This window comes from Acomys russatus, chromosome 19 (genome assembly GCF_903995435.1).
Source record: "Acomys russatus chromosome 19, mAcoRus1.1, whole genome shotgun sequence".
NCBI lineage: Eukaryota > Metazoa > Chordata > Mammalia > Rodentia > Muridae > Acomys > Acomys russatus.
The window spans coordinates 49,013,935-49,084,735 of NC_067155.1; the positions used below are offsets into that span (position 1 = coordinate 49,013,935).

Sequence of the window (70,801 nt, forward strand, 5' to 3'; positions counted from 1 at the left end):
TTGTTTTTTGTTTTTCGAGACAGGGTTTCTCTGTGTAGTCTTGGCTGTCCTAGACGCGCTTTGTAGACCAGGCTGGCCTTGAACTCACAGCGATCCGCCTGCCTCTGCCTCCCGAGTGCTGGGATTAAAGGCGTGCGCCACCACACCCGGCTCAGTGAGTGCTCTTAACTGCGGGAGTTATCTCTTCAGGCACCAAAATAAAAATACATACATACATATAAAATTAATTAACTTTTGTTTACTTTGAGAGGAGACAGAAAAGAGAGAAGGAGCTAGAGGAGAGAGAGAGAGGACTCCGAGACTTAGATTCGACTCCGGAAGCCTGAGAAGATGGCAGGAGGGGAGCGTTAGACCCGGTGACTTGGACTGGGAAGCTAGCTTGGCGCCCGGAACCTCGGAGCATAGGGCTCGAGTTTCCCCGTGGAACTTCTCCAGCCATAGGAACCACACTACCTCCAGGCATCTCAACAACAAACAGCTGTCTAGTGAAAGACCCTCTTCCCCCGATTTCCGGGGCGGCACAGGAAGTTCCCCGCCTGTCCAATAGAAAGGCGGTGGGGAAGCGCGCTCTCGCGAGAGTTCGGCCGCCGGGCCTTCAGGGAGCGGGTCATGGAGGGCGAGCGGGCGCCGCTGTTAGGTGCGCGGGCGGCGGCGGCGGCAGCCGGAGCTTTTGCGGGGCGGCGCGCGGCGTGTGGGGCGGTGCTGTTGGCGGAGCTGCTGGAGCGCGCGGCCTTCTACGGCGTCACGGCCAACCTGGTGCTGTTCCTGAATGGCGCGCCGTTCAACTGGGAGGGCGCGCAGGCCAGCCAGGCGCTGCTGCTCTTCATGGGCCTCACCTACCTGGGCTCGCCGTTCGGGGGCTGGCTCGCCGACGCTCGGCTCGGCCGGGCGCGCGCCATTCTGTTCAGCCTGGCTCTCTACCTCCTGGGCATGCTGACTTTCCCGCTGCTGGCCGCGCCCCGCTCGCGCTCCGTTCTTTGCGGGGACCCGCGCCCGGAGCTCGTGCGCAACTGCTCGGCTCCCTTCCCCAACGGGACGGCCGTGTGTCCCGACGCCGCCGCGCGCCACTGCGCTCCCGCCACCTTCGCGGGGCTGGTGCTCGTAGGACTCGGTGTGGCCACGGTCAAGGCCAACATAACTCCTTTCGGCGCGGACCAGGTGAGCCGCACCCGCCCCACGTTCCCCCTATTTTGCGCTTGCACCTGCTGCGCGCATCATGCCCACCCGAACCTAAACCTGACTCTGCACCTGGTACGCGACGCTGAAGACACGGGGACCGTCCCGGTACCTTGCATACCCCGCCCCCCCCCCCCCCCCCCCCCCCCCCCCGCCTCTAGGGTTCTCCGCTGGTGAAAAGGAGGAGCCACCCCACACACCTAAACCTACACTCCTATTTGACCGTGTATCCCATGCATAACTGATGGGAAAGCAGGGAGCTGCCAGCCAAGCTCCCCAACTGGTCCACTTGCACCTCACATTCAGAGAAAGATTAAGGTGAGAGAGAGGAGCTCCTTGTAGTGCAGAGAGAAAGGCCACCTGCCTCTGATTCATCCTAGTTAGTGGAGGGGAGGAAGGAGACCTGTCCTGAGGGGACTTCCCTGTAGAGTGGGGGAGGAAACCCATCTGTCTCAGCACCTACTAAGTGTGTAGGAGGGAGAGCCAATGCTCCCTGTATTCCAGGTGAGGATGAACTCCCGAGACTTGGAAGGTCATGACACATAGGGAACCCACCACTCCCCTCGTGTGCCTGTAGCCACATCTGCCCATTGTCTCTGGTAAGGGGACTGGAGGAAGGGAGAGAACCACACCCACCCTCTTCGTCTGGGGGAACCTTTCTCTTGGTGTGGGTGGGTGTGCTTGAATAGACAGGAGAGAGGTGTGTACGCAGGTGTGATGTGGGTGGTAAGGCAGGGCTGCAGTCTAGATGTGGTGGGCTTTAGTCATGATGTAATGGCTTTGGTGGTTTTAAGAAGAAGGGACATTCTGTTGCTGGAGTCATGTGAGTTGAGATCTGAAAGAGAAAAGGTTGAAGTTGTGATTTAGAAGCTGGATGTGTCCAAAGACTGCGTCACTGCCCTAACTTCCCTTTTACAAATGGATGGGCAAGCATTTAGTTTCCATCTTCGTTGTTTTGAGTAAGTTTTGGGGTGAGGTGTGTAGGAGAGTCCATCATGCTGCTGCTCTGATCACCAAGAACAAAAGAGGGGAGAGCCAGACATTTGGAGAGCAGAAGTGATCTGCAAGTGCCCTGGTGCCACATCTGCTCTGCTTCCCTTTTTTAGGGGACTCCCATGCTAAGAATGGTTCTAGTGGTCAAATGCAAATAGAGTATTTTGTAAGCAGTGGAAATTATGTGGGGTTGAGTGTCAGGCTCTCTGGATAAAGCTTTTTTTAATTTTATTTTAGTTTAGTTTTTTGAGACAGAGTTTCTTTCTGTAGTCTTGACTGTCCTGGATTCACTTTGTAGACTGGCTGGCCTTGAACTCACAGCGATCTGCTTTCTCACAGCAATCTGCCTGGTTGGATAAAGCTTTTTAAGGTTCTGTTCTTTCCTGTTTACTCATTCCCCCAGCTTCCCCTGGACTTGTAAAATTGAGTAGTCATAGATGCCAGATGCCTCCTAAAACCTAACACACGTCGTCCTGTTGCAGAGAGACTGCAATGGCTGCCATAGAGAGTGGGCTGTGTGGCAGGTGGGTGAGAGTACGGCTGATCTCAGAAGAGAGGGTGGCCTAGAGGGGAGGGGGTGGCCAGGAGTGACATGTGGGAGGAAGGCAGTAGGGAGTGCTGGAGGGTTATTTATGCAGCAGAAAAGGTGAGCCCCAGGTCTTGGCGCTAAACTGATCCTTGAGTGCCTGGAATTGAAGTTACTGAGGTGAAGTCATACGCTTAGAGACTAGTACCACGAATGTAGGACATCAGTGTTCAGAAACGTAAGGCTGGCCAATTTCATGAGGACACATCTCAACTGTATCAGAAGTGGTAGTAATCTCAACACTCAAGAGTTTGAGGCAGGCCAGGCATTGGTGGTGCACGCCTTTAATCCCAGCACTCAGGAGGCAGAGGCAGGTGGATCGCTGTGAGTGCAAGGCCAGCCTGGTCTACAAAGCAAGTCCAGGACAGCAAGGCTACACAGAGAAACCCTGTCTTGGGAAAAAAAAAAGTTTGACCAGGATTGCCACAAGCTTAAGTCCAGCTCAGCTTACATAGTTCTAGGCTATTAGAGCAAGACCATTGACATAAAGTAAAATATAAACAAAAGAAGTAGCCCTCTAAGCCTCATGTATTTAGATAATTGGTTCCTAGTTGGTGATGGAGAGAATTAGGAGGTGTGACCTAGCTAGAGAACTATGGGGGTAGGAGGCTGGGCCTTGTTTGAGATGGAGCTGCTGCTCTACTCAGCACGTTGGCCCTGCCATACTGGACTCTTCCCCAACCCTCAACCTGAGACAGAGTTTCTCTGTGTAGTTTTGGCCGTCCTAGACTTCTTTGTAGACCAGGCTGGCCTCGAACTCACCTGCTTCTGCCTCCCGAGTGCTGGGTATACTGGACTCTTATCCCTCTAGAACTGTTAGCCCAAAGTAAACCCTTCTATAAGCTGCCTTGGTCATGGTGCTTATTACAGCAACAGGAAAGTGAGAACACAATGGGCCATACCATACAAAGCATACCTGTGACTGCATCCTCATGGCAAGTGGTTTGAGCTTCATGATGTACACAGAGCTCCTTAGACTTTCCACTCATAGCCCCTTTCACATGAGAATAGATGAAAGTAGATGCTCAAATCAAATGCAACTGATATCAACTCAGTCAAAAATTTAACTAATTAAAAAACTTTTTTGTTTTGTTTTGTTTTTGGAGACAGGATGTCTCTGTAACCTTGGCTGTCCTGGATTCACTTTGTAGACCAGGCTGGCTTCGAACCCACAGTGATTCACCTGCCTCTGCCTCCCGAGTGCTGGGATTAAAAGTGTGCGCTACCAAGCTTGCTCAAAACTTTATTTCAAAACAGTTCTTTACCACTTATTAAAGATGAAATTCAATTTGCATAGTAATGAGATGGATGTTTATGCAACCTGATATAGTTCAAAGACATAGTAGCTCCATCTTTGAAAGCTGAGATATGATGGCTGATAGGGAAATATTCGAAGTCTTGGCTATTTGAAATTAAGCCATTGTGCTTCTGTGAGAGCAGAAAAACCTTCTCTGTGCAGTGGGAACAGTGCAGCTCACAGCATAGAGTAATCTCAGATCAAGCCAGAGTGTGCCGGGCAGCGTTTGTTGCCATCTTAAGGCATGTCAGTGTGTGAAGTGTAAAGTACAGGTTGTACTTGTGCAGAATGAAGAGTGCCAGGAGCATCTTGGGTCCATTGTATATTTGATTCTGAATTAAGTTTTGGTCCTTGTTCATTCAGAAGCCTGTCACTGTTGCCAAGTTTTACATACATATACACAGTGAGAAACTTTGGTTGCTGTGTTCATGGGGTGACTGACTGACTGTCTCGGCCCAGCTGCTCAGCAGGAGCTGAGTGAGCATATTGGGTGCTATGTCTGAGAGTCGGTATCCTTCAGTAGATGCTAGTCGATGATTAGCACTTCCTAATGGAGCAATTGACCAGCTCCTGTGCAAGTCACTGAGTTGGTCCAGTGTGCACACTTGATGGTAGCTAAGACTAATAATTCTGCAGAGTGGTGGTGTTTCTAGTATGTCCACACACACACCATCCTAGGATTAGACCTTTCTGGATGTCTGGACGTAGAGGAACTGGACAGCTACTTTGGGTGTGATTCTCTCTCTAGTGGTTTTGTCTTCTGTTCATGGGTTATTTTGTTATATTTTTGAGGCATTGTCTCAGTGTAGCTCAGACTGGCCTCTAAATTTACTAGTTGAAGGCAACTTTGAAGTTCTGGTACTCTGGCATTTGCCCAAGTCCTATCCATCGCCCACCATCCTTGGCCATTTTATTTTTTTGATCTGGGGTTTTCTGTGTAGCCCATGCTGTCCTTCCAACCTGTATTAGCCTCTGAATGCTGCTGTCAGAAGTGTGTGCACAATGCCGGGCTTTCAGTGATTTTTGTTTTGTTTTTTTAAGATCTATTGTTGTTCTATAACCACGCATGCCTGGAATTCCGTGTATAGCCCAGGCTGGCATCAAAGTCATGGTGATCCTCTTCTGCCTCCTGAGTGCTGGGCTTTTGGGTGTGTATAACCCACCCATTTGCCACTTTCCAAGCCCTTGGTTTGCTGCCTCATGACTGCTCCTTGAGGGCGATTTCAAGGCCTTCCTTGTTCTTAGTTCCTGAAAGGCCCGCTGCTTTGCAGAAGTCAGATAGCTGGAAGGGTGCTGTCAGCTCTTGCAGGCCTTTCTCAGTTAGAGAAGGGTGCTGCTGTCTTTAAGGTGCTTCTGCTACTTTCGCTGGTACTGCCTCTTGTCTCTGGTTAGAGCCCAGGGTGGCTTTCTCCTTGAGCAGGAGTACCAGGTCACTTCACAGTGAGTATAGAAGCTGTGAGTCACTCTTTTTTTTTTTTTTTTGTAAGTCATTCCTTTTTCGGGGGAGACCGGGTCTCTCTGTGTAGTCTTGGCTGTCCTGAACTCGCTTTGTAGACCAGGCTGTCCTCAAACTCACAGTGATCCGCCTGCCTATGCCTCCCGAGTGCTGGAATTAAAGGCATGTGCCACCAAGCCAGGCTGTTTGTTTGATATGTATGAGTGCTCTATCTGCATTTATACCTGCATGCCAGAAGAGGGCACCAGATCACATTATAGATGGTTGTGAGCCACTATGTGGTTGTGGGAATTGAACTTAGGACCTCTGGAAGAGCAGACAGTGCTCTTAACCACTGAGCCATCTCTCCAGCCCTGTAAGTCACTCTTAAAGGTGGTTCATTGTAAGGCAAATTTCATCTGCCCCTTACCTTTCGAAGTGCTTACCAAGGGTAATGATTTTGTTTTCTTTTTTTTGGGTTTTTGTTTTGTTTCGTCTCCCCGCCCCCCGCCCCCAAGACAGGGTTTCTTTGTGTATCCCTGGCTGTCCTGGACACTTTATAGACCAGACTGGCCTAAACCGATACAGATCCACCTGCCTTTGCCTCCTGAGTGCTGGGATTAAAGGCATGCACCTAGCTAGGTCATGATCATTCTTGGTTGGTGGTTATTTAAAGTAGTTAGCGGAGTGCTAAGTGTTTGTCTGTGATTCCAGTACTTGGAAGGCAGGGGCAGGAAGATCTGGAGCTACATAGGCAGTTGGAGCCCAGCCTGGGTTACTTGAGACCCTAAACCAAAAACATTGAAAACAAAATTAAAAATAGCCAAAAGAGGAAGAAGCTAGCATGCAGGTAGAACAGACAGTGTTTGCTTTAGTTTGGGGTCTGACTCCTTTGTAGACTTTCTTTGCTTCAGCAGGGATTCTGTGTAGATGCTTCAGTATCTGTCAGGACACCCAGGATGGTGTTTGTCCAGTGGAGAGAGGGCATGCTCCTGCGTATCTGATAGCGTTTCCCTGTTTAAACCCATACTCCCTTCTGCCCTGCTGGCCTCTCTTCTCCATTTGGCTTTGATGTTTTTGTGGGGGGTGGTGGAGGCATATGGAGAGCTTGATCAGTGTTGGCAGGGCATCTGGTGATGTCATGGGACTGGTACATGAGGAAGCTGTGGCCTTTGGCCAAGGGCAGAGAAGCATGTGACAGCCTAGTTAGCAGCAGTTTTGTTTGTGGCATTGGCTACTGAGGCCCTGGGAATAGGTCTCTGTTTCTGAAGCAGCTGTGGCTGGTCAACCTTGGACAGTGGAGTCAGTTGACCACCAAGTTTACAAAGGACATTAGGACTCTAAAGGTTAGGGTTCTGCCTGGCCAATTGAACAACTGTTTCCTTACTGTTTGAGGGGATGAGCTGTTTCTATAAATGTGGGTAAGATATGTGTGGTCCTACTATGTGAAATGGAAAGGACCTGGGATGTTTTGGTTAGTATCTAATGTTTCCTGTCATATACTGGACATTGTAGTGCATGTCTATAGTTCCAGTTGCTCCCGAGGTTGAAGCAGGGGGATCATATAAATCCAGGAGTTTGAAAACAGCCTGGACAACAGATCCCACTTCCAAAGAGGTGCATTTGTTTTTGTTTAAACTGGCCTCTTCCCTTTCAGAGTTGTTAAAACAATAATATGTATATGTGTATATACTGTTTACATATACAAAGTATAAAGTGTATATATAAAGAATAAAGTGTATGTGTGTATAGTTTTAAGTTTTATTCTCTGTTGTTCTGCTCATGGTTTTTCTTCTGACCTGTCTCCACTGTGCCATGAACCTCAATAAGCCACTATTGGGTAATATTTAAAGGCATTGTGCACCAGCTGTAAGAAACTGAATATAAACTGTTCTGTTTTGTTCAGAACTGACATGTGTAGGACAACAAAACGCTTGTGGTTGGTTGGTTGATTTGGGGCCTGGAAATGGCACTTAGTGGTAAAGGATTTGTCTAACATTTGCAAAGCTCTGTGTGTAAAATTAAGGTTTTTCTACACCCACTCTAGCTCCCTTTATATTTATCAATATGGTTTTAGGCACTTTAGCTGGGCAGATACTCGGCTATTCTAATCCAGCTATGTTGGCCTGGCTTACTTCCTAGCCTCATGTCCCTGTTATGTGCCATAGTAGTCTCACCCTAGTTGCCCCTGCTTGTGTGTGTCTTCATGACGACTCCTTCATGGCCAACTTCTCGCTTGCTCTCTGCTCCACCTGGAACCCCCTGCCTGGGATTGGAAGTCCCATCTTAACGCTCCTGCCCTGCTATTAAGCTGTTCACCTCTTTATTAAACAACCAGGGGTGATGGAGGACATTGGGACTGGAGATACTCAATAATAATGGCAATGCCAGCATCTGGACTGCAGCCAGGTCTCTGCATACAGAAATCAGCATTTGAATTCACAGTGCACAAAACCATCCCCCAACACCTCTGTTCAGTCCCTAGCCCTAAAAAAAGAAAAGAGCCAACAAGTTGGATTTTTCAATTTGACATGATAATATCTATCCATCTAACTAAATTCAAACATAGGATTTGCCAACACAGGAGCTGTCATTTGGAGTTTAATAAATGTCAAGGGATACTCAGTTTTGACTGTGTAGTTTGTACCCTCACCTTAATTTTAAGTACTCTGTGGGGGAGCATGAGCACCAAGCAGAAGCCTTATTGCATGTTGTACTTGGTAGTTTTGCTGCTGTTTTAAAGCTGTTACTAGGCTATGGAGATTGCTCTGTGGACCAGAAGATAGATGTGCTATGGAACCAATCCCTACACCTCAAGTCCCCAAACAGGGTTTCTCTGTGTAGCCCTGGCTGTCCTGGACTCACTTTGTAGACCAGGCTGGCCTCGAACTCACAGAGATCCACCTGCTTCTGCCTCCCAGAGTTCTGGGATTACAGGTGTGCACCCCCGCAATGAGCTATGTGGAGCGAATTTCTAACACTCTCCATCCATAAGGATGAGGCTGGTGAAGTGTGTCTGTGTGTGCTCAAGGTCAGTCTTTGACTATGGGTTTGTTGAAGACAGCTGTTGAGTAGGACTGGGCCCATTCTCATAGTGTTCATGGTAGATATAAACAGCACAGCTGGAAGAAATGAGGTTGGGTTTGCCTCAGCCCACTACAGCCAGGTGGGGTCTGCAGAAGGCGTGCTTGGTGGTGGGGGACAGCTGAGGGGGAGAGTTAGCTTTGGGCTGATTGTGAGCATTTCTTGAGTGTGTTGATGAGATCCCTTGTGCAGCTCAGCCAGCCTTCAGCTCTTGATTCTCCTGTCTCTCAAATGCTGGGATTGTAGATGTGTAACACTGGGTAACCTTTCTAATCTAAAGCTAGCTTGTGGTTCTGTTTACTGTGCTTATAGCTTAGTTGCAGGCTTATCAAAGACCCTGATGCTTGGGCCTCCATTCAGGAATGGTACCTTGCTTCTGAGCAAGCCTTGCTGTGCCTGGGGCCAGAGCCTGCAGGCTCCTGTAGAAGCTCTCATAGTACCTGTGTTTAGTTCAGTGAGGCCTGGAGCTCCATGTAGCCTGCAGGCTCCTGATAGTCCACAGTGGTGATTCTGGCCTGGCCTGGGCAGTAGGTTCTGGAACCTGTTTTAAGGATCATTTCTGCTGGCTTCAAGGTAGGTGGTCAGCTTACTTTGGACACTGGGACTTGCCAGCATGTGGAGAGGCCTCAGCTTCTGACCTGATTGAGTGCCAGTGTCAGGTGCCTGCCTGAATCTGTAAACAGCAGTTGATTGTGTCCCATGGTCTGCTGAGAGCAGGAACTTGACACCTTGTATCTGTCTCAACATGCAGATGATCAGGTGCTATGTAGGTGTGGTGGCAGGGCGTGCAGCTGCCGAGGGTGGTTGGGAAGTCAGTAAGTATTGGAAACATGAAATCTTGCCATGTTGAAAGAGTAAATGAAGGGTGTAGAGGATCATGTGTTCTTTTTTTTTTTAATTTAATTTTATTAATTTCTTCATATTACATCTCAATGGTTATCTCATCCCTTGTATCCTCCCATTCCTCCCTCCTGCCCATTTTCCCCTTATTCCCCTCCCCTATGCCTGTGACTGAGGGGGACCTCCTCCCCCTGTATATGCTCATAGGGTATCAAGTCTCTTCTTGGTAGCCTGCTATCCTTCCTCTGAGTGCCACCAGGTCTCCCCATCCAGGGGACGTGGTCAAATATGAGGCATCAGAGTAGAGGATCATGTGTTGTTGTTTTTTTTTTTTTGGATCATATGTTCTTACAGGTTCCTCTTTCCTGTTACTTTAGGTCAAAGACCGAGGTCCAGAAGCCACTCGGAGATTTTTCAATTGGTTTTACTGGAGCATTAATTTAGGAGCAATCCTGTCATTAGGAGGCATTGCCTATATTCAGCAGAATGTGAGCTTTCTCACGGGCTACCTGATTCCCACAGTCTGTGTGGCCGTTGCTTTCTTGGTCTTCCTTTGTGGCCAGAGTGTTTTCATCACCAAGCCTCCTGATGGCAGCGCCTTCACTGACATGTTCAGGATTCTGACCTACAGCTGCTGTTCCCAGAGAGGTGGGCAGCAGAGAAGTGGGTGAGTGACACAACTTTTTGCTCCCAGCTGAGGTCTGGACTATGTGTCTGGTCTCTAAGCCAGCTTCATTCAGAAAGTGTGTGGTATGAACCCTGCCATTAGGACTGCAGAGCCCTGAGTCCAGTACTCTATGCCCAACTTCTTCCTCACTGCCAACATGGGTGAGGGTGCCTTGCTGCTGGGTGGCAGATTTTGCAGGTAGGGATCTGCAGAGGGTACCATGGAGACACACTGTGTGCTTTAGACACAGATGCATGTTGATGAGAACTAAGGCTGTTGTGTATGTTGTCGGTACTTTTCTCTGAAGGAAGCTGCTGTCTCTCACTTTGGTCAGCACAGTGTCCGTTGTCCAGGACCATGCCAGCTGCTCAGTGATAGAGGGGCACACAAAAGTAACTTGAGATGCACCTGGGGACCCACTTACCCTTACTTGAATGGAGCTTGTGTAGCCTCAGTGCTGATGGTCCCAAGCCTGGGACTTTTAGAAATAGCCATGTTCTGAGATTCCTCCCCGCCTTTCCTGCTGATGTCTATGTAGGCTAATGAAGTCCAAAAATCATTCTAAGAAGGACTTAGATGCTTCTATGTTTTCTCAGGCTGCTGTATAGTAGACTGGTTCCTTGACTGTGGCTGTGACGTAAGAGAGACTGCAGCACTGTAGCCACCAGAGTAATCAAAGCATAGAGAACCAAGGTCCAAGGACCTTGGTGGACATCTCCCTCCCCATAATTTGCTGAGCCTAAGGATTCCCAGTACTTGCTGAGGGAGGTAGACTCCTTGTATGTAAGGCTTCCTATGGGATGGATGGCCCTAGTTCCAGAAATATTCTGTGGGCCAGTATGCACACTCCTTTGTGTGCTTGCCTGTGTCTGTCATTGGTGTACTGGAAGCCTCTTTGTGTCAGACCTGAAGCTACACAGAGTGTCTACTTGTGTGATAAATCAGAGTAGGCACGAGGAATAAAGGAATTGCTTGGATTGCTGTCAGCTGGCTAGAAGTCCAGGCAACATGGCTGCCCTGTGGAGCTGCATGAAGTTGAGATGCCCTCCTTGTGGGTATAGTAGACAGCTGCCCTGTCCAGAGGCCCCATGGTCAGTCACAGGAGCTATGTGTGGTGTATACAGTTAGTCAAAGAAGGGCTTAAAGCAGACAATGTAGAGAACCACTTTCCCACCCCAGACATGATTTGTTACCAGAGCATTGTAGCTGGGGGTGGAAGTAAACTAATTCCTTCATTTTGTTTCCCAAAGTGAAGGCCTTGGAGTCTTTCAGCAATCTTCTAAACACAGTCTGTTTGATTCATGTAAGATGTCGCGTGGAGGGCCGTTCACAGAGGACAAAGTGGAAGACGTGAAAGCCCTGGTCAAGATCGTGCCCGTGTTCTTGGCTCTGATTCCTTACTGGACAGTGTACTTCCAAGTGAGTGCTGCAGGTGGCTGGCTGCCCCAGCCTTGTGGCAGGTGCCACAGTGCAGGGCTCAGGGTTGGCCATCAGCGGCCATAGTTTCCAGTCATGGACTCAGGTTGGCCGCTTCATGTTGGAAAGCTTTTCCCAAGCAGCAGCTGAGTGTGTGTACTTCTGGTTTTCTGGACCTTCTGGCTTTCATTTGGTTGCTGGGCAGCTCTTCTCAAAGACACTCTAATGGTGACCCAGTAATTGCCACGTCTGATTCCAAACTGTAACCATCACATGGTTCTGTGAAATGTTGCCACTCCTCCTCAGCTAGAGGAGGGAGGGCATGCGTAGGCAAGGGCTTGGGGGAGGCTCTGCTGGCTTACCTGCACTGTCTGCTTTCTTTATCCAGATGCAGACCACGTATGTTTTGCAGAGTCTTCATTTGAAGATTCCTGAAATCTCAAGTATCACCACCACTCATCACACGGTAAGAGACATGGAAGTGACATAAGTCCCTTTCTGCAGCTGCAGCAGGTAGCTTGGATACTGCCACTACAGCTAGTTGCTGACTGGTTACAGTCTGCTGAGATTGGGTTGACTAGTGCCATTAAACACCAGTACTGTCAGATTCAGCCCTCCCCAGCTCAGAATACACCCAGTACCAGTCAGTGTCTCTCCAGTTGAAGCATGTTGGAGGTCATGCATGGGTGGTATGGGGAGCTTCTGTACTGCAGCTAATGCCATGCTCTGTGCAGCTGCCTGCAGCCTGGCTCACCATGTTTGATGCGGTGCTCATCCTCCTGCTCATCCCACTGAAGGACAAGCTAGTGGACCCGGTGCTCAGGAGACACGGCCTGCTCCCATCCTCCCTGAAGAGGATTGCCGTGGGGATGTTCTTTGTCATGTGCTCTGCCTTTGCTGCAGGTGAGCCACCATTTCTCTTGGCCTCTCTTCCCCCTCTCTCCTGGCTTGGCTTCTGCAGCATGCAGCAGCTAGTGTATTGTGCTGAAGAAGACACCGGGCAGCCAGTGACTCTTCATCTTCCAATGTGCATTTTACAAGTGTCAGTTTTTTCTGGAGGATAGACCTTCATCTTCTAGGGCCTAGTAGACTTGTTCTGCACTGTCCCAGCCTGCAGACCAACACTCAGTGTAGAGTGGGAATGAGAGGAGGAGGGTCTGTAGAGGCTTCTGACTCTCACAACTGTTGGAACCTACAGTGCTCCTGCATGGATAAAAGGGTTTTGTGGGATTGTTCAAGGCTCTTGGGAAGCTCCTAACAAAAGTCTCAACAGCTGAAGAGCTAGTTTCTCAGGTTCCACACCGTACTCCAGCAAGGGACAGTGCCCTTAAGACACTCCTGTTCCCGTCACTGTTTCTGTTTGCTGATGTGGCTGGGGTCTGGTCGCCTTCTCAACATGAGTATTCTGCGTCCATTAACATTTGGAAATGTTGAGCCGTAAAAACTGTAGTAGCAGGAAGAAATGGTTTTTCACATAGCTGTGAACAGAGGAGGAGCTCTGCTGAAGGGAGCAGGTATTTCAGAAAGTGCCTCCTCAATCACAGCAGAGCACACGCTGATGCGGTGCTTCATGGGCTTAAAGAGATCAGTCCCTGGCTTAGGAGGCCCAGCAAGTGAGAGAACCCCTGTGTTTACTGTTGCTCAAACACACAAAGTGAGGTTTGTCTGAGTGACACATTGCTTTACAAGTTGGCAGGGAAATAAACGGCACACAAGAACTGGGGAGGCAGGGTAGTCTTGAGGAGTCTGGGCCTGGAAAGAGTGTCTGTCCACCTGCCTCAGCTGCCTAAGGCTTGGCTTTGTTCTCAGCTTTTCTTCCTGGGAGGAGGCCCTGCATCCTGCAGTTGTGCCAGCAAGGTGCCAGAAGGGTTTTTGTTTCCTTCATTGTTTTCAAGGGCATTTTCTCATGGAGCTCTGTGCTGGGTTTCTCTATGGCCTCTTTTAGTTCAGTTTCATTCATGGCTGAGGTGTTTTGTGGTTCCCTTAGCACTACATGGGGTATCCCATGGTTTATGAGTAGGTCTATGCAGCAAACAGGGGTCAGGCCAGTGTCTTTTTCCTTGTTAGGCTCCATCCCTTCTAAGGGCTTTTAAAAGTGACAGCAAAGTACTGTGTTTCAGAAAGTCCAGCACTGGCTGCAGCCGGGCAGACTCCTGACCTGAATGTCGGCAAGATATAGTATGCAGCTGTCTTCCCAGGCAGCTGTCCTTGCTGTGTGGCAAGATCATAAGAAGGAGCTGGCTTGTCAGGAGTTGAGAGTCACAGCCCAGCTTGGGTGGACACAGCATTCCTGCGTGTGTGTACTGAGTGGCCACAGACTGCTTAGAAACCTAAGATTTATTTGTACTTAACGCACTGTCTGTGACAACTGGCTCTAAAGGTCCTCAGGTACAAATTTGGTAGCCCAGACACTATTTTCAAGACAGCTTAGGGGAAATAAAAGTGCTCGTTGTATTAGGTTTCACTTTTCTACTTTAAAAAAATAATTTTTTTGTTGTTTGTTTTTTGAGACAGGGTCTCTCTGTGTTAGCCTTGGCTATCCTGGACTTGCTTTGTAGACCAGGCTGTGCTTGAACTCACAAAGATCCACCTGCCTTTGTATCCTGAGTGCTGGGATTAAAGGTGTGCACCACCACCTGGCTGAAAAATTGTTTTTTTAAAAGCTTTAAAAACGTATTTTATATGTATGGGTGTTTTTGCCTGTGTGGATGTCTGCACCAGGTGCATGCAGTACCCATGGAGGCCAGAAGAGAGTGTTGGGTGCCCTGGAACTGGAGCTGCAGATGGTGTGAATCACCCCGTAGGTTCTGGGATTGGAACCCAGGTCTTTGAAAAAAGCGGACAGCATGAGTAGTCTGCATATTTTAGTGGCTTTTATGTGGGATTTTTCAAAGTCCTGTGGGCTCTGGTGGATTATTTTAAATACAATAGTTAGTTCCTCCATATCTTTTGACTATCCTTGTGGAGGTAGGTAGGCAGGAGTGTATAATTAACACTGATTCTGCTGGACAGTTGGGGTGAAATTGCTGGAAGTTTTCTCCAGTTTAATCTGTGCCTGGCTCTGGCCAGAGTGGTCCACAGAGCCACTGTCAGGTTAGTTACTATGTATTTGAGGTTGGGAGCAGTGGCAATGGCACAAACTAAGCATCATTGTACGTGTGTTGGTAGGAAGGAATTGGGACCACTGATTCCTTTCCTTTGGTGGCCAGCAGAAATACTCCCACTTTGGCAGGGTTTTTCCCTGTTCATACATATTAACGTCCTTGGTTTTTGGTTTTTTTTGGGGGGGGTGGTTTTTCGAGACAGGGTTTCTCTGTGTTAACAGCTCTGGCTGTCCTGGAACTTGCTGGGTAGACCAGGCTGGCCTTGAACTCACAGAGATCCACCGGCCTGTCTCCCAAGTGCTGGCATTAAAGGCGTGTACCACCACTGCCCGGCCATATTAACTTCTTGATATTTCACTGTTCTAGATGTTACTTCAGATTTTTGTTTGCTTGATTTTGTTTTTTCGAGACAAGGTTTCTCTGTGTAGCCTTGGCTGTCCTGAACTAGCTTTGTAGACCAGGCTGACCTCGAACACACAGCGATCGGTCTGCCTTTGCCTCCCAAGTGCTGGGATTAAAGGCGTGTGCTACCACCACCTGGCAGTGATGCATACCTTTAATCCCAAGGCTACATAGAGAAATCCTGTCTCGAAAAACAAAACAAAACAAAAAAAAGTGTGCACCACCACACCCAGCAGGTTTTTTTTTTTAACTTTAAAACTTTTTAATAATCTTTTTATTTACCTTTTACTTTATATGCATTGGTGTTTTGTCTGCACATATGTCTATGTAAGACCATCAGGTCTTGGAGTTACAGACAGTTGTGAGCTGCCATGTCGGTGCTGGGATTTGAACCTGGGTCCCCTGGAAGAGCAATTAGTGTCCTTAACCACTGAACCATCTCTCTAGCCCCTATACTTTAAAAATTTTATATTGTGTTTATGTGGGGGTGCAGATGTGCAGGCCACAGCACGTGTGTAAAGATCAGAGGTCAACTTGTTTAATTGAGTTCCTCCATTCCACCATGTGGGCTGTGGAGTTCAAACTTGGGTTATCAGGTTTGGTGGCAGCTCCTTCACCGATCTGTGTCACTAGCCTCGAACTTTGTTGTCCATTTGATCTAAAAGTCACTTGGGGCTCTTAGCATTTCACTTTGGTACTGAGGTTCATGTTCGTGCTTTTGTTGGCAATGGTTCCTTTTGTTGAGGGAGCTCATTAGTCCTGTGGTGGGGACTGAGGGTTTCTGGTTACCCTGGTACAGTCCTTAAGTAGCACCAGTTTGTGGCTGAAGTTCCCAATGCTTCTTTCCAGGTCTCCCTTCCACAGCCCTGCTGTGCTGTTCCTTCTCCCAGTGCCTCGGCCTCCACATGCAGGGCTTCGTTTTGATTCTTCCCAGTCTGTTTTATTTTCTTGAACTGAGACAAGTTTTTGAGCTTTGTGTAGAGAATTGGGCCCATTTATTTCAAGGACTGCACCTTGGTTAATTGAGCCCTGTGTATGTGTGCATGCGCACACACATGCCTATGGTGGTCTCTTTGGGAATTTCAGTTGCTTACAGGAGCACAAGTAACTTGGCAGTGGCTATGCCATGAAGGAAGTATCCGCCTCCCCCAGTGGCCATTACCTTACATGCAGATCCTGATGCAGCCTCCCAGTTTTAAAAAGACGGCAGAAGAGTAGTCCAGACAATCAGGGTTAACTCATCCTAGTGTCTGTAAAATGCCCTGGTGAGCCTGGCGTGGTGGTGTATGCCTTTAATCTCAGCTCTTGGGAGGCAGAGGCAGGCTATCTCTGAGTTAGAGACCAGCCTGGTCTACAAAGTGAGTCAGAGCTGTTACACAGAGAAAGCCTATTTCAAAAAACCAAAACCAAACAAACAAGTGCCCTGGTGAGGGAGAGGTGGATAGCATGCCTGTGACCAGCCTAGGAAGCTGCCGTGCTCACCCTCCTTTCCTGCCCCTTTGAGAATTGTGGATAAATCCCTGTAATACACCACAGACCTAGCTGAATGGCAACATTAGTGCTACACTAACCTGCTTCTCAATTCCAGGAATCCTGGAGAGTAAAAGGCTGGACCTGGTGAAGGAGAAGACCATTAACCAGACCATTGGTGGCGTGGTGTACCATGCTGCTGACCTGCCCATCTGGTGGCAGATCCCACAGTATGTGCTCATTGGCATCAGTGAGATATTTGCAAGTATAGCAGGTGAGGCTGTGAATGCTGGTGGGATCTGGGCCTGTCTAAATTATACCATGCACTGTGATGAGCAGGGCCATGGGACTTTGGGCTGGGGGTGTGGGGCAGTTGTCGCTTAGTTCATAACTATTAAAGAGTTGTCCTTAGGCTAAGGCTGCTCTTTCATGGGCAAAAGCAGTGTTTCCTATGATATTCTTGCAAGTTCATGACCCTGCCCTTTGCCCCATAGGAATGAGGAGGAAGTTGCTGTGGAGGGCTTCCTCTGGACCTGTGTGTCCCCAAACTCTGTAGAGCACAGCATACTTACATGAGGAGGGAACCTCCCTAACAGAGTTTGTTCTCATGGGCCCCTGTCACTTGTCAAACTGTGCAGGCACAAGGGGCTCTTGGGGGCGGTTGGCAGTAGGAAGATATGATCTGGTGATGGCCAGGAATGGGGTAGGGAAGGGTAGGAGGAGCATGCTGGTGCCTCACCTCTCCAACCCCAGCAGCATTCTATGACTACTGACAGTGGGCTTTGATTTGTCTTTGCCCTGCCTGGTCACTGGGAATTTCACTTATTGTGGTGTGTTGGCTGTGAAGTAGGGTCCTTATAGAGAACCACCCCATCACAGTAAGTTTTGGCTTTTTAAGAATATTTATTCCAGGGCTGGAGAGATGGCTTAAAGGTTAAGAGCACTGACTGTTCTTCCAAAAGTTCTGAGTTCAATTCCCAGCAACCACATGGTGGCTCACAATGAGATCTGGTGCCGCCTTCTGGTATGCAGGCAGGATACTGTATAAAGAATAAATATTTTAAAAGAATATTCATTTTATGTGTATGAGTGTGTTACGTGCATGCATATATGTATCCTACATGTATGAGTGTGCCCATGGAGGCCATAAAAGGGCATCAGAACTCCTAGAACTGGAGTTACAGATGGTTGTGAGCCTTCATGTGGTGCTGGAAATAGAATCTTGGTCTTTTGCAAGAGCAGCCAATACTCTTAAACACTGAGCCATCTCTCCAGCCTCTTGAGTTTTGAGAAAGGATCTAACTCTGCAGGCTCACTGCCCTTAACCTTGTAATAATCCTACTTCAACCTGTTGAATGCTAGGATTTCAGGTACAAGACATCATATGCCTGCCTTATGACAGAACTTCTTTTGGTTTTTTGAGACAGGGTTTCTCTTATAGTCCTGGACTCACTTTGTAGACCAGGCTGGCCTCGAACTCAGAGATCTGCTTGCCTCTGCCTCCCAAGTGGTAGGAATAAAGCCATGTGCCACATGCCTGTTGTGACAGAACTTAAGATCGATCTAACATGCATATCTGAGGAGTGGGAATGGCGTTCTTCCTTGGTGTGGATATAAGAGCTCTCATAGGATAAAGTGGCCACTCCCTAGCCCTGACCTCGCCATCCGTGTGTGTTTACATGAGAGTGCTCAGGCACCAGTGGAGCCTGTGTGTTTTGGTGTGAAGTAGGCTCAGGGTGACCAAGGTGACCTTCTCAGTGTGACTTCTTTTCCCTTTTCTTTAGGTCTGGAGTTTGCATACTCAGCTGCACCCAAGTCCATGCAGAGTGCCATCATGGGACTCTTCTTCTTCTTCTCTGGCATTGGGTCCTTTGTGGGCTCAGGACTGTTGGCCCTGGTGTCTCTCAAGGCCATCGGGTGGATGAGCAGCCATACAGACTTTGGTAAGATTTGGTGTGTGGGGTGGGAGACCACGGTGCTTGCTGCTGCTGCAGATTGTGGGAAGAGCCAGTCTGTCCCAAGAAGTCATTGGCCCAAACCCTGTTGAAGTTTGTGCTAATTAGCAACACTGCCTTGTCAATTAGCTGCTGCGCCCAGCTCAGCACTTCTGGAGAGCTGGGTAAAGTAGTGAGACCTGCATGCCAACTCCTGTGTTGACCTGATCTTAAGTTTTGGTCCCGGCAGTTTGTTTTGGTTTTCAGATGTTCGGAGGACAGGTAGTGGCTTTGTCAGTGAACTGTTCTTGGTCAGTCTGCCACTCCTGGAAGTGGCTTCTGGCTGTGCTCTGCAGTGCTGTGGGTGAGCCAGGAGCTACAGCATCCTTTGCCTTTTAAACAAGTACTTGTTCTCTGTGCACATGGCTGTACTGTGAGCCATTTGTGAGCTCCCTAGTGAGGTAGTGTCCTAAGGGGCTGGAGTGAAGGAAATGATGCAGCCTCACAAGGACTCCCTGGTCTATCGGGGGACACTGCATCAACTCTGACCACCACCTCATCTGTGAGTGTGCCAGCTCCACCTCCTGGGTTCGGGGATTACAGGTGTGAGCCACTGTGCTTGGCTAAGGCTCTGGACATATTCTTTGTGTAGAGCGCTCTTGCATATTCCCACTGCCAGGCCATCCCTGCCTTAGTTTGCTAATTTCGTCTTTTTCTGTGTAACCTTGGCTGTCCTCGAACTCACTCTGTAGACCAGGCTGGCCTCAAACTCACAAAGATCTTCCTGCCTCTCTGCCTCTCAAGTGCTGGGATTAAAGGTGTGTGCCACCATGCCCCATAGCAGTGCTCTGCATCCATGTATACCTGCTGGCCAGAAGAGGGCCTCAGATAACATTGTAGATGGTTGTGAACCACCATGTGGTTGCTGGGAATTGAACTCAGGACTTCTGAAAGAGCAGGCAGTGCTCTTAACTTCTGAATCATCTTTCCTAATTAGTGTCTCAGTGGCCCAGCTGTTTGTTTCTGATAGGCTACATCTAAGCCTCTGGAGAGTTCCGCTGATTGCTGTGTATCCAGGGTGTGTTCAAGGTACCACCAACCAGACCCCAGCAGATTCTCTTTCTACTGGGGAATGGTGTCAGTGCTGTGCAAAGGCCCTGGTGTAACTTCCTCTCTCTCGAGAATACCTTCTGCAGAATAGCCAGTAGCTCCAGGCCAGCACCTTCTCCTCCTGCCACTGGACCCTTCTCTTACCCTCCCATTCTCATATCAGTGTCCTTGCAAAAGAGGAGGTGACCAGAGCTGAGGCAGTGTCCCTGGTGGGCTCAGGAGTCCTTGTGAGGTGTCAGGGCTCCTTAGGTTTCAGTTGCACTGCTTCTTGTACACTATCTCAGCACCGTTTCCTAAGTGGGAACGACACTACCACATCCCAGTGCTGGCCAAGCACACAGTCCCTGTGCTGCTAGTGCAGGACAGCGCAGAATTCTGTCATGTCTCCTCTCTGCTGACCACCTTGACCCTGCATAGGACACATTCTGTTCCCAGGGTCACCCTGAGGCTCCCCTGTCTGTTTTCAAGCACCTCATGTTCTGAGAGGCTCCCTGTTGACATGCTGATCCTGAGTCCCATTCTGCCACAGGATTATATGCAATGAACTTGATGGATGCTGCTGTTTCCAGTGTTGGCTTTATAAAAGAACATGGTGGGCATTGCTGTTCAGGCCTTCTGGAGGCAAATGTGCTCTCACAAGTTGTTTTTTTGTTTTTTCGAGACAGGGTCTTTCTGTGTAACCTTAGCTGTCCTGGACTTCCTTGTAGATCAGGCTGGCCTTAAACTCACAGAGGTCCACCTGCCTCTGCCTCCCGAGTGCTGGGATTAAAGGCATATGCTCCACCACGCCCAGCTTTCTCACAACTTTATTTAACCCATTATGTTCCCCTTTCTATGACAGCTCAGGGCAGTTGCTTTTTGGGTAATGGATACATGTTTGAATTCTCTGTACATTCCAAATGAGGCTGCACCTGGTAAGCTGTACTGTGCTTTCTGCTCTGAGGCTGACAATGTGGACATAGTCACACTGTCTACCTATTTTGTCAGCTTCAACACTGCACATAAGATTATATCATTGGTATCTTGTCAGTTGTGTCAAGTGCCTATCCCTTGAAGTAGCAGAGGAGAAAGGTTCTGGGGGATTGGTGTGTCACTGGCCATGAGGGGGCATGGTAAAGGTGTTTTCTATTTGCTGGCTGAATCAGTCTCTGGTATGTGAATCTTGGGATAACAGGACCTTTCCTATGGGGCAGGCTTACAGCTTTTGTTCTTCCCTGTGGATCAGAATCTTGCTTCTTATGGGAGCGTTGTGTCTGTGCACCACACTTGCTCATGTTGCTTGGTAGACATTTGATGCTACTGAGCATATGCACATGTACTAAAGTGTGTTTAGGAAAACCCAATGTAGGCAGGGCATGGTGGCGCATGCCTTTAATCCCAGCACTCAGGAGGCAGAGGCAGGCAGATTGCTGTGAGCTTGAGGCCAGCCTGGTCTACAAAGCGAGTCCAGGACAGCCAAGGCTACACAGAGAAACCCGTCTCGAAAAAATAAAACAAAACAAAAAAAGAAAAGAAGAACTCAATGTAAAAAGATGTCAGGAGAAAAAAAGCCTCACCTTCTGAATACACACTAGGACATGCTTATGAAGTGTCAGAAGACACAGCAACTTCTAGCCACAGCATCGTCTGTGTGCCAGTTCTCTTCTGTGTGACGAGTCACCTAGAGTATGGTAGGCCCCAGGAGATATGAATGGCACCTCTGGCTTCAGGCTTTGTGGTGAGCCAGGGTGGCATCCTCAATGCCCCTCTTCATGCTGTGCCCAGCTGTCATCCTGCCACTCTGTCATGGATGTTGGTCCTGGGCCATGCTGGGTAGTGGTGGTGCTGGATCTTTGGAGTAGTCCTTGAGGAACTGTGGTTTACAGAAGCATGCATGCTGGGTGGGCAGCATTGCAGCTGGCACTGCTTCTCCCAGGCCTAAGTGCTCACAGGTGCAGACCACAGGCTCCCACCTTCCACCCTGGCTGTTGAACTCTGTCTGGTCTGTGGCCTTGGCCTGTATTGTCCTGCTTCCTTGATATTTGGACATTGTAAACGCTGTGGTACTGCTTTTACAGCAAGACCAAGGTGTGTGCATTACAGCAGTGAGGGCTACCTGTATAGATAGGGGAGACTTGAAAGATGCTAAGAAAAAGCATGTAGCTTGCTCTAGTGCCAGTGGTTCTCAACCTGTAGGGTTGACCTTTGGGATTGCATATCAGATATTTACATTATGATTCATAACAGTGGCAAAATTACAGTTATGAAGTAGCAAAAATAATTTTATGGTTGGGGGTCACAGCATTAGAAAGACTGAGAACCATTGCTCTAGTGGGATGGTATCTCCTCATGCTGCCTGTCCCATGAGAAGGACCACAAACCCGTGACCACACTAGGCACAGCTTCCTGCAGCATTTGGAGAGTTTGGCCCATCCTCAGAAGCATCACTCTGTGCTGAACATAGACAGTGGCTTTAAATGGAGTGGCAGAAGGGCACCTCAGAGAAAGGCAGAAGTGAGGGCCATAACAGAGAGCCAGGAGCAGAATCAAGGATGCTTCTCTCAGATTGTCTATGTGGAGGAGACAGACTGTAAGTTACTTCATGAACATCTCTGAGAGGCCTGAGCTGACACTCAACCTCACAAGCCTTCCTTAGCATCAGAGCTGGGGCCAGGACAGCTGCCTTCCCTCTCTCTTTTCACTGAGAATAGGAGAGCCCTGGGAGGGAGGTGGCTAGTGCCCATAGCCCTCTCAGGTGGCCAAGAGCCAGTGAGAAGGAGCCCTGTCTATGGAGTATACTCACCAGGAGGTGTCTGCTCACTCCTAGGGAACATCAACAGCTGCCACTTGCATTACTACTTCTTCCTGCTGGCTGCCATCCAGGGAGCTACACTGCTGCTCTTCCTCATCGTGTCTGTGAAGTACGACCGCCAGCGAGCCAGGGCAGATGGGGGGCCGGCCAGTACAAGGACCTGAAGCAGCCAGCCAGCATGCTCACGGGTTCTGCAGACTGTAAGGCCTTGGGGCCAGCTAACTACCAGGGCACTGTCAGCAGGCAGGTTGAGGCTAGAGCGTTGGTGTCCTAACTTCTGAACTTGCATGTTGTCTGGACTGGTTTCTCCCTCCCTGTGCCCAATGAGCCTGGTGAGTGCCTTACTGAGGTCGTCTCATGTGCACTGGGCCCTGCCAGGAGATGAGAGTGTGACTTCTCTCACTGAAGGTCTCTGCTAGTCCTGAGCCAGCCATACTTTCTCTTCTGGTCTTGGGCAGCCACTCTTCTGATACTGGCGTCCTTATTCCTTACCAACACTGTTACTCAGCATCTCCTTTCTTTAAGATTAGTAAGCACTCCATCAAGAGGTAGGATGATTCATTTTAGAGATGAAAGTGTGGTTGATGGCGTGGGGCTATAGGAGCCGCATCTGCTCCATTCATGGTCTCTTGTCACAGGTCTTGTTGATGCCAAGGCCTCTGTGGGTCAGTAGTGTAGACTCATCTGCTCAGAAAGTAGGTTTTGTTGGCTGAGGCAGTGAAGTCTTCTTAGACTAGGCTGCTCTCACGCTTGGGGACACCTTCTGTCAGCCTGCCTAATGCTGAGATCCCAGATGTCCGTCACCATGGTCAGCAACACTCAGCTCTTGAACTACTGATCTGCTTTTTTAAGCACATGCATCAGTGAAGATTGAGGACACCACGTCCTCTCTGAAACCAGATAGCAGCTGTCAGGAGACTGGAAATTACACCAGGCAGATCTTTTCCTAGAACTTGACTTTGTAGTGGTAAGGCTGGAGGCAGGTGGTGAGTGGGAAAATACTGGAGCTGTTGGGTTAGTCGCCCACCTTTTTATTGTTACTGACATATCCAGGGTTCTGAGTTTGTCAACTAAGCTGTTCTGTGTGTTGCTGTGTTTTGTATCATTTTATAAAAGCTTCTCAGACATGGCACCAAGAGCTTCCTGGGTGATTTCTCCGTGTTCTGCATCAGTCATCATGCCCTGTTCCATGGCAAAGGCTGCTGCCAGTTCAGCCTTTCATTCCTCTGGCCAAGCACTAGAGCCATGCTATTCAAGTACACTTCTGCCAGAACCCCTGACACACACAAACCGAGAGAAAGGGGGCGGGGGGGAGAGAGAGAAATGAATGTTTGCCTTTGCCTTTCTCACACAGCAGGTGGAAAGGTTTCAAGATGAAAACCATCCACCCTGTCCCTCGTTCTTGGCTTAGAGAGGTAGCTGGATGTTGAAGTTGTTAACTGCCCTCTGTCACCCAGCTACCTCCCTTCAAAGCCAAGAATGGGACACAGGTACCTATGGCCTCCCCAGCTCTGTGACCAGCCAGGGAGCACCCTCAGTGAGACAAGGGACCTGGGTGTGATGAAAAGAGTGTGTGATCCATCTTGAAGCTCTTGGGTTTGGTTTTAACCTCTGATTTGCTCATCATGCTAATGAGGTCCAATGGGGCTGGGTTCAGCATCAGCCACACTGAGTGGCACCTCCAACTGGAGGTAGGCAGCAGCCAGTGATGAGAGTCGCCATAGTACCCACAGGATGGTGTCTCTGGGGTACTGAGCAGAGTGAGTGACTTTCTTCGAGCATGACCTGGCATGTTAGTAAAACCCAGGAAAGAGCATGGTCCTGTTTGTCTGCAGGAGGTCTACTTGTACTGGACCCTGTGGGACCTGGCTGTGGAGGAGCAGGTAGTAGTCCTAAGCCTTGACATTTGCATCTGAACAGACCACGGGCCGTCAGTTTGATCTACAGTTCTAAACAAGCAGTTGAATAAACAGCCGCAAACTGAGCTGTGTCAGTCCTGAGTTCTTAGCTGTGTTACCTCAGCTGGCCTCTGTGGAGACAGACCAACTTCTTCATGGATGTGGCTAGGGAACTCCATGTGTCCCCAGAGCCCAAGGCAGAGGCAGATTTTTATAAAACCAAGTTCTTCCAAGGTGCTAGGTCCCTCAGGGCTGCAGTTGATAATACTTAAGCAGGCCATGGCCCTGTGTCCACTTTCAGTTTGCTAGAAGGTTCCACACAGGCAGGCCTCTGGAGCATGTCACAGCTTAATGTCCACAGGTTGCTGTTGCTTCTTGAGGTGAGCAGATAATCAGTGCCTGCTGCAGGATTTGAAGACCCTTCCAAAACATCAATCCTTCTCAATCTGAGGCAATAAAGTGTCCCAGTCTTCACGCTTGCTCCACTTAGTGCCAAGTGCACCCTTCATGTTGCCCATGGGGATGCATCTGTGCTGTTGGTGCTCCAAGTATCGTATGTGTATTCTCACAAAGAATAAGTCACTTGCGTGGCTATTTTAAAGTGTTAAGATTGTTCTAACAGCTTGTTCTTTGGGAATGAGGTCTTTTAAAGGAAATACTAGACATAGGTGGTGGGCTGAATAAGAACATACCAGATACACGAGAGGGATGATGCCAAGCTGGCTCTGTAGTGTACCAGAGATGTGCTCCTCCCCAGGTCACCGCACTGGCAGGATCACATCTCCTGTCTACTTTTACGAGTCTCTCCAAGCCAACTTAAGGTGAAAGACAGATCTGATCTAAGGTAGGGAGCCTGACTAGCAGGCCCTGTGGTGACAGCTCATGCCACAAGCACCAAGGCCTATAAGACCCACATTTTCCTTTTTGCGCCTACTGTCTGGCCATATGAACACTGAAGGAGGTGGGGGCAGCTCCTGGGCACCAGGACTGTGACGAAGAGAGTCTCTCCCCAGACGTCCCTAGCTCTGCCCTTGCTAGGGACCATACATACATACGAACCATCCATCCGTCCATCCATGCATGCGTGCATCCCTTGGGTTATTTATCTCTAATTTTCCCTCTAGAACTCAGACCCGCATTTCTCTCAGACATTTTCACAAGGCTAAAAGATGTCTCCTACCTGATCTTAACAATGTAAGTGTGCATTCATTCTCCTGTGGAAAGAGTTCGTCTTCATCGTGGACAGATCCTTCAGTGATCCGTCACAGCCCAGCACGTTCTGCTCTGTGGGGTCCTGGGCAGAGTTTGCAGCAGCTAGAGGAGAGCCAGAAGGGGCCTGTGGTAGTTTGAATGAGAATGGTCCCTAGACAGTCTGCTGTAAGAACGGTTTGGTTTTAGCCTCTGAGCCCCCAATCATTTTTTTTTTTTTTTTTTTTTTAAAGAACAGAGAATTGGAGTTGTTTAAAAGGGTCACACATCAGACCCCTCCTGACCACAAAGTAGAAACTCAACTTTTTGCCTTCCATTCCAAGTTTGAAAGGTCTTGTAGCAAGGTAACTTCTAGGTGATCTGACTCCCTCTTCTGGCCTCCCTGGGCACTGCATGCATGTGATACACAGCTGTGCAGGCAAAAGACCCATATACATAAAATTTAAAAGATGGGTCTTGGCATCAAGGACATCTAGGCAGAAGAGTGAGTCATGGGACACAGGAAGTTCTTCTAACAATAATACTGGCCAGGGGCAGGGCAGTAGCCAATAGGGTCTCTGTTTCTAAGCAAGCTCATTTTGAAATTCTGTGTGTACTTGAACTCTGGAGGTTATTTTTAAAATGCCGCCTTCTGAAGACCTCGGAGAATTGGTCAAGGTGGCTTCCAGGGGCCTGAGAAGGAGCTGGGTTGGATTGTGACCCTACCATGGCTGTTAACACTTCCATCACTTGCTGCAGTGGGTGGGAGACAGGTGTCAGTAGTTGGCAGAACACTGAGAAGCTGCCTCCTAATGGACACTCAGCGTAGAGCAGCCGGCAGGAAGACCCTTTGTCCCTCTCCCTCCAGAGCCTGCTTAATGGAACGCTTCCTGTCAGTGCAGAGCAATGCCATGCCATGAATTTCTCTTATCTTGGGCAGACAACTCACATTACAGTAATTTATATCAGTCCAGTCAGCACACCCATGACATCCCACAACCATTAGTGACTTCTTGTACCCCGTGAGAGGTTCATCCAGAGGACCCCATTTAGTGTGGTCTCTTCTTGTCTGTTCTGTCCTTTGTGCCTTCCAATGATCTGCCCAGAGGCTGAGATCAGCGAGCCAGCCCAGTGATCTCCGGACAGGAGGGATAAAGAACCCTGAGCAAAGATATTAACCATCCTTTTGCTCCAGTTGCTAGCACTATCTGCACCTATGGCTGGGCTTCACAGCAGAAAGAGCCAGGGAGAGGAGGAAGGAAGCTGGTTCTGAGAGCATTCCAAGTAGGCTGGGACCCCCTGGGTGGCTTTGACTAGACTGGTGTAATCTGGCTGAGGTTAGGCTCCCCCTATTGGCAGAAAGGGAAATCTAAAGTGTGAGGTTAGACTGCAGAGTGTGAAGCAGAGCAGAGCAGTTGTGGGGGCTGTGCCATGTCTGAAGGGGAGCCTGCAGCCCCAGAGGGAGTTTCTGGATGCACCACCAACTGTGGCCATGGAGCAGTGCCGTACAATCTGCTTACCAAACTGGACAGGGCTCAGGAAATGAACCCCACCTCCCACCCTAGGGGAGGGGTCAGGAACAGTGTTGGGCCCAGCGGCCTAGTCTGAAGAGAGCCAGAAATTTCTCTTCCCCAAGGGTGAAAAACTTGGCTTGACTGTCCAAATGAAGAGCTTTGAAAATAAGTCAGAACTTTACAGATGCAACTGCCAATTATAAATGGTAGAAGTTACTAACAGTCTCAGAAAGTGGTGGGCGTTTGTTGTTTTTTGGGGGGGGGTTGACTTGCTGTAGCCCAAGCTGGCCTGGACCCTCAGTGTGTAGCTTAGGTAGTCCTCCTGTTTCTGCCTTCAGGAACTCACCATACCCAGCTGTTTATGAGCTAGGGTATTATTAGTCTGTAGTCCAGACTGGTCAAGAGCCTGCTAGGTAGCCTACAGTGGTCTCCGGTTTTTTTGTTCGTATGTTTTTTGGTTTTTTTGGAGACAGGGTTTCTCTGTGTAGCCTTTGCTGTTCTGGACTCGCTTTGTAGACCAGGCTGGCCTCAAACTCACAGCAATCTGCCTGCCTCTGCCTCCCAAGTGCTGGGATTAAAGGTGTGCACCACCACCGCCTGCCTCCTAGGATGGTCTCTAATGGCCATCACACTCCTTCAGCCTTCCCAAGTTCAGAATTGCAGGTGAGGGCCGATGTCTCACCCATACCTGGTATTTAAGAAAAATATATTTGGCCAGGCGTGGTAGCACATGCCTTTAATCCCAGCACTTAGGAGGCAGAGGCAGGCGGTTCGCTGTGAGTTCAACACCAGCCTGGTCTACAAAGTGAGTCCAGGACAGCCAAGGCTACCCAGAGAAACCCTGTCTTGAAAAAAAAAAAAGAAAGAAAAAAAATATTTTTTTGCTTTTGTTTTTTTGAGACAGGGTTTCTCTGTGTAACAGGTCTGGCTGTCCTGGAACTCGCTCTGTAGTCCAGGTTGGCCTCAAACTCACAGAGATCCGCCTGCCTCCCAAGTGTTGGGGTTAAAGGCGTGAGTCGCCACGCCCAGCGTTATTCATTTTTTGAGACAGTCTCGCTGTGTAGCTCTGGCTTGCCTCGAACACCAGGCTGGCCTCAAATTCAGAGATCTACCTGCCTCTTTAAGTGTACCGCTATACTCAGCTATTTATTTTGTATATGTGTATTTGTGTGTTCTTGTATTCATGTCTGTGTAACACATGTGCAGTACTACAAGACTGCGTCAGATCCTTACAACGGAGTTACAGGTGGTTGTGAGCCAGCGTGTGTATACTGAAAACTGAACCAAGGTCCTCTCCAAGAGCAGCCAGTGCTCTTAACTGCTGAGCATCTCTCCAGTCTCATATCTGTTCTTTGTTTTTGTCTTTAATTTTATATGTATGGGTGCTTTGCCTGCACACGAGTCTACGTACCATGAGCGTGCAGTGCTCTAGGGCCCGAAGAGGGTGTTGGGACTGAAGTTGCAGTTGTAAGCGATCATGTGAGTGCTGGGAGTCGAACCCAGCTCGTCTGGAAGTTTCCTTTACCACTGAGGCATCTCTCTAGCTCCGTACTTGGTATTTTTAAGGAATAACAAGTCTACTTTATGAATGTTCAAAAGACATTTACAAGAATAAACATTTGAATCACAAATCTCATCTGTACACATTATACTGATGTTATCATTGCCATCAAACTGGTAAAGTCTTTATGTTAATGTCATATTTATGCAAATATGTTTTTATAGGTTCAGAGCAGGCTAATTACCCTTGGTGTATATGTGTGTCCTTCCATTAGTTCACGGTTGTCTATAATAGTGTGCCACTGCTGTTTGTATAAAGAACAGTTTGGTACACGCCTTTCATCCCAGCACTCAGGAGCCAGTGGCAGATGGATCTCTGAGTTCAAGGCCAGCTTGCTCTACGGAGTGAGTTTCAGGCCAGCCAGGGCTACACAGAGAAACCTTGTCTCATAAAACCAAAGTGGGGTAGGGGATAGTTTGGGGCATTGGACAGATGGTTCAGAGATGAAAAATGTATACTGCTCTTTCAGAGGACCTGAGTTGTACCCAGTACCCACATTCAGTGGCTCACATGCGCACACACCTAAAACATTTTAACACATAAATTCTTTTTACTTTTCTTCACAATTTACTCTTATGAAGCAAAGCCTGTCAAGCCCATCTCCTCTTTCTGAGCAAATTGAGCTCCAGCAAAATTACAAGCCATCTTAACTCAGTCCATTCCGACACAGAATATGAATTCATCTAGTTAAGATAGGAACTCTGCACGAAGACTCCTGCTGTGAGATTCAAAGCAGGGTGCTGTCACGTCAAAAGTAAACCTCTCCCATTGCTTCGCTGGAGTGCCATGCATATCCCCATCCCGTGTGTCTGTGTAGAAAAGTTTCTGTACTGCTCACCACCTGCTTCACACACACACACACACACACACACACACACACACACACACACACACACACACACACATACGGCGCTAAACCATTGCAATTTGCTTAAGGTTCCCGAAGATCCACTGTCTGGATAACCTGATTAAAGTTCCCATCTGACTAAGCAAAGCCTGTAAGACATTCCATTTTCAAAACCACACTCAGTCCCATATAGGGCACTCAGAGTCATACAATAAATAGCTCTTCAAAGACTGCAAGAGTTCTGAAATCCAGTTGAATATGTGAAAGGAGTGAAGTGCTTTGGTAAAGTTTTGACATATGGCTAAAAATCTGTGATTAAGAGCCGGGCGTGGTGGCGCACGCCTTTAATCCCAGCACTCGGGAGGCAGAGGCAGGCGGATCGCTGTGAGTTCGAGGCCAACCTGGTCTACAAAGTGAGTCCAGGATGGCCAAGGGTAACACAGAGAAACCCTGTCTCGAAAAACCAAAAAAAATCTGTGATTAAAGTACAGGTGCTCTGCATGTATGGGAACACCTAGAGGCTCTGGGCTAGGATGCTATTTACCCATTTCCCAAGTAGTTCAGCACTTTACAGCCCCTTCTGTGGCCTAGAGAGGCAGTGTGCAGACTTAGCAGTTAGATCACATTGGCCATTGTGTCTGGTTTCCCTGCAGAGAGGTGGTTCTTCAGGCTCCCTCTGAGAGTGACTAAAGAGCCTGGGGCACTCCTCCCTGTGACACTGCCTTAGAGCTGTGGGTTGGGAAGACACAGCAAGAAGGGAAATGGATGATAGTGACAGGCAGGGCCTTTGTTTTACCCACGTTAGTTAAAATATTTATTGGAGCTGAAGAGGTTAAGAACATTGGCTGCTTTGGCAGAGGACCAAGGTTCAGTACTCAGCATCCACAGGGTATCTCACAACCATCTGTAAGCCTAGATCCAGGGGATCTGGCACCCTCTCCTTGGTTGTATGGGCACCTGCTCCTGTGGCGTATACTCACACATACATATAAATAAAAATGAGTCTTAAAATAATTGTGTTAGAGCTGGAGAAATGGCCCATCTGTTAAGAGCACTGGCTGCTCTTCAAAGGACCCAGGTTCAATTCCCAGCACCCACATGGCAGCTCCCAAGTGTCTGTAACTCCAGTTCCAGAGATCTGACATCCTAACAGAGATGTACATGCAGGTAAAATGCCAATGTACATAAAATAAAAATAAATCATTTAAAAACTTCAAAAATTTGTGTTCATATTACTGCAAAACCAGATAATGATTTTTTAAAAAACTGAACTTGGAGTCACATTCACAATGCCAGCCGTTTCATATTCTACCGAGCAGCGTTTCAAAAGTCATGTTTTGGTTTCATGAATTGAAATCAGGAAAATTCTAACCCTGATTATAATACCCGGTGCTGTATTCAAAGCAGGAGTATAAAAGTCCAGGCATGTATCTGTCTTGGAAGTCGGTGTGCTGACAAAGGCAGAATCTCTCCCTTCCCTCTGGATGATATGGAATCAGCTGGCTGTAGTGATCATGCCTGTGGTCCCAACCCTCAGGAAGGCAAGGCAGGAGGATTGAAGTAAATTCAAGGTTGGTTTGGATTTCACAGTGAGTTCTAGACCAGCCTGGATTATAGAGTGAGTTCCTGTCATAAAACTCTAAATAGGAGCTGGAAAGATGGCTCAGCAGTTAAGAGCTGGCTGGCTGCTCTTCCAGAGGAACTGAGTTAAAGTCCCAGCACTCATGTGACAGCTCACAACCTCCTGTAACTCCAGCTTCAGGGGCTCTGATGCCCCCTTCCGGCCTCTCTGAGTACTGTGTGCACACATAAATACATACTGTATGCAATAAAATCTTACAAAAAGGTGAGTGCTCTAGGGCTGGGAGTAGTGGCTCATGCCTTTCATCCTAGCACTTGAGAGGCAGAGGCAGGCAGATTGCTGTGAGCTGGAGGCCAGCCTGGTCTACAAAGTGAGTCTAGGACAGCCAAGGCTACACAGAGAAACCCTGTCTCAAAAAAAAAAAAAAAAAAAAAAATCTAAAAAAGGTGAGTGCTCTAAAGATCCTGTGATACCTACCATCACTTCTAGAATCTGTGCTAGCCCCATAGTGCCATTAAAATTAGCAATTGATTCACATTCTGTGTAGGTTTTTCTTCTTTGGTATAGGATCATATGTAGCCAAAACTCACCTCAAACTCTGAGGATGACCCTGAACTTCTGTCCTCACCCAAGCAGTGTGTTTTTTCTTGGCATCTTCAAGATCTGTGTGGATCTGGATGGTCCTTCAATAGTGCACGTGGATGTCAGCCTCTACTATTCTTGGGTGGTGGCCTACCAGAGGAAGCTAGGTCAACTGAGGCACCCCCTTGAAGGGAATTTGAGTCCTCTCTGCTTCCCAGAAGTGATCTAAGTAGTTGGCCCAAAGGAACCAAAAGGAAACCTCCAGACTTCAAGTGCTTTGTCAGCAAAATGACCGAAGGCCGGACTCCTCACATCCTGCTCCATGTTTAGCAGAAAAGCCAGCATAGCTTTCACTCAGGGACCTCTGCAAAGATGTGGAGCTTGACATGGGTGCATCTCTGTGAGTCACTGGTTCTCATCCAGCCCCATGCTGTCTGGCTTGAGCTGGGACCTTGCAACCCCCAAGCTTGAAGGTCCTGCTACATTTTCCCATCTACTCTAGCCAAGATGCACGGTTTTGGGTTGTTTGTTTTGTTTTGCAACTGTCAAAATGACTCACTGGAAGAAGCAGACACTGGACTATCGTTCTGAGATTTCTTTTGTTTTTAAATTGCTTCCCCTGAAGAGAGAGAGCCCCAAAGGAGAGCAAATGTTTTGTTGGAAAGTACACAGATTGAAGACAAAGAGATGGACATTGGGGGATGGGTTTGTTTGTTTGTTTTTTGATGGGCACTTCTCGGGACTCCAGGCTGGGGAGAGGGAGGCTAGACCAGTCTTGAATATACACAAAGGGAGGCACTGTGGCTCGCTGGCCCTTATTCAAGTGGTTTTGAATGAATAAGAGAAGATGGATTCATTATGGGAAAGGATTTCTTTCCAAGAAATTAAGAAACAATAGACCCCGTGCTGAGGAAGAAGGGTGCCTAATGGGACACAGCTTCACCTGCTCCCAGTGTGTACCAGACTTTGCACTGATGCTTTGTTTGCTTCCAAAACTTAGTGTTGACTTCACAACTCCTGCAGCTTTTACCTGGTGACTGTGGGTGGGAATTACTACCCCGGGAAGCAGCAGAAGATAGTGGGTGTAGACTCATTTGCATATTGTTATGGTTTTGATGTGACATGTCCCCCACAGATTCATGGGTTCAAACACTTGGTCTCCAGCTGATGGCACTGTTTTGGGGACACTGCAGAAACTTTGGAATGTCAGGCTTGGCCTTGAGGGTGATAGCCAGGTCCTACAGCCCTACTGTCCACTCCTGGTCTGGCCTTATATCAGGTAGCTGCCACGCCCCCCCCCCCTGCTATGAAGCTACCCACTTCTAGACCCTCTGTGACAGGATCTACAGTCATCTGGGAGCCTCCGGGACTGTGGTGGATTATTTAGCTACTGGGCAGGTCCTTGGTGGGGAGGGTATGTTGATTAGGTTAATTAAGATGGGAAGACCCATCCACTGTGGGTGGTGTCAGTCCCTGGGCTAAGATACTGATTCACTTGGAAGATGACCTGGGTTTGGTTCCCAACACCCACATGGCAGCTCACAATCACCTGTAAGTCCAGTTCTAGGGGATCTAATGCCCTCTTACTGGACTCCAGAGGTACATATACATGTAGGCTAACACTTGGACACATAAAATTAAATCTTCTAAAACAAGGAGAAAGCTAGCTTCCGGATATGACCAGCTGCTTTGCTCTCCTGCAACTTGACTTTCCTTCCATTCTAGACTGCAGTGGAACTATGTATGAGCCACAGGAAACCCTTTTTCCCTTGAGTTACTTTGGCTTGTCATCGCAGCACCAGGAAAGGATCTCTAGCACCTTCCCCACCATAATGTGCTGTCCCCAAAGCTGTGAGCCAAAATGTAGTCCCTCACATCTTAAGTTGTGTGTGTCAGGTATTCAGTCACTGCAGTGAGGGCTGGTAACCAACACCTGTGGTCCCCTTCTTTCTATAATTATCTGCTCAGGTCTTCTCATGAGCCAGTTGCCATGACATTTTCAAAAAGGAAACAGTCCTAAATTCTGGTAGTCTAGTTGGAGGCTGTGGGAGATGGGCCTTCAGCAAGCAATGGATGAGATCAAAGTACACGTCACAGAATGGTTAGTAGTTAAAAGGGGGACTTCCGGGGACATAGGGACTGTGGTCCAGCCTGGGTGTTGGTTGCTTCAGTTTCCCTTCCTGAGGGAAGAGTTCACCAGGCAGAGAGAAGATCCAACATTCTAGGTCTGTTTGAAGGACAAAGTGAATGGGTGTGGTTAGGAAACAGATGGGAGCATCAGAGAGCTGAACAGGTGACACTTGGGGACAGTGTGGCTGCCAAGTCACCAAGATGTTCTTTCTGTAGTCTGTTCCAGCTCCAGACAGCTGACTATAGGAAAAAGCAAGTCCACAGTGAGATCCCATCTCGCCCCAGCTGGAAGGGCTAAGTAAGGACTATCAAGAAAACAAGCGCTGGTGACGATGTGGGAGCGGGGACCCTTACACACGGTTGGAGGGATCTGCTAGGGGAGTCAGTCTGGACTTCCTCACAGAGAACTGCAAGCAGATTTGGAGTTTGCTGATGGGAATAGCTTCAAGTGCTTGAGGCAGGACACTGCCCTTTGAGGGACAGGCTCATGCGTTGAAGTGAACTTAGTAAGGAGTCCCAAAGTCTCCAACTTCTGAAGCTCTGAGTCCACGGTAAGGACTCCACACTGCCCTTCATAGCCATCTATCTGCCTGACAGCAGTCCTTCCATATAAAAGGGTGAAGCCAGGCCGAGGGGTTCCTACCTAAGCAATGCCCTGAGCTATTCCTCACCCACACCTTGGGTACTAGTAAAGACTGTTTACCTCAACCCTGAATGTGTAACTCTGTATTCAGTAGGGAGAACACACACACACGCAGCCAGCACAGCCTGTGCTTTGCTGAGTGCTTTGCTGGGGAAACCTCCCTTACTGTTCTGCACAGTGGTTACAGAGAACAAGACATCCCCAGGTGAGGGCGGGGGCAGGATCATGGCTTCTACTTCCACCAATCATCTTATCAACAGCCCTCCTCCCTGCCGAAGAACCCCCAGGCCTTTGTGGCTGATGAATCACCAGTTAGCCTACTGCAACTTCTGAGAACTGCTTTCTGAGGGCCTCCCTCCACGATTACGTCCTCGGTACTACATGGTCCTTAATTACTTTCCCATCGATTTCTCTCCCCGGGAGCCAGTTGCAGCTAAGGTGAAACTCAAGGCTGATGGAAAATTCGATGCATTTCGCACACCTCATCCCGACTAAGGACTCAAATAGATAAGAAAGTGCTGCCTTCGGGGTACTTAGGCTAAGTAATGGAAAAGTCTGGAAGTCTGATCAAAGTCAAGAAGTGCTGATCACAGCCAAAGATTTCAAGATGTTGGTCAGGAAATGCAACTGGAGCCTTCGCGTTGGGAACATTAAGGAGGCTATACAAAGTCTCAGCATGGGGCTGGCATGGTGGTGCACACATTGTCCAAGGATGCTGGCTCTTTGGTAGGCTTATCCTTAGGGGATAGGAGAAGATACCTTGCACACCCTCACATTCTAAGTCCTGCGGGAACTAGGTCAAAATCGCCCTGAAAGACTTGCTCTGTGCCCTCTTCTCTAGATGGTGTGTGTGGCTTAGAACTCTAGATGGTGTGTGGGCTTAGCCCCCAGAGATGCATGTGTTGAAGGCTAGGTCCCCAGCAGGTGGCGCTATTGAGAGGCAATTGCACCACAAAGGTACTAAGTCATCAGGGCCTAGCCCAGTGAGTAAGCTCAGAGCTGAATGGCCTACAAGGAGGATGTGTGCCCATGGGGGTGGTATCTTTGAGAGACTTTATTTTATCCCGGGATCCTGCATCTCTGCTTTTGTCTACCACAAGGCATGCAGGCTGTCACATGCACCTGGTGCCATGAACAGCACCCCGACCCCCATGCCCCAGTGGTGGAGCCCACTGAACTCTGGATAAATGTCTCTGAAACTAGGAGGAGCCCAAATACACATTTTCTTCCTTGTTCTCCTTGGGTAATTTTTTTATTCATGGCAATGAAAGAGAATTCACAAAGTAAGCTAAACCTCAAGCTTTCTGCAGAAGCATAGGATTCCCTGGATGGCCAAGGGATTGTTTTTTGTTTTGAGTTTTGTTTGTTTTTGGTTTGGTTTGGTTTTTTGAGACTGTTTCCTGTGTAGCCTTGGCTGTCTTGGACTCGCTTTGTAGACCAGGCTGGCCTCAAACTCACAGTGATCCACCTGCCTCTGCCTCCTGAGTGCTGGGATTTTTTTTTTTAAGGGAGGGGGATCATCTGTCTCACTGTCTGCCTGCCCATCTGTTTATATGTGTGTTTATGCACAAATCTCAGGGTATAGTCATTAACTTAAAATCTCATTCAGCTCCTATGGAAAGTATTCTTAAAACCTGAACTGTGGTATCTGAATGACCTGTGGTCCAAAAAGACTCTATTGTCCTTGACTAAAAGCATTAAACCCCTCCCCCAACAGTAACACCCTTTTTGTAACCTCAAACCAAACTGCTCCATAATAAAAAATGAAAATTACTTTATTGCATTCAGCCCTCAAGTTATTCCCTTCCATTCCTCAAAATTTTTTATATGCTCTTAACGTATGGAAAGCAGGCATCAATGGCCCATTATCCCTTAAAATGAGAAATCATATATTTTCCTCCTCGTGATAAAAGGGCCTGGCTCTGCAAGGAGAGGGAGAGCGATGGCTGCTTTCCTTCAGCCGTTCCAGTGAAGGTCACTTCCCCTCAGAGAGGGGGAGCTCAGGCCGCATGGAGCCTGGAAACAGGAGGGACTGTGATTGTAAAGTTTAGGGGTTTGCCCGTGAAGCCGTCCTGACCTTGTTTATGGTCTTTCGTCATCTGTATTAACTCAAAACAGGCCTGAGCAAGGAAATAGACTAAGAATCCTGGTCCAGGCACAGTTGAGGAGCATCCTGACGTTGTCTCAGGAGGCAGATGATAAAAGGGTTTTTACAGGGCATGCCTGCTAGTTTTATGTCACCTGGACACAAGCTAGAGTCGTCAGAGAGGAGGGGACCTCAATTGAGAAGATGCCTGAGGTAAGGTCCAGCTGTAGGGCGTTTTCTTACTGATTGATGGGAAAGGCCCAGCCCATTGTGGGTGGTGCCATCCCTAAGCCGGCACAAGTCCCCAGTGTGTGTAATTCCATTTATGCAAAATGCAAGGACTAGCATAGAGACAATAAGGAGGAGAATGGGGAGTTGGCCAACACAGGAGGATTCTTAAAGCCTGGATTCACCAGGTGCGGTGGCGCACGTCTTTAATCCCAGCACTTGGGAGGCAGAGGCAGGTGGATTTCTGAGTTCAAGGCCAGCCTGGTCTATAGAGGGAGTCCAGGACAGCCTGGGCTACAGAGAAACCCTGTTTCAAAAAAAAAAAAAAAAAAAAAGAAAGAAAGAAAAGAAAAGAAAAAAGAAAGAAAAAGAAAAAAGCAAGCAAGCAAGCAGGCTGGACAAGCCAGGGGAAGCCAGACAGTAAGTAGCATCGCTCCATGGCCTCTGCGTCAGCTCCTGTTTGCAGGTTTTTGCCCCTTTGCCCCTTTGCCCCGTTTGGGTTCCTGTTCTGACTTCCTTTGGTGATGGAGCATGATGTGGAAGCAGAAACCAAATAAACTCCCCAAGTTGCTCTGGCCATTTTGCTTCAACACAGCAACAGCGCCCCTAACTAAGACATAGGGGGGTCGCTACAAAGAGCGGCTTTCATTGGCTGAGCAGAAATCCTCAGGTGCAAACCTGTTAGGATTGGCAAGGAGGTAATTGGGACATCACTAGCTGGAAGATGCTGACTTCAGTGATTTATCCAAGACCCTGCGAACCTCCAGGACCCTGCAGTGGGTCAGAGCCTAAGGTCTGACAAGCCACCTCCCAGCTTCACTTGGAAAGTGGGGCCTCAATTACTGCACGTCCTTCATACCTGCCCCATCAACCTTAGTGTTTCCCCGACTCTGGTTCCCAGCTAGACTGAAGGCCATAGACTTCTCCCTGCACCTGCCTCTTATACAGGGGTCTCATTATGTTTCACACAATGAAACAACACAGTGAGAGGAAGGACCAGGAAACAGTATAAGACAGCAGAAACATACTCTCAATTCTGCAGGCTAAGAATCAGAAACCAATATCCAGCCAGCGTTCTTTGGCTCAGGGACATACCATGCAAATATCCACTTCTGCTTTCTTGTGCATTTCAAATCCCATGCATGTCAACAAATCTGGAAGGACCCTGTCTCTAAGTCTGCATCCTGCAATTCTAAGGGGACATGTAGTTTGGGTCACTGTCAAGCTCAATACTGATGGGGATGGTGGTCTAGACAAACCATACACCATTAAAGAGACAAAAGGTCTCTGCGTACAATTCTTAAGCAGCGTACACTCTGCAGCAGGGTCCCTTTCTTGTCATTGGCTAAAATGGCGCCCTATACCTATTGTGAACCTGTCATTGGCTTTGGGAAGGGAACATCCAGGTTTGGTAGAATTGATTAATGTACATTGCTGGGTGGCTTGTTTGCAAAAATTGTCTCAGTCCCCTCCTCCTGGATCCCTGCTCCTGACAAGATGACCTTGAACCCCTCTATAGGAGATGGACTCCGTCTTCAGAATACACTCCTCCCAAGCATGGGCGCCATATAATGGGGAACCCTGTGGTGGTTGAAAAGAATGGTGGGTCATCCATGCTACAATAAGGATGAGCATGCTTCTGTGCCAAAGAAGCTGGCACAAGTCCCCACTCTGTGCGATTCCATTTATATGGATTACATGGACTAGGTCAGTCCATAGAGGCAATAAGGAGGGGAGCGGGGAGGAAGTACTGGCCAACAGAGAAGGGCTTCTATCCGGGGTAGTGAGAAACTAGTAAAGTTAGCTGTAAAATGGGGCCGAGGATGTGGCTCAGTGGAAGCTGCTTACATGCAGCCCTCTGTTCAGTGACCAGCAGGGCTAAGGATACAGGCATGGCCATCATGCCTGTATTCTTTGGCACAGGGGATGTGAAAACAGCCCTGGAAGTTGAAGCCTTAGCTATATAGCAAATTCAGGGCTAGCCTGGATTGCATGAGCCCCCCTGTCTCACAAAAATGAATTCTACCACTGTAGGAGCATTGTAAGGTGTAACTGGTAACCATCCAAATATACACTTGACGTGAACAAACTGGGTGCTGTATGGATTATGCTTTGATGAAGGGGTTAAGAAGAGTGGTGAACGCTGGTGGCTGGGTGTGGTAATGCTCATCTTTAAGTGCAGTACTCTGGAGGCAGAGGCAGGCAGATCTCGGGCCAGCCTGGTCTACAAAGTGAGTTCTGGGACAGCCAAGGGCTCTACCACAGAGAAACCCTGTCCCGGGAAAAAAAGATCATACACCTTGTTTATTCAGAATTGCTTTTGCTCTGTGGCCTAAAGAAGGGGCAGGCGTGGCTCTGCCAGTACCAAGGCCTCTAGAACCATCTGTGCCTGACTTTCTTCAGCATCAGGCCTGCTGAGAGAAGGCATGGTGGTCGGGTTACCCTGCTTTCCCCAAAGGACAGCAAACCACCCCAATACAAGCGAGGTCACTGTAGATCACTCCTCCCAGTCCTGTCTCCAAGTGCCCACAGAGCACCCAGCTAAGACCAGCCAAACGATCAAGCCACCCACTCCTTGATCAGTGACTAGTACCACTTGCTAAGTTACTGGGGCAGCTTAGGTAGGACTAACCTCAGTCGCCACATGGAGACACCCGGAAGCCACCTTAGGGAATGCCACTCAGGCTCTCAGTGTATTCATAGGTGGGTGTCCATCACCACAGGTAACTTTCGGACCGCCTTCTCAGCTCCCTATGCCACTCCCTGCCCCACCTCCCATGCCTGGGTCCACTCACCTGGCTTTTCTTTCTGGGGATTTATCTATTATGGGTGTTTCATAGAAACGGAATCATTCAATATATTATCACATGAGGTTTGTGACTATTTTCCTTTCTTTTGGCATAATGTTTGCACAGTTCTTCCACACTGTGGTGTAGCATCATAATCTTTTATGAACGTTGTCTGTTATTTACTTCTTCAGTCTATTCAAGCTGCTTGTTTTACTCTTGGAAGCTTTCCCACTGCCCAGAGCTGAGTTTTCTACATAAAACATTACTGAGAGGGCTGGAGAAATGGCCCATTGGGTAAGAGCATGGATTGCTCTCTTCCAGAAGACCCGGGTTCAAACCCCAGCACCCATATGGCACTCACAACTGTAATTCCAGTTCCAGAAGATCTGACACTCACATCAATGCACATGAAATAAAATTTAAGACAACAAAAAAAAGATGTAGTTACTTGGCCATGTTTCATTTCTATTTTTAAAAAATCCTGAAATGCATGCATGAATGAATGAATGATCATTTTGAGCCTTTGACTAATTAAGACCTAAAAGGACACTGTGATCTTCCAGAATCACCTGGGACAAACCTCCGGCCTTGTCTGGAAGGAGACATCTAGTGTGGGTTCATTGGAGAGAAGACGCCCCTCCTCCCCAAATATGGGCAGCACTATCCCATGTTTGCCCTTAGGTTCCTTGTCCCCCCTCCCGTTTTCCCGCCCCCCTACCCCCTCCCAGGTCCCTCCCTCACCCACTCGGTCGTTGCATAAAGACTTAAGTGCGTCCTCTTTTGCTTCTAGCAAAACCCAACAGCTCTGACAAGGAAAGACAAGGGAGATTTCCTTACCTGGAACCAAATTGCCTCAGGTAACAGTTTTCTTCCAAACTTCACTTACTACCTTCCACCCGAGGAAGACTGAGCAGCAGTGAAGGGAGAGAGGGGCCAGGTGTTTCTCCACACCCTGTCTTGTCTTAGCCTTGAAGTCTGCTTTAATCCTCCAGCTCTGAATGACAGTGAGTTCCAAGGTCCTTTAAACCAATTTCGCCATGAACAAAGTCTTTTGTAGAAAAGTAAAACAACAGCCAAACAATGCCTTAACGTTTCTGAAGCTCGCTGCGGGCAATGGTGGGTGCAGGCTGCAATCTGTTTCCACCGCGGCTTTCTGTTCCCCTGAGGTTGAAAAAGTGACTATCAGCACCGCTTCCTTGGGTGGGGGGAGAGGGCCTGACACAAATCATCTGGATGGGCCCATGGCTGCAGGGTGTAATTCCATCAGAGCTAGACTTAGGGCCTGCGGAACATTTCAGACTTCTTCCAGAAAGTCCAGAAAACTTTCAGAAGCCAGAGCAGTGTTTGCTCGGCAAAGGGGAGTGTGCGCAGTTGGGGGGAAGCAATGATTTTCAGACCCCGGGAGATCGATTTAAAGCCCTTAAAGCCGGGCTCCGCAGACAGGATTTGTAACCAAAGCGCCGAACACTCAACTTCTGAGGAAGTCTCCAGGGCAAGGCAAAAAGGGCACGTGGCAAGATGTGTGGACCAGGAGCTGATAATTCACCCTAATGGTGTCGGGGCCCCAGCTGCGTGCGGAAGACCTTCTGAAGGAGAAGAGAGGGTTTGAAGGTGAGTGGGCCGGGCTCCAGGTCCAGGGTATGTGCCTTTTCCCCTCAGCTGGCTCCCACAGCATTTTCTGGGTTAGAGGGTAACAGCTGAGGACTTTTTTTTTTTTTTTTTAAGGCCTCCCTCAAATTTACTATGTAGCAAGGTTGACCTTGAAACCCCCGACCCTCCTTGCTCTGTCTCCCAGGGCTGGGCTGACAGGTGTACACCACTACTCCTGGCAAAATTAGCTACCCCTGTGTTTCGTTGGAACACGATACCTGCTTTCTATACAACTTAATTCAGAGACACACGAGGGAATTCCTTCCAACTACAGCAGATCTAGAATGACCATGGGGACTGTCTGGGGTCTTCCCTGTCTGCTTCTGTCAGAGGAAGGACTGGCTTGTGTTTTTGTTTTGTTTTGGTTTGTTTGCTTGTTTGTTTGTTTTTCGAGACAGGGACTTGGCTGTCCTAGAATTCTTTTGGAGACCAGGCTGGCCTCGAATTCACAGAGGTCCACCTACCTCTGCCTCCCCAGTGCTGGGATTAAAGGCATGCACCATCACTGCCCGGCCTGGCTGGTGTTTTTGTTGTACTTGTTACTGCACAACGAAATGGAATTATAATCTCCATTGCGTTATATTATTATTATATTGCATTAAAACTATTTTGTGTGTTTTGCTGGCACCACATACTTGCAGTGCCCCCAGAGGCCTGAAGAGGGCGTCAGACACATTTGGGTGGTGAGAATGGAATGCAAGTCGTCTGCAAGAGCAGCAAGTGTTTGTTTTAAATTTACTTTATATCCTAATCGTAGCCCGCCCCTCCTTTTCTCCTGGTCCCCCCCACTTCCTCTTCCCCTCTTCTCCCTCCCCTACCATCAGAATAGGGAAAGTGCCCCTCTCCACCAACCCACCCAGCACTTCAAGTCCCATCAGGACTGAGCACACACAGCAGGTGTTCTTATCTACTGAGCTATCTCTCCATCAGCCTTACCTTTTAAAATCCTGCTGATGGGCAGAGTTTTCTCACAGGAAGTAGAGGGACCAGAGCCTGCACTGTGCCCGTTTCTCATTCAGCTTCCACATTTGCTGACACCCATGTGCTTGTGCTCTGCTGTGCTCCACTTCTTAGAAATGTCGGATGTCAGTAACTTGGGTATTCAGAGGTAGAGAGCACTGTCTCCTGAGCTCTCAGAGCTTCCCACCAGAGATCAGTAGTCATGAGCTGTCCCAAGCTGTCTCAAGCTCTGCTACTCAAAACAGATGTTAGTCCATCTTTCCCCACCCCACTCTCTCAAGGCTTTATCATCTCTGTCTACCTACATACCTATCTACCTATTATCTATATTATTCTATCACCTATTCATTTATTTACATAATTTATCATCTATCCAACTGTACATCTATATAACCTATGTACTGATCAGCCTATCGGCTATCTATCTATTTATTTATATTATCTATCTGTGTACCATCTGGCCATCCATTTATTTAATCTATCATCTCTATCTATCTATCATCTATCATTCTATTATCTGTCCATTCATCTATCTATATTATCATCTATCTAGATAGATGTCTATTTATCCTATCTGTCTGTCTGTCTGTCTGTCTGTCTATATGCACCTACTTATCAGTTGTCTCTCTGTACTGGGGATGGAATCCAGGACCTTGCTAACACTAGCCAAACACTGTTCCACCGAGCTTCATACCCAGCCCTCCCCAGATTGTCTTGACCCCACCTGCCTCTGTGAGGCGGGTTTGGCTCCTCTCCAAAACACAGCATTTCCCATGCTAGCCCGCATAACCCTGTGTCCGCAGAAGTGTACAAGGGCTTGAGAGGAGCCGTGTTAACAGCGGCTACCTCTGAGCCGAGGGAGGCCCCACATCACCTCTATTGATCTGCTTTCTGTTTGGAGTGCCGTTATCTGCTTTGATGAGGGTGGCAGAACACCACTTTATAAGATTCCTCAGTACTCCAGGCCAAAGCACGCAGACTCTCCATCCTGCTGAGCTGACAATCCAATGACATCCTAGAACTGTCCATCTCAATGTCCTGTGAACTTACCGTTAAAAGCCTTATCTGCTCCCAGCACCTGTGGCTGGCAAGGAAGTCAGGGGAAGGGAAGGGAGGAAGAAAGGGGGCTTTGCCAGTTTCTTAAAGACAAAATGTCAAGCTCACAAAGATATTAATGGATGCCAAGATACATGATCAGCTCTGTCCAGCTGCTTCCGATCTATCTCTCTCTCTCTCTCTCTCTCTCTCTCTCTCTCTCTCTCTCTCTCTCTCTCTCTCTCTCTCTGTGTGTGTGTGTGTGTGTGTGTGTGTGTGTGTGTGTGTATGTGTTTATTTTTATTTTTCCCAGAGACAGGGTTTCGCTGTGTAGTCCTGGCTGTCCTGGGCTCACTTTGTAGACCAGGCTGACCTTGAACTCAAAGCAACTCCCCTGTCCCCCTGCTTCTGCCTCCCAGGTGCTGGGATTATAGGTGTGTGCCACCATGTCTGGCTCCTGGACTCTTTTTTTTTTTTAATTTTTTTTTTATTAATTTATTCTTGTTACATCTCAATGGTTATCCCATCCCTTGTGTCCTCCCATTCTTCCCTCCCTCCCATTTTCTCCTTACTCCCCTCCCCTATGACTGTTCCTGAGGGGGATTACCTCCCCCTGTATATGCTCATAGGGTATCAAGTCTCTTCTTGGTTCCTGGACTCTTTTTAAACCCACAACATTCTGTGTGCAAAGGAACCAGGAAGAGTGGGCAAAGATATTTAACTTCTCTCCTGCCCCAAGTGCAGCTAAAGCCATTTTCAGACAGTGGTGTGGATTTGCACAGGGGCACATTTGTTCTACAGGAGCCAAGTCATCTAGTAAACCCATCCCTTCCTCCATTCCCCCTTGTCCCAGCATGAATTCATCTTTCTCTGATGAGGGATGAAGTAAGCATTACTGTTTGGAGAGTGAGTCCATGAGGCTGATATTTGACCCAGGCAGTGGCCCAGAGATTTGTGTGGCCAAGAGCAAAAACGTATTCCGCTACTCGAGGAGCTAAAAAGCAATGGGGTCTCTTGATGGTCCCCTTCCTGCTGGCTGGGACAGAGAAAGGACAGAGCAAACAGATGCAGAACCAACACCTGTGCCCTTGTGCAAGCACCTGGATCTAGCTCTTACCTGAAGCTTCAAGAACTTATATGTGAGCCAGAGGGGTGGCTCAGCGCCTAAAAGTGCTTGAAGCCTCACCTGATGACCTGAGTTCAATCTCTGGGGCCCACATGGTAGAATGAGACTGCATCTTGTCTTCTGATTACTATATGTACCCCGGGCACAAGCATGCATACACACACACACACACACACACACACACACACACACACACAGACTAAATAAATGTAATAAGTGTATATGTGTGTTTAAACACGTGTGTGTGCCATGGTACATGGGTGGAGGTCAGAGGATGACTTGCAAGAGTTTGTTCACTTCTTTTATCATGTGGGTTTCAAGAATTGGACTAGGTTGTCAGGCTTGGTGGCAAGCACCTTTAACCCCCGCCCCCTTCCTGCACCATTTCCCCAGCCACGAGAGATAGCAACACCACTGAAAGACAACGTGGGTGGGTGTTCTAAGGAGAGTTCAGGCCCCATCTTTGGTTTCTTCTCTCCCTTCTTGTGGCTTCCTGGGTTCAAAACCCAGGAAGTGATCCCAAGGCTACAGTCTTGCTCCAAGCACCCACTGGCAGTATAGGCCTATGCCTCTTATATCTCCTGAAGAGGAAGAACTTCAACTTTGACCTTCTTGTTGGAAACCAAGCCATGGGCCTCCCCATGAACTTGTCTTCAAGAAGGATGCCATGGTATTTTGAACGAAAACACACACAGAGAACCGTGTCCATTTGTGTGATCCACAGAGGCAGCAACTTTGTAATAATCAGAACACATTACAATTTTGACAAAATATAGAAGTGGACATCACTGGGCAAGAAGTGGCTGAGGGTGGGCCTCAAAGGCAGAAAAGGGTTTCCATAGCAACACCACTGGGATAATAATATGGCCTAACTGCTACCATCACCCATTGGAGAGCTGCTTGCTTAGGGCAGCCCACCTCCCTGTCTGAAATCTCCTTTAGCTGCCTTGCTCCTGGGTGGGGCATCTCCAGCTCTTCAGATCAGCCTTCACAAACATCACTCGTGGCTCTCCGGGGTTAGACATACTGGGTTGGCATTTTTGCTTAGGCCCCTATGAAAGACGGCTGGTACAGACTGCTGCTGCCGTCTCTTTGGCCAACATTGACAAAAAATGAGCATACAGCTCCCAAAGGCCAGCAGAGATACAGATCTTCATTATTAGTTGCATGCTGTTAGTCTCATCTTCAATCTGTGGGGGCTCAAAGTTGAAGTATAGAGGTCCCAATGCATACGTGCACATGGCTACTACACAGGCTAATGGAAGCACCTCAATCTATTTGTTTTCCAAGACAGGGTTTCTCTGTGTAGCCCTGGCTGTCCTGGACTCACTTTGTCGACCTGGCTGGTCTCAAACTCACAGAGATCTGCCTGCCTCCACCTCCTGAGTGCTGGGATTAAAGGCATGCGCCACTATGCCCAGTTTAGAAGCATCCCAGTCTCGACTCTCGCCTGCTACAACCACCCAGAGAGATGAGTTTTCATGGAGACTCTGCCTTCTTAGAGTTGTGTGTGAGACCCAGCAAGATAAGGAACATCGACTTCCTGTATCAGCTTGGCTAGTTGTGCCCAGTTGCTCTTCAAACATCCATGTCCCAGGTCTCTCTCTGTCTCTAGGCCAGATACACAAGCTTTATTCTCCACTATTGAAAGTTATCCTCGAAGAAGAGGCCTCTGATAGCCTGGAAATAGACCTTGTATATCATGACTGTGCAGAGAATTCTGGGTCCAGACACCTGGAGCGTGGTACAAAAGGAAAAATCAAAGGCTGGTGACACATCCAGCTCTATTCTGCTGGGGTTGCTATAACAAAACGCCAGACAATGGGCAGCCTAACTAGAAGAAAGGACCTCTTTCACAGTCTTAGGGCTGAAGAGTCCAAGATCAAGATGTGAGTGGGTTGGGCATCACCTGAGACATTCTTCCCTCAGTACAGGTGTCAATTTTCTTGCTATGTCCTCACCTGCTCTTTCTTCTGTGTACCTACTGCCCTGGAGTCAGACTCAGTTATTCACTTTTTTTTTTTTTTTTTGGTTTTTCGAGACAGGGTTTCTCTGTGTAGCCTTGGCCATCCTGGACTCACTTTGTAGATCAGGCTGGCCTCGAACTCACAGCGATCCGCCTGCCTCTGCCTCCTGAGTGCTGGGATTAAAGGTGTGCGCCACCACGCCCGGCTCCACATTTTTTTCTTCTGAGAGAGAGAGAGAGAGAGAGAGAGAGAGAGAGAGAATTCATTGTGTGCTTGTGAATGCAATACTCACTGTGGCTAGAAAGGCGATCACCTCTCCAGCCTCCTCCAAACAAGAACGTGGGCCATATTAGGTGGAGGCTGTGGTAATTGCTCTTCTCTTGGTTGTGACCAAATACCCAACACACAGCCACTTAAAGGGGAAAGGGCTTGTTTTGGCTCACAGTTCAAGGGGACCAAGTCCATCATGGCAAAGACAGTAGGAGTGGAAGGTCAATGCTCAGTTGTGTCACCAGTCAGGAAGCAGAAACAGACGTGGAGCCAAAGTATAATCTCTCAAAGCCCATCATCTCAAGTGGTTCACTTCTTCCAGTGAGGCTCCGTCTTCTAAAGATTCCAGAAACTTCCAAACCAGCATGGCTGTTTAAACTTGAAAAGCCCTCCATGCTTTCTGATATTTGAACAATTGATTCCCCAATCTGTGGTGTTGCTTGGGGGAGGCTTAGGAGGTGTGGCCCTGATGGAGGAAGTGCATCACTGGGTGTGCACTTTGAGATGAAAGGCTCTTTAAAGTAGAATAAGGTAAAGGACTAGTTTTTTGTTTTGTTTTTGAGACAGGGTTTCTTTGTGTAGCCTTGGCTGTCTTAGACTTACTTTGCAGACCAGGCTGGCCTCGAACTCACAGCGATCCACCTGCCTCTGCCTCCTGAGTGCTGGGATTAAAGGCATGCGCCACCATGCCTGGCTGGTAAAGAACTAGTTTTTAGATGCCAATTTATTGACTTGTTTCACGATTTAACCAAAGCACTGCTTTTCAAACCTATTTGCCAAGCATGACTTCACTTGCCACCCGGAACAGAATGACCTGAGAAGCAGCTGAAACAATGGGCCGTCGCCCTTCATAACCTGCTGACGGCCACATATGCCTCTGTAAAGTCTTGTTTGCTTGCCCACCCTACCTTGTGGCTTTAGAGTATAAATTAACAGCACAACCTGGCCCTGAGAGGGAAACCTTGTAGGTCCTGCCCTGGCTTTGTCCACTGACTGGCAACATCTTCCCATCACTGTCACTGTCATGTGCTTATTTTGCAAAGATTCCCACAGCACCGGCACCACTTCCAACTCAGGGTCTGCTTTTCACCAGATCACCTTTGAAGATGTGTGCTTGCAGCTTCCTGCCCCTGCCAGCTGCTACGCTGCCCCTGCCAGCCATGATGAACCCCTCCCTTTGGAACTATAAGTCCAAAATAAACTCTTGCTTCTACAAATTGCTTTGGTTGTGGCATTTTATCATAGCAACAGAGAAGTAGTTAATCTAACCACCCACAGGGGACGTAGGGTACATTTGTTGCTAAAATTGGGGGTGGGGGGAGAGGAGACATACGCAATGTCAACTCTTTCTCCTAAGGCCCCTATATCTAACTGAGGCATGATTCTGCCAATGTTCACTCAGGAGCCAATGAGTCTATTGAACGGCCTTATAGAGTGTGGGTGGAGGGTTACTTACAGGGGTGTGGATGCCCTTCCCCCAACAGGCCACACCTGGATAAGCCTTACCTAGCAGGAATGAGGATATTTTCTTCCAGCCACATAGGTGGAGCCACCCACCACCTAGTCTTTCCTGGGCTATCTACACTAACCCCTCCCTAAGGTAGCCTAGCAGCCAAGAGATGGCTGGGAACTGCTGTATACTTAAGAGAGAGTCTCCTATTCCTCTCTATCCCTCCGTGACGGGACACAAACACCTGGCGCACGCCTTTAATCCCAGCACTCGGGAGGCAGAGGCAGGCGGATCGCTGTGAGTTCGAGGCCAGCCTGTCTACAAAGTGAGTCCAGGATGGCCAAGGCTACACAGAGAAACCCTGGCTCGAAAAAACAAAAAACAAACAAACAAAAAAGAATGCAGGTGGCGTAGAGTCGAGTCAGGCCCTCTGATATGGGGGGTGCGGGGGTCCAGGCACCTTGCCCAGGCGGAGGGCGCCATGGAAGATAAATTCTGATCTCTCCTTCTTTTAGTGACCTCTTTTCTCGGCTTATCCATGCAAGCAACGCTCCCAGATCCTACATGACACAGAACATGGTTATACCTGCTCATCATGCAAATTCCACAATGAGCTTTGGTCTTTATAGAAAGCATAATGCTCGGTGGGCATTGTGGGGCACGCCTGTAATTCTAGCATGTAGGAGGCAGAGGCAGGCAGATGGCTGAGTTCAGAGGCCAGCCTGGTCTACAAAGCAAGTCCCAGATAGTTCAAGGCTACCCAGAGAAATCCTGTCCTGAAAATCAAAAGTAAAACATGGGTTTCCTTCCAAAGCCAACGGCATTTTGAAGACATTAATCGGATGTGAGGGCAATTGTGGTTGGCTTTTAGAAAAATCACCACATCTGTTGCTCCATGAATCATTTTTCAGAAGTAAAGAAAAATAAATTCAGCCTGTGACTTGAGTAGGAAGGCAGAAAACTGTCTTTTTTTTAAGTGGAAAAGTCTTTCTAGATTGATCGGAGTCAAGAGTTCACAGTTTGTTTCCAGGGTACCTTGAATGAAGCTTGATATTTTCCCTCCTCCCCAGGGAATGGGGAGGGAAGTGGGAGGGGGTGAGAGAGAGCACCGAGTGTGATCCTTTGCTGATACAAAACATTAGGAAGGAGTTGATTTCCTTAGGGGCTCTGGGTGAGCTCGACACAGGTGTTCAGCTCCACTCTGATTTTTGTCAGTCTGCCCTGGGCTCTTATGTACCTCCGGAGTCACATCTCAATTCACCTTTTTTCATGGGATCAACGGCATAAGGAGACCTTGCTGACTGTGGTATGGTATGCAGACAGCAGCCAACTTGTGCTCCCGGGGACCCAGTACTGGGGTCTTGAATCCAGTCTCAACAGAACAAGGAAGGACAAGGGAAAGAGTTCTGTACCACAGGAGTTGGCAATTCGGGACCAGCAATTCTACTTTCTCATGAGCAGATTCAGAGAGCAACGCGTGACCTGGTGAAGTGTTTTGCTTCTACCAGATTAAAACATCCCAATGGTATTTGAAGCCAGGCGTCATTACCAATTACTGGTGGAAGGAACAGGGTTATGAATGTCTTTGCCCACTGCCACTCATAAATGCCAGAGCTAGCCAAGCTTTGTTCTCAAAAGTGTAGTTCAGCAGTCTGCAGTATATTCCCGCAGCTATGAACTGTCACAATTTTAGAACAGTGTTATCACCCAAGAAGAAAGAGACTGGGCTGTCACTTCTGTGGTCCCTGATCTCACCCACACTAAGTAATGATTACTTCTTGTCCTAGCTTTAGCTGTCAATGTGACATGGACTAGAGTCATCTGAGAAGTGAGTTTCAGTTGAGAGATTGCCCAGATCAGATTTGCCTGTGGGGCAGGGCGGTGGTGGCACACGCCTTTAATCCCAGCATTTGGGAGGCAGAGTTAGGTGGATTGCTGTGAGTTCGAGGCCAGCCTGGTCTACAAAGTGAGTCCAGGACAGTCAAGGCTACACAGAGACACCCTGTCTCGAAAACAAAAACAAAAACAAACAAAAAACCAGATTTGCCTGTGGGCGTATCTGTGGGGAACTGTCTTGATTGTTACAGGAGAGACCAGCCCACTGTGGGCAACACCATTCCCTGGGCAGGTGGTGCTGTGCTATTCACAAAGCCAGCTAAGGATGAGCCAGCCGGTGAGCCATCAAGCAGAGGTCTCCTTGGTTCCTACTTTACTTCCTTAACTGTGAGTGAGTTCCTTGGTCAGCAGGTGGCCCTGCCTTCAAGTTCCTGCCTTGATTTTCTGCCATGATTTGTCTTAAATGATGGACTGTGACCTGAGTGTATCAGCTGAAATAAACCCTTTCTTTCCCTAACTTGCTTTTGGCCAGCATATTTTAGCACAGCAAGCAGAAAGGGTTGGGCATTGTGGCAGACGCCTTTAATTCCAGCACTTGGGAGACAGAGGCAGGCAGATCACTGTGAGTTTGAGGCCAGCCTAGTCTACAAAGTGAGTCCAGGACAGTCAAGACAACATAGAGAAACCCTGTCTTGAAAACAACAACAACAAAACCAAAACAAAAGCAAACAGAAAGGAAGCCAGAACACTCCTCTCTTTGTTCTCCTGGATGGTCCCTATAAGCAGCCCTACGATACGTGGGTCTCCTGTACTTTTATTCTCTATGATGTCTAAGGTTTATCCACATTGTAACATGTGTCAGGATAGAGCTGCTCTTATGGCTGAATAATATTCCATTCCGGGACTAGAGCACGCATAGTTTATTCATCTGCAGATGAGCGTTCAGGTTGTGTCTTCTTTTTGGTTCTTGATAACGATGAGCCCAGAAAAGTTGCATGTAAGTTATGAATGTTTTACACTTACTCATTTTGTATGTGGAGGGGGGGGTCACAACATAGTACCCATACTGTATGGGTGACAGACAACTTTACCTTTATCTGGGCCGCCTTACTGGATTTTGGAGTGTTGCTATTAAAGGTGTGCATCACGCCCAGCCTACGGGTGAGTTTCTGTGTGAGCTCCTGTTCTCTGTTTTTTTAGGGTATCTCTATCTAGCCTTGGAAGCTGGGCTGATGTGCAAGTCAGGGCTGTCTGTCTAGAATGCCAAGAACCAAAAACACGGAGCAAAGTACATCTCTTTCAGACACAAAGCATACATGGTGACCATGCCTCCTTTATTTCCCTATCACTCCTAAGACTCCAGTGACACGTGACCCACCTCCGGCCAGGTTTGACCCCGAGAGTATGTCAGTTGTGGCTTCTGCATCTGCGATATCTATCTTTAGGATCGTGGTCTCCCTGGTTCCCCGCTTCCCTACTTCCCTCTGTTTCTCACTCAGCTCCCCGTGTCTCTGTCTTACCCCAGAAACACTCACCGCTCAGATGTAGCCCATGGTCCAAGCACCTCAGTTTCACCAGGGAGCTGATCAGAAAGGTAGAGACTTTAAGCCTCAGACTCCCAGATGCTTCTTCACCTGACTTCCATTGGAGCCACAGGTGCTCGCTGGGCACAGAAGGATACAGAAGAGTCAATTCTTCAAGCATCTGGGTTTTTGATCTTTGTGTGTGTTGACTCCTGAGATAGAGATGTATTAAGAATGGAGACTGGGGGAGTTTACACACACACACACACACACACACACACACACACACACACACACACGTTACATGTAGGCTGGGTGTGGTGCATCTCAATACTCAGGAGGGAAAAAAAAAAAAAAACCCTGTCGGGTGGGCAAGGTCCCACTTTCAGTTCCCTCCTAGGCAGCCTCTGTCTGAGAAGTCTCCACTCCATGCTTTTGGACTGAAGCCTCAGGAGCCATGAACCAAAATGGACCCCTCCCAATTGCTTTCGTCAGGTATTTTGGCAAGGTCACGAGAGAGACGTAACTAATATAGGTAGGATGTCTGCTTGGAGCTTGTCTGTGCAAATGTGACAGATGGCTGTGGACAGTGGGGACCATCCTCACGGGAGTCTCTCGTGGGGACTCGGGGAATCGGACTTGCAAATGGATCGGTAGAGTCCTGTTGTGTGTTCTGCCTGGCTGAACAATGCCCCACCTCTAGTTCAGGTCCACCCAGAGCCTCAGCCTGCAGCCCTATTTGGAATTTGGGGACAGTGTAGATATAATTAAAAACAGGATTAATCCTGCTGGGTTAGTAAACCCTACACCCATGGAATCTCCTATCTCTTCTTACACAGGCTTCTTACCATCTGCGTAGTGTGAGTTCCATGTCGCATCCTTCTAGGTCTTTGCTTTGCTGTGTCTGTGAACACCCAGTGTGCCCCCACCACCCTTGCTACTGGTGCAGTGGTCTCTTCTCTCCATGGCTGAAGGGGATCTCAGACAGCCAGTCTTCTGCAGTGTCCCCACAGTTTCCAGAGCCTCCCAGGACATTCAGAGGACAGAAGAACTGATTGGAAGAGAAAAATCTTGACCTGGACTTGAAAAAAAAAATCAGTGAAATTTCACAGTCCAGTAATTTTCTTCTATCTAGTGACTCTCTCTCTCTCTCTCTCTCTCTCTCTCTCTCTCTCTCTCTCTCTCTCTCTCTCTCTCTCTTTTTTTTGGACAGGAGAAGAAAAAAGCTTTTTGGATAAAACATTTTGGTTGATAGAAAATAAATTGGGGAAAAAAAGTGCCATAATGTGTCTTATTCTCTGAAATGTAATCTAAGGTTCTCCCCTCAAAGCAAAGTGGTGTTGGGAGGGATTGGCCTCTGTCTTTGGCTTCTTCAAGTTCTCTTTTGACACAGATTTTTCTAGTTGGCCTGTCTGCCTGTAAGCAGAATTCAGCCACCAGAGCTCCAGCTTTCCCAGGCTTGCTTAAGTTTTTGCTGTTTAGAAGTACCTACTAAGCCTCTTGCAGCAGAGTCTTTGGAAGTTCAGTGTAGCATCTTCAGACTCCGTGCAAGACGGCTACAGCCAAATAGCTGGGCACTCTGCAACCTGGGGCAAAGCGCCCACTTTACAAGCTGACATGCCGGCGGCACCTGGCCTCTGTTCTCTTACAGCGAGGTTTCCACAGTTGTGCAGGGAGGGGAAAAATGGCTCGTGCGCGTGACCCCGCTGCGTCCAGTGTACACAGGAGACTCATCTCTGCAAACTCATTTTGTCTAGTTTATCTATTGTTTTGGTTTACAGTGCCTTGGCCCATATCACTTTCTTTGGTTTTTGTTTGTTTGGTTTTTGGAACAGGGTTTTTCTATGGCGCTCTGGCTGTCCTGGAGCTCACTCTGTAAGACCAGGCTGGTCTCAGACTCAGAGATCTACCTGCCTCTGCTTCCCCAGTGCTGACTTTAAAGGCATTCACTACCAAAGCCCAGCTCTATATCATTTTCTATCGGTCTTCACTCCCAGACTTCCCTCTGCATTTTATCCTAGATCATTAAATTTCACACATCCTTTGGAAATTTCATATATATATATACAAAATCTATCTTGGTCACATTCACCCCTCACTCCCCACTTGAACTCTTCCCACGATCACCCATGATATCCCTCACCCCATTTTTTTTTTTTTTGAGACAGTTTCTCCCTGCAGCCTTGGCTGTCCTGGACTCACTTTGTAGACCAGGCTGACCTCGAACTCACAGAGACCCACCTGCCTCTGCTTCCCTGATTACAGGTGTGCGCCACCGCACCCAGCGATACCTCCTTTCTAACTTCATGCCTTTTTTTTTCATAATTTATTTAACTATAGAGGCAATTAGTGCTGCTTATATACTCATGGGTGTGGGGTTGTCCACTGGGACATAGGGAACCTACCAGTGGCCATACTCCTAAAGAAAAGGGACTCCCCCCCTGTCCCCACGCCAGAAGCAATCAACTGCCAATAGCTCCTCAGCCAAAGCCATGGTCCCAGGAACCCCTTCCACCTCCATGCTAGGGTTTTTTAGTTGGTTTGACCACAGCTGCTGTGTGTTCATATTGTACAACAGCCACGTCATGTGTAGAGGACAGCATCTCACAGCTCCCTCCCTATCTTCTGTCCTCACATTCTTTCTGCCCACTCTTCCTCAGTGTTCCCAGTGCCTTTTGTGTGCGTTGGGTAACTCTATAAATATCCCGTCTACGGCTAAGCACTCATAAATCTCTTATTCTTGGCACCTTGAATAGTTTTCTGTGTCTCTACATTAACCACTACCCGCTGCAATAAGAAGCATCTCTTTACAAGGCTGGGAATATCACAAATCTAAGGTATAAACATAACTACATAGAAGGCAGTTTGACAACATGAACATTTAGAAAATCATTATCAGCAGGTCCTCTTCTAGGAGCTATGACTTCCCTGGCCATGACAGGCACACATTACCTCCTGTGGAGCAGGCCTCAAGCCAGTGAAGGGAGTGGTTGGCTACCCCATCAACTGACTTGCCATTATTGCACCCGTGGGCTCATTTTGCCTGGCAGGTTTGTACTGTAGCATTCAAGGATAAGACCTTTGATGACTTTTCTCCCTCAGCAGCCTGCATGCTGCTGCTGTTGCTGCTGCTGCTGCTGCTGCTGTGTGTGTGTGTGTGTGTGTGTGTGTGTGTGTGTGTGTGTGTGTGTATGTCAGGAGGATTGCTGCAAGGTTGAGGTCAGTCTGGGCTACATATTGAGCTCCAGTTTTAGCCTGGTCCACAGGTGAGATTTGGTCTCAAAAAGAGTGTTTTTTATTAAGCAACATTTATGGGAGCCTTTAAAATTTAAAACTCAGCTGAGGCTCTTGCTTATAACAATACACTTTGAGAATTCAAATACACAGACAAAATTATGGATAATACTGAAGATGAGGAGGGCACCCTCACCCTCTAAGGCAAGTTATTCATTTCTCTTTCTGCAAGGACAGGGGAGTATTTTGGTCTCTTTTATTTCTTTGGCTTTGCTTTTGTCTCCAAAATGCCATGTAGCGGATCTGAATTTCTTTTCTATAACTCGAGTTCCGTTTTAAACCCAAGATAATATATGTAAAGCTTATATTCACATGATAATTAAGGCAGGCCATTCTCTCTGGATACTGAATCCTGGCTCTGTCACATTTTAGCTGTGACCTTAAAGAGGATGCTTTGAGCTGGACGCCTTGTCAGTAAGAGGGTTCACACCTCTGTGCTGGATTCATAACTGGACAAGGTTTGACACAGCTCTTGGGATAAAATAAAACCCCACTGAACAGAGTCTCTTGTTACTTCTGTAATGAATATTGGTGTTAATAGAGATGTGAAGTTCTCTATGTTAACTTGAGAAGTGTTCTGTTCCTTTCTTTTGACCCTCATTTTGTGCCTGTGCCTGTGTGTGTGTGTGTGTGTGTGTGTGTGTGTGTGTGTGTGTGTGTGTGTGTGTATGCTAAGGTCTGAAGACAATGCTAAGAATTGTTCCTCAAGAATCTCTCACTGGCTTTTAATTTTCCAAGTAGGCTAGGCTAGCTGGCTATCAAGCTTAGGGGGCTACCTGCCTCCATTGTGCTATCATGCCTGGCTTTTTTTCTGCAGTGGTGGGTGGGGGTGGGGGTGGAGATGGGGGTGGGGAGTGGGAGGCCTCAAACTCCAGTCCTCATTTTTGCCTGGCAAGTTTTCTTTACCAACTGAGTCATCATCCCAGCCCAGACCACTTCTGAAAGGCCATGAAAAGACTGGCTACGTCTGTCAAGGAACAAGAGGTGACACTGGAGTAGCTGTGTGGCCCACACCTGCCTGCAGTTCGCCACTTCTGACTTTGATTGACAGCTTCATAGTCCCAGTCCTTACCTTACCCTTTGCAAGCAAAGGTGCAGCCAGCAGTCCGTGGGTGCTAAGCAGATTGTTGGTCCAGTAACCTCGAGACAAGGTACTCCTGTCAGATTTTATGACTAGAACCAGATGAAAAGCATCTGCTTTGTAGGCTCCTGTCTGTATAAAAAGAGATGCTTTTGAAAGATGAGCTGACACACAGGTCATTGGGATAAGTTAGGTGTCCAGATCATGCACCCAGTGATAATCTGAGCACACACCAAGAGGAAGTTGGGCAGAGCAGGTGCTAAGAGAGAAGGCGGTGAGTCCTGGAGGACAGAGATGATTGATTGAGGGTCTGACAATAGAAACCCCCACTCTGTATGTGAGGTCATATTTGGGTCTTAAGTTTGCATTAAAAAGCTGGGTGTGGTGGCGCACGCCTTTAATCCCAGCACTTGGGAGGCAGAGGCAGGTGGATTGCTGTGAGTTCGAGGCCAGCCTGGTCTACAAAGCGAGTCCGGGACAGCCAAGGCTATACAGAGAGACACTGTCTCAAAAAAAAAAAAATTGCATTAAAAAGAGGAATTTGAATATGGCGAAAGAATCTGATGTCTGAAATGACCAACAGAAAGGTTGGTCTCTTCACATTTTTCATGAATGTGTGCTGTGCACATGTCTATGCTTGCTTGCACGAGTATGGGTGTGCATGCACATGGAGGCTCTGGGGTGATATCAGGAATCACCCCCCCATTACTCTTTCACCTTAGTCATTGAGGCAGGGTCTCAATCAAAACCAGAGTTCACCAGTAGGGTATGTCTCCATAGCCAGCTTCCTCTAATGAATCTTATATCTCTGCCTTCTGAGGCTAGAATTACAAGTGGGCCACTATATCCATCCAGCATTTACATGGGCTCTGGGGATCCGAACTCTGATCCTTCAGCTTGCACAGCAAGTGTTTTAGCCACTGAGCTTGCTCTCCCGAAAGTCTTTACTGACAGTTGCCACTGACCTCAGTTTCCTTGCAGTGGTTCCTGGGATATGGGTTGTCATGGCAGCTACTGATGATTCAGCAGGCCCTAGAGTCACCTAGGTGATAAATCTGTGAAAGTTTCTAGTTTGGGCTGAGGAGGGAAGACCCACCCTGACTGTGGGTAGCACTAAACCGTGGGCTGGGGGCCCCAGAGTCAATACAAAGGCAAAAATGAGCTGAGCACCAACATCTATCCCTCTCTGCTTCCTGACTGTGCTTCAAGCTGCCCTGCTGTGACCCTGAACACAGGCAGGCAACAGTGGGTATGTGATTCAAATTGTCCGTCATCAGAATAACTCTGGATCTGCCCAGAGATGCAGCGAGGGAGGGGCAAGTGTGTTTCTTCTTTCTTCAGCAGGCCTGTAGCTGTCAGGATTGGAGGACAGGAAGTAGATAAAATAAGAAAAATCCCATGAGACACTGACTTGTGAAGCCATGGCAAGCGTTTTAATGACAACTGCCACCACAGGTATAAATAAATAGCCTTTTAAAAATCTATTGTAAATGCTACAAATATATGTGCCAAAGGTCCAACCAAGGTCATCAGGCTTCCAGGACCTTTTCTTAGCTACTGATTTTAGTAATAGAAAAAGAAAACAAAAACAATGGCTATCCCCTGATATATCTATGAATGCTGCTCAGCTGAGGGTCACAGAATCCAATGTCCTATCCCTCAGCTGATGGATGGAGAATGCCAGGCTCCGCACACCCCAGGAGTTCATCTTCTCCATCCTGCCTTTCACACAAACACTCTGCCTTGAGTGAATATGATACTGTGTCATGCTGTTACACAGCCACACTGTTCAAAGCCACAGTTTGATTGACAATCTAACATAGATTTTAAAAAAACATCATTTTGAGTTTATGCTGGTTTATCCTGCCCAATAACATCAGATAACTCAACTCTACCCCCAAAATGTCTTTCCTGTTTGTTCAGCACAGTGTTGGCTGTATCTTGTGGTAGACATGGCCTGTCGGCCTGACTCTGAACACCCCATGCTTATGAATTTGACTAGCATCTGTCCCCAAAGAGGCATCCCTCTGCCCACACTGATGGAGACACTGACGAGTGTCCGACTCCACAGGGAGTGGCCAGATGTCACAGGCTGCACTCTGTTCTCGTGACCACATGCTACTCAGACAGCTGTGAACACTGTCCCACCCACAGGCCTGACCCAGCTGATGATGGATTGTGGGGCTCACTCTCCCCATGGAAGGAACTGTGCATTTCCTAGATTGTTAAAAAAGCAAAACAAAAACAAATCTAAACAAGCCAGAATATATCAACCAAACAGGGGATATATATACGTATATATGTTAGTGCTACAACATAATTGATCCATTGATGGTCCTCCTAAAAAAAGGAAAAAAACCCAGTTATCTAATGAATAGAAATATAATTTATATTTCCTTTAGGAAAATATACCACTTGGTCCTCAGAAATAAACATGTGGAAAGACACTAGAAAGGAAACATAGAAGCAAAAGGAGATATGGACTCAAATGGAAATTTCTTATTTTTTCCTAAGAGGTGAGCAGTGTTCAGATGTGCCTCTCCTTGGGCACCAGACCTGGGCTGTACTCAGAAATGTGGAGATCGAATTAAAATGGAGGCTTTCTCTTAGCAAGCCCTATTTTTACATTCTGTTCCTTTATTAGAAATATAAACAGACAGTCATTTGTCTTTTTATTTGTCTTTTTTTGTATTTTTTTTTAACAAATATTTTTGGTAGCTTGTCTGCAGTGTAATTTGATTCATAAAATAACTCTTCTCACTTCCGAGCAGTTCTGTCTTGGGTCCACTCTTCCTCCCTGTGGAGTCAGAGACTCAAACACCTGGAAACCTACCATCCTCAACTGCTAAGAAAAAAAAAAAAAAACCCTTGAGTATAAAAACATCCCTTCCAAGCTTCTAAACCGCTAGCTGGTGTTTTGTGGTCCCCAGCCTTCCTCACTCAGTCCACTGAGAGTTCTCTCTCCAGCCAGCTGCTCTGCTGAGGGAGGGAGGAAAAGAGGACACTGCTCCGTGTTGGTGAGATGGCCTGGGCACTACACACTGTCTTGGAATTTCTCCAGGTAGGTTCTGAGTTCCTTAGGCGCTCCAACATCCACATCTTGGCAAACCCACTTGATATCATCTTCACCACCGAGGATGGAGTTCACTGCGGGGCAGCTGTCCTCAGGTGGGATGGTGAAGGTGGCAAACTTCACCTTCTTCATCTTGGAGGTGGGGGAGTTGGCAGGTTCCTGCCTGGGCTCCCTGCCCTGGTGCCCCCCAGAACCCGGTGGCCTGTGGACCTGGCTCTGCCTGTGCTTTTGGGAGCCACCATTGAGAAGCAAGTTGTTGCTTTCCTCGAAGCCTCCCAGCCCTCGGTCTATGATGGTCGTGTGCTCGTCCTGGGGTGGTGACACATCCCCAATGTTCTCCAGGAGCTCCGCCTCATTGCCAAGCCACACCCAGTCATGAGAGTGGGTCATGGATGCCTGGCCTTCCAGAGGCACCTGTTTGTGCCTGTACTTGAAGGCGAAGGTGGCACAGTTAATAAGAAAGACAAGGATGGCGAGGCAGAAGACACCCAGGAGGGCATACATCCCAATCTCCAGGTCACTCAGGCCATGGGCTGTCTGCATCAGACCATTTTCCTCCAGTGTGCCCCCGGCCTTGGGGAGGTCCACATGGGCTGGGAAGTTGGTGAAGTCTATGGGGATGCTTTGTAGCCTGGCTCCATCCAGCCTGCCACTCTTCCCCACTTTGTTATCTAGCAGGGACTTGGCAGTAGTGGTGGCACTCAGCAGGGCCCCTTCCTCACGATCCCCAGGAGAGTTGCCATGGTACAGCTCATCCTGGCCTAGGCGTTCCAGGTCCTGCATCTTCTGCCGGCGATCACTGGCATGGTTCTTGATGTCCTCATCCTTATCTCTGGTCTGGCCGGAGTCAGCATCATCCCATCCAAACTTGACTCCTACATGGCCGATGCCCACAGCCAGCACGCTCTTGCGCTTGGATTTCTGACAGGCCTCGGCGATGGACATGTCCACTCGAAGCAGTGGGCCCTGACCTTCTCCTTCAGCTACCACAGTGGGCCACCAAGGTGAGAGCGGCTGTGGGATGGACACAACACCCTCATCCAGAGAGATGGCAGTCAAGGAGAAGTCCTTGGTGTCATAGATGTCCAGGGGTGTCACTGAGCCATCACTGAACTGCAGCCATGTGCTGACTATTGCTTCCTGCAGGGACAGAGACCATGAGAACCACTTGGGATGTGCCTTATCTGCAGGAACCCTGCCTAGAACATCACCAAAGAAACAGGAAGGGTGATATGAAGTCCATCATCTGCTTACCAATGTGCTGGGGGAAGCAATCAGACTTTCTATAAGTCAGAGAGATTATTATTATTATTATTTTATTATTATTATTTGTTTTTTGAGACAGGGTTTCTCTGTGTAGCCATGGCTTTCCTGGACTTGCTTTATCTGCCAATCACTTATTCCTGGGTGCCATTAGCCTCATAGGACAATGGGGGGCTTGTGAGGTGGAAAGCAGAGGCAAGAAATTATATCAGAGCCAAAGACCTGAAACTGGACGCTATGGGCTGGGAGTGTGTGTCAGTTGGTAATACGCTTGCCTACAGTGCATGAAGCCCTGGGTTTGACTCCCAGCACTGCATAGACTAGGAGTGGTGGTGCATGCCTTTTATTTCATCACTTGGAAGGGAGTTGGAGGCAGGAATATCAGGAGCTCAAGGTCATCCTGAGGTACATGTGACCCTGTCCCCAAAAAAGAAAAGTTTCTCTTCTCTCCTGTGATGGCTCATCTAGGTTGTCAATATGACTATATCCAGAGTCAAAAAAAAAAAAAAAAAAAAAAGCCATTGCTTCTTTGAACTCCTGGGAGGGATTGTCTTAATCAGATTATTTAAAGCAGGAAGACCCACCCTAAACACTGGCTGCACCTCTGGTGGTAGCACAGATAAAAGGACACAAAGAAAGGAAGCTTTGCTTTTTGCCTATTTGCCCTCATTCTTGCTGGCAAGCTCATCTATCCTGCAGCTGGTGTGGATTCCAACTTCAGGATTCCAACATGGACTGAAGACCAGTAGCTCTTAATCATCCAGAGCTCCTGAGCCGGATTGAGACTGATGAAACATCCAAGCCCACACAGTGAATAACTACCAGCTTCTTCACCTTTCCATCATGAATGACCATTGTTGATCTACCTGGACCATAGCCAGTAAGTCCCTCTAATACATCCCCCTATAATGTAGATAGTCATCCTCTCAGTTCCGTTCCTCTAGAGGAGCCCAACTAATTCATCTCCCCTCCCAACCCTATTCTTCCCCAGGGTCCTACAGGTGCCTTTGCTTTGTGGGGCAAACAGGAAAACAAGAGTATCTTCCCTTTGTATGAACTTGATGTGCCATGGCACACTCTTTGCAGGACTTGTCTGGTGGACAGCAGTGACACGAAATGCCACTTGATGGGCTTATCTCTGCTGCATCCGCTGAGAAATATCAGGCCAGTGTCAGGGGCAGAGACATTAAAGAGTAGCAATTGGCGAGTCAATACCCAAATAGCCACATAGTCTCTCACATTGTAGAGAACAGAGAAGGGAGTTTAAGAGTGTCTGGACTAAAAAATGTCCTGGACCGATCCTCATATGCCTGCTATATTCTCAGTAAGCACAGACAGCCCAGGGACAATATGGTGAAGTGGTGGACACAGATCCACCTAGCTGGGATGCTCCTGGGCATTTCCTGCTGGTGCCTTTACCTTCAGCACCACGGACAGAGCCATAGCCGGCCAGGGGTTCCCAGCTTCTAAAAAAGGAATCATAAAACAGAGCAGTATGCATATTAGGAGCCAGCTGATGTTCAGAGGGTGCCTCTCTTGCAAGTTTAACCAGCGAGTCCCTCAGCCCTCAGGTTAGCAAAAAGTTAGCAGAGCCCTGTTGTGCTGGAGACCCAGGGATCAGCCACTGTCAAAGTCCCCACGGTCAGCTACAGCTGGGAAAGCTATGCTCAGCCTTTCCCTAAAGGGTCACTGCAAAGTTCTCCTCTCACCACCAGGCCAGGCCTGATTGTGGGAGCCTTTCTGGTTGCTTGCTGGCCACTCCCATCTTAGATCCCATTACTGCAGCAAGAGGAGGCAGCGGGAGCCTCTCCACATACGACGGGTGGGAAAATCTATTTCCTCTCTGCTACCGGTAGGAATAAGAGACCCATGCTTGGTCCTGGGCTGGTGTGGCACTGCCTGTGTGTAACAGGGAGTGTGCCACAGGGAAAGCAAGCAGAGAAACCGACTGGAAGCTGGCTGTGTGTCACCCATGGGAACCAGCTCTGAAGCCAAGTGCCCGAGCCAACAGAGGGTCAGCCCTGGGGGAGTCCTGAGGTCCCTATAGCTTCTAACAGTGATGGACAGTAACGGTCACTCGTGGGGAATGGTGACAGAGACATTCACTAGCATGTGATAGTTGATTCTAATTTAATTCTCCAATATGAGATGAATGGTTCTCTAAAGACCGTGGTGCTGGGTGGGACCCTCCCGGAGCTCTGAGTCTAGAATCTTCAGTGTAGAAGTGTATGGGACTCCATGCTCCCTCCTCCCTGACAGCTCCTAGCTTCCATTTGCTTGCAATGGTGTTTGCTGTGAGCCTCGTATTCACAGCAAGGGGGTCAGACCTACAGAGCGTTGCCTCTTTCCATAGGGTCAAAAACAAACACAGGAGCGGAACACACGTTAACAGCAATATCAGGGGCAGTGAACACATAATGGAAGCTGCAGAGGAGGCAGAGATGGACAGGGCTGTGAAGACGGCATTAGCAAGCAGTGGGTGGTTGAAACCATGGCTGGAAAGGAGCCAAGGTAGTGTGCAGGGGTGAGAGAGCCCTGGGGAGCACATCTCAGGTTAGAGAAACTACAAGAGCAGAATCCCAGAAGAGCTTTGCAAGGAAAGGCTACCTGAAGCGTGTAGGAGGGCCAGGGAGCTGGGGCCGGGGAGCTAGGGACACAGAGCAGGCCCCTGCTGCTGCTCAGGGTGTGGGCTGTGGAAGGAATGGGCATTATTAGGAATATACAAGGGAGTGGTTGACTTGGTCTGACCAGTACCTCCTCAGCCCAGGAGAGAGCACTGGGGTGTGTGCGATGCTGTGGGAGTGGGGTGAAAGGTGGGAGTGGGGGGATGCTGTAGAAGGGGTAAGAGTGGGTAATACTGTGGGAGTAGGATGAGGGGTAGGAATGGGGTGAGGGGTGGAAGTGGGGGAATACTGTGGGGATGGGATGAGAGGTGGGAGTGGGGGGATGCTGTGGGAATGGGGGATGCTGTGGGAGTCAGGTGAGAGGTAGGAATGGGGGATGCTGTGGGAGTGGGGTGGGGGTGGGAGTGGGGGATGCTGTGGGAATGGGATGAAGGGTGGGAGTGGGGGGATGCTGTGGGAATGGGATGAAGGGTGGGAGTGGGGGGATGCTGTGGGAATGGGGTGGGGGAGTGGGGGATGCTGTGGGAGTGGGGTGGGGGTGGGAGTGGGGTGGGGGTGGGAGTGGGGGATGCTGTGGGAATGGGATGAAGGGTGGGAGTGGGGGGATGCTGTGGGAATGGGATGAAGGGTGGGAGTGGGGGGATGCTGTGGGAATGGGGTGAAGGGTGGGAGTGGGGGGATGCTGTGGGAATGGGATGAAGAGTGGGAGTGGGGGGATGCTGTGGTAATGGGATGAAGGGCGGGAGTGGGGGGATGCTGTGGGAATGGGATGAAGGGCGGGAGTGGGGGGATGCTGTGGGAATGGGATGAAGGGTGGGAGTGGGGGGATGCTGTGGGAATGGGATGAAGGGCGGGAGTGGGGGGATGCTGTGGGAATGGGATGAAGGGTGGGAGTGGGGGGATGCTGTGGGAATGGGATGAAGGGTGGGAGTGGGGGGATGCTGTGGGAATGGGATGAAGGGTGGGAGTGGGGGGATGCTGTGGGAATGGGATGAAGGGTGGGAGTGGGGGATGCTGTGGGAATGGGATGAAGGGCGGGAGTGGGGGGATGCTGTGGGAATGGGGTGAAGGGTGGGAGTGGGGGGATGCTGTGGGAATGGGATGAAGAGTGGGAGTGGGGGATGCTGTGGTAATGGGGTGAAGGGTGGGAGTGGGGGGATGCTGTGGGAATGGGATGAAGGGCGGGAGTGGGGAGATGCTGTGGGAATGGGATGAAGGGTGGGAGTGGGGGGATGCTGTGGGAATGGGGGAAAGGGTAGGGGTGGGGGGATGCTGTTGGAATGGGGTGAAGGGTAAGGGTGGGGGAATACTGTGGGGGGTTGGGGGAATACTGTTGGGAGTGGGGGGATGCTATGGGGGGTGGGGTGAGAGGTAGAAGTGGGGGGATGCTGTGGGAATGGGGAGAAGCGTGGCAGTGGGGGGATGCTGTGGGAGTCAGGTGAGAGGTGGGAATGGGAGATTCCATCTCTGCCTGGGGACAGCTGCAGGGTGGATGAACCTTCCCTTGTGTCCCAGAGGCTTCTGTGTGGGTTGACTGCTTGTGTTCTCTGTAACTCTGAATCTGGATGTAGCTCCTTCCCCTTTCTTACTGATCCAGGTCCAGGGTCTCCTTCTGCCCCTTCTTAACCCCTACCTGTTTTGGGGCACGCAGCAGCTCCTCAGCTGTAGCCACAGCTGTGGTGGCCCTGTTGTTCTCTGAGATGGGGTGTAGGGTGACAGACAACCCAGCTACCACCTGGACAGCCAAGTCTGTCACGGACACTTTGTCCTCCAGCACAGTTACTGTCTTCTCTGCCAAGATGGAGTCGGACAGTGGGGACAACACCTGTGGGAACAGTAGGGCACAGAAGAGCCATTACACCAATTTTCAAGCATAGGAGCCGCCCTCCCTACCTTCCGTACTCTACCCTAGGTAGGCCAGAGATCCTGAACATGGAACACAAGGAGGCGTGAGCTTCTGTCTCTGTGAGTGGCTCCACGTTGACCCTTTATAAGCCGTGGAGGCAGCTCGTCCCTGAAATGTTAGGGTAAATAGACACAAACACTAACGACGGACCACTTGTGCAGTGTGCAACATAGTTACGTGCACTGGATGATCCTGATGGCAGGAAGCATAACGAGCTGTGCACAGATCGACTCGGTGCAGCATAAATCAAATTCTAAGGGATCTATGGATTAAATGGGGCTAACGGAGCTATACCAGTGCCTCATCCTTCCGTCATCACGATGCCTCCCTGAGGAAGACCAGCCTGCCTCATCTCACAAGCTCAGCGTTGGACTGGAGCTGTGAAATGATGGAACATTTACCATGGCATTAGCCTCTTGAAGACATTCTAGAAGGGTGTTTGAAGTCAGGTGGGACTTGAAGGGTGGAGGAAAGCTACCTCTGGCTGTCGTCTGTTCTGGAGCCAACCATACTATATATTACCTTGAGGGATAAATTTTTATTTATTTTATATTTATTTTAAAATTTAAATTTAAAAAATTTTAAAAATTATGTATGTATGTATATATATATATGTATGTATATATATGTATATATATATGTATGTATATATATATGTATATATATATATACATATATATATATATATATATATATAAAAGATTTATAGAATTACAGAACAAAGCTTGCTGAATGTACAAGATAATGGTGCCAGGCTTCCCCCTGGCATTCGCAGCAGCAGTCCATACAGAGCAAAGGCAAGTCTTGTGCAAGTGTATAGAAGTCAACTTGGAGAACTAGGTGGGGGGTGGGACTGCAGGGAACATGGGTGCAGCCCATGAGAGTGGGCTCTCATGGGTGAGAAAATACTGGGAATGGAAAGGCTGGTCCAAGCCCACTCCCTGCTCCCATGTCACCTTCTAGAGCCATTACAGAGACAAAGCTTCAGCCACAGTAACTTGCCTCATCCCCCACGCCACCCCAGGGAACCCCTAGTCCCAGGAAGAATGCTACCAGCCAAGGACACAGAGACCCCTTTAGCCCCTGTTTCCTACCTGGATGGTGGTCATCCCAACTTCCCTTCCAACCAGGACTCTGCTGTCGTGCAGGGTGGCTATGTGTGGAGACTCCAGCTTCATAAAGTCAGTCACCAGGTGGGTGATGTCAAACTGCCAGACTGGACTGAGGAGGTGGCTCAGCTGGCCCCAGGGCCCAGCACCCTCTGACACAAACTGGGTGAGGACCCGTACTGTGGCATGCTGGAACTGCAGTGCACAACCCCGGCCTCTCTGCTCTTCCTCCTCCTCCTCCTCGCTGTCCCGAGTGGGCCTGTATGGGTGGAAGGGTGCTGGCTCAGACACGGGGAGAAGGATCCCAGAGTGGTAGGTGTTTGCCTCAGCCTCAGAAGACAACCTCAGGCCCCCAAGGGAACCTGGGATCCATTTCTGGGCATCTCAGAGGCTTGAGTCCATTGCCAGGCAAATGAAGGGCAGCTGGCATTTCTTAAGCTCACATGGCCCCATACGCAGCCATTAGCCACATACAGACGGATGTATTTTTATGTGCATGTGTATGTGTGCATGGCACATATGTGTGTGTATATGCATGTGGGGCTGAATGAGCACCTCAGACATCATCCTCGGGCCCGCTTTCTGTTTCCTTTGAGACAAGGTATCACAGGTCCAGGAGAACCATTCGTGGCTTTCTGCAGTGGGAAACCCCTGCTTCAGTATGAACAGCATCACAGTCACCAGAAGCTGAGAAGCCATCACCATGGAGACCAGAAGTAAAGTCTGCATTGAACTTGGTGAAACTGAACTCATCACCCAGGTGCTGGGAGCTGAGGGGCTGGAGGAGACAGCAGCCTGCTGTTGTAAGGGAGCCACCTCTAAGTAATTGGTACAACCTTCCATGTATCATGACTATGACTTAGTTCGATACCTGCCTCTCACATGGCCTGGGGCCATGACCTCCGAAGAATATGCTGCTGGGGAGATCTGGGCTGTGGGAACACAAGCTTGTACTGTATCCTGCCTCATCCCTTTTGATATGATCTGTGAATCAAGTTGGTGCTATTGTGGCTTGGGGGCATCTCCCCAACCCTGGCTCACCTCTTGCTGGCCATGATGGGGACCCGCCAGCCCTTAACCTGGCTGAGTTCTGTGTCAGAGACTTCGATCTGCAGGGGAAGCCGTGGCACCCACACGGTGACACGCAGGGGTGCGCTCAGGTGCTGGTAGGTAAAATTCACCACGGAGTCCACCTTGCCCTTGATCTCTTTGCCATTGACAAAGACATAGTCACAGTGGTCTGAGACCTGTGAAGGCAGAGTGAGAGGCGGGTGCGGTTAGCATGGCTGTGCTGACAACCCACATTCAGTTTGTTCTAATTGTGTGTGTGTATACGCACACATGTGTGCTCATGCATGTGGATGCACGCAGCATGTGAGCATATGCACATGAAAGCCAAAAGTCAATGTTGGGTACCTCCGGAATTACTTTTCACTTTACTTCTCGAGACAGTCTCTCATTGAACCAGAACTCATTGTTACAGGCAGGCTGGTTGGCCTCTGGGGACCTCTTGTGTCCACCTTTTCAATGCTGGGAATACAGACATGTGCCATCATACTCAATGTCCAGATGGCTGTTGGGGAATCTGAACTCAGGTCCCCACATGTTCTTGGTGAGCACTTTATAGACTGAGCCATCTGCTTCTCCCTCAGTTTGTTCTACTTCATTACAAAGCAACAGTTTCTTCCCACGCAGGGCCTGAGACGAGGATTCAGTGTCATTGGCTTAATGGGAAACGGAACCCAGGGAACAAGAATTGAAGAAGTGGACGACCAGGGAACGCGAAGGAAGAGAGAAGTCAGTGAGAAGCACACATGTGCTTCTGGGATTATGGGGTTCAGTCTCTCCGTGCCTCATGAGTGTACCCAGAGTTGCCCATCTAAAGGGCAAGAGGTACAGTATTTTCCAGTTCCCAGCTTCCAGGCTGCGGTTGCCTTTGCAGGGATAGAAAGCAGAGAACAAATTGAGGCAAGAACTTTCAGTCTCCGAGTGAACTGCAGCTAAGGCTGAAACCTGGGTGTACACAGGGCATGTGGCAGCCATCAGGAGCATGATGCAGGCTGATGTCTGCTCAGAAGGTAAACAGCCCTGCTCCCCAGGTGGCCTAGCCTCCAAGAATGCCAAGGAAGCCTGGCACCTACCCCTGCACATGCATTCTTACAGTCTCTGTACCCCTTCCCCATTCACACAGCCCATCGGTCCTCTGTGGTTCTCAGTCCTCTTTGTCTGGGGACACACTTCCATCCCAGTTTGCCTGGCCTGAACAGGTCAAGGGTCCCTGGGATGCTGCCCCACTCAGGACCTTTGAGATCTTTCCACTTGTATTATTGCTGTTCCCATCAGAGTGGATCTCACAGGTGACTTCCTGCCTTTGCCTGCAGGTCCTCACCTTTTCCCTTCCCCTCTCCTAGGCCCTTGTCTTTACCCTGCCCTTCTCTTCAATTTTTTCTTTTAAAAGCTTTTTTTCCCCTCAAGAAGGGGAATGTCAAGAGAAGAAAAACAGGCAAAGAAAACAAAGACAGCAATCTGCAAGCACCTGGCCTTTGTGTTTCAAAGGCAACGATGCTCTCATGCAGTTTCTATACACACCTAATTTCATATAGACAACGAATTCCAGTGAAGTGAGGAGGCAGCAGATACACCGACCACACCAGGCAGGTGTGATAAGTGCCAAGGTCAGTCTCTGCGAGCCACGATGAGACAATTAGACCAGCAGGCCTCCCAACCATCCCACCTCCCAACATAGCTGGTGCCCAGGTGATAGTCATACACCCTAGAAATCAGACAAGGGTTCTGTCTGGGCCATTTAATGAACTGAAAATAGAAGCCAAGTTGAGTTATAGAAAGACAGCGTTGCATAGCCAAGATTATGGACTATGACTTAAATTGGTCCCATGTCTGTATTCCTGCTGCAACTGTTATATTCTTAGTTAAAAAAAAAGTGCATTATGTTCATTTCCCATTATTTGGTCCTTAAAGCAGCTGCTCATGAGGTGGGGGCTGAGTAGAGTTGGCAGTGGATAGAGGGGTGGCTGAACACACAGATCAGTACATGGATAGGTAGGTGGGCAAATAAGAGGATGGGTGGTAGATGGCTGGCTGGATGGGTGAGCGGGTGGGAGAGGGGGGGAGGGAGGACCGATAGATGTTTGGGTAGGTTGATGGACAAATGGGATGATGGATGGATACATGGAGGGATGGATGGAAAGGGCAGATGAGAAAATGGATAGATGGATTTATGAATGGATGGATAGATGGATAGATAGATGGGTAGATCAAAAGATGAATTGACAGATGTGTGGATCAACAGAGGAGTGGATCAATAGGTGGATGGATAGATCGATGGATATGTATATGGGAAAATGGATGGGTATTTGACTAGGTGGATGGGTGGGAAGACGGATGTATTGATGTGTGAGTAAGTGGACTGATAGGTAAACAGGTGGGTGGATATGTATGCAAGGACTAACAGACTTGTGGGTGGACAACTGACTAGAAGGGTAGAGATGAGAAGGTGTGTGGATGGATGGATGGATAGATGGGGATGTAGAAATAGAAGAACGAAGATGAGTGGATGGGTTGATAGATGGACACAAAGAAAAAAATAACTGGACAGGTGGATGGAAGGATGAACAGGCAGATACGTGGGTGAATAGCTGGATAGGTGGGTGAGTGAAAGGACAGTCTTACCCCCTCATTTATGAAGACATCTGCCTCAAGACAGCCAAGACAATTGAGGAGAGATGGTGAGACCCTAAGATAAGATGGAAGCAACTGTGGCATATGCACAAGAATTTGATCTGCAAGCTTCCAGCAAAATTTCAATCTAACCTTTCTAGGTTACTAACTCCCATGAGAATCTACCTAGAGATGATTCATGCTGGCAAGATGCACAGTGGTTCAGCCGCCATTTATGAGCTAGTGATGTCACCTATCACCCACGTAGCACCACACTAAGCTCTAACTGCCACTCACATATCTCTTCTCCTTCTGGCCAGTGTCCCCTGGAAAGACCAGAGTCCCATCTGGGTATCTGGACCTGTGCTGAGCAATAACTGTTATGGCCAGTTACCCCAATCTTTCTGCAGAAGGACCACGTATGGCTACTCTAGGCCCCACTTTCATCTCTTCTGTTTGGAGGGCAGATGGTAAGAGCTGGGCAGAGAGAATTCTCTCCATCTGCTAGGGACAGTGGCATGGAGCAGTAGGGAGGGGCCACAGGAAAAGGTCTTTTCGCTTACTGGTCAAGAGTAGTTTAAAACTGTTTCCACACCAAGAGGGAATGGGAAGCAATTTCAGCCATTGTCGCAGACTTATCATTAGCATGTAAATGCTGTCCTGGATCGGGGAACATATTAGCATAATAGCCAAGCATAGAGTCTATCACTAATCACATTTTTAATCAATGTTGTAATTTACAGACCATTGACTTTCCTCATTTATTACCTTTCTGCACTCGGGTGGGTGGGAACCTTGCCTCTCCAGAATATATGAATGATTAGGAGGAACACCAGAGGTGCAAAGGTGCCACGCACGATAGAGCCATCGTCCCCGCTGTTCCTGACGGTGTCACCAATGTCTGGGGAAATCTCTGGACAAATTAATCACGTCCTAAGTGGCTGGCAGTGGGAATGAGGGTATCACACAAAATGAACAGGTTCTCTTACAAAAAGGAACTGACTCCTGCAGGAATCTTTCCAGCCCATTGGCTATGTTTCTCGGAATCTTTTCATCTCTGTCAGTGGGATGTGCACGTGAGCCGAATGCTTGGTGGGCAGTTGGACCAGCATTAGGCACCTGTCCATGAGGTCCTGGAGGGAAAGGCTAGGTAGTGAAGGTTTTGGTTGGGGAGTACATAGCCATTTGACTTATTTTGATGTTCCTTAGGGGTTGGTATTTTCTGATGACATTACTTGCTTCCTGGGGGAAGATGCTGGGAGTCAGTCTCCACTGGCAATCACTGATGTCTAGGGACCCCTCCTTTAGACACTAGGGACTTTAAAGATTTATGGACACACATGGCAGCCTCTGACTTTTGAGGACTGTGGTGGGACCATGCTCATATGTCTCATACAGCCTTGTGTGATACTAGCGTGCGACCACTCTGAGAATCATTCCTTTAAAGGACACAGCTGTGTGTATTCTATCCCTATTGCATCTGTCATTGATCTAAACACTATTTACAACGCTTTCAACGCCATTTCCAATAACAGCCCATCTTCGAATATCCAACTGTTTTCTTCGATGTCTCTGCTGGAGGCAAGCTTGCGAACCTTAGCTC

General features: G+C 48.5%; 2 protein-coding genes across 2 annotated transcripts in view; one reads left to right on the forward strand and one right to left on the reverse strand.

Annotated features, from left to right (window-relative positions):
* The first annotated feature begins 609 nt into the window (after positions 1–609).
* Positions 610–22,902, forward strand: Slc15a4 (solute carrier family 15 member 4). The gene is made up of 8 exons (XM_051161420.1): positions 610–1,158; positions 9,789–10,078; positions 11,329–11,497; positions 11,883–11,960; positions 12,229–12,397; positions 16,589–16,744; positions 18,255–18,413; positions 22,321–22,902. The coding sequence occupies exons 1-8, from the start codon at positions 610–612 to the stop codon at positions 22,467–22,469; spliced, it is 1,719 nt and encodes a 572-aa protein (XP_051017377.1). The 3' UTR covers positions 22,470–22,902.
* A 34,956-nt stretch (positions 22,903–57,858) lies between these two features.
* The window catches only part of Tmem132c (transmembrane protein 132C), a 300,746-nt gene continuing 287,803 nt past the window's right edge, over positions 57,859–70,801 (reverse strand). The window contains exons 6-9 of the mRNA XM_051161419.1: positions 66,562–66,767; positions 65,506–65,779; positions 64,139–64,330; positions 57,859–59,758 (exon numbers count right to left, since the gene is read on the reverse strand). Coding sequence (XP_051017376.1) covers positions 58,580–59,758; positions 64,139–64,330; positions 65,506–65,779; positions 66,562–66,767 — 1,851 coding nt within the window. The 3' untranslated portion in view covers positions 57,859–58,579. The remainder of the gene's footprint in view (positions 59,759–64,138; positions 64,331–65,505; positions 65,780–66,561; positions 66,768–70,801) is intronic.

Excerpts from the sequence above, each read along its gene's own strand:
- Slc15a4 (XM_051161420.1), top strand. The coding sequence starts at position 610 with ATGGAGGGCGAGCGGGCGCCGCTGTTAGGTGCGCGGGCGGCGGCGGCG. Across the intron at positions 12,398-16,588 it reads GTGCTCTGCCTTTGCTGCAG|GAATCCTGGAGAGTAAAAGG; the intron begins GTGAGCCACCAT and ends TCTCAATTCCAG. Across the intron at positions 16,745-18,254 it reads GATATTTGCAAGTATAGCAG|GTCTGGAGTTTGCATACTCA; the intron begins GTGAGGCTGTGA and ends CCTTTTCTTTAG.